At 43.6% G+C, this 72,089-nt stretch overlaps 1 protein-coding gene across 1 annotated transcript; it reads left to right on the top strand.

Moving 5' to 3' along the window:
* Nucleotides 1-22,369: 22,369 nt before the first annotated feature.
* LOC117429887 (lysyl oxidase homolog 1) lies at nt 22,370-52,660 on the top strand. The gene is made up of 7 exons (XM_034049815.3): nt 22,370-23,700; nt 32,636-32,744; nt 32,988-33,125; nt 47,936-48,092; nt 48,604-48,699; nt 49,263-49,378; nt 49,525-52,660. Exons 1-7 carry the CDS (start codon nt 22,680-22,682, stop codon nt 49,529-49,531), a joined length of 1,644 nt encoding a protein of 547 aa, XP_033905706.3. The 5' UTR covers nt 22,370-22,679; the 3' UTR covers nt 49,532-52,660.
* Nucleotides 52,661-72,089: the final 19,429 nt, after the last annotated feature.

Here is a 72,089-nt window from a genome sequence, read left to right as displayed (position 1 = left end):
TTAGATTTTTGAAAATATATATATTTTATCTTTTAATTCTTTTAAGCTTTTATCTTTAGCTTGTAGTTCTAATGTCTGGTTATTTTGAATCATGGGGAGAATCGCCTTGTAACACATTGGAAACAGGAAAATATCAGGATGCAATACATTGATATGATACTAGACCAATACAAAAATGATCAAATAAGAAACCTAGAATAACAACAAAAATATGGTATGATTTCCTGTAGAAATATTGCATAGTTTCCAATTTTGCATTCTTATCAAATGAAAATGGTGGATCGCTAATACTCTTTTGGAATTTCCGGTAATAATAGTTTGTATGGCAATTTGAATAACTTCCCATGTTTAAGTCACAATAAACATAAAAAAAATTAGTTATTATTACATTCAAATCTGCATGAAAATCCAAATCACTTACTCAGCCAATGAGAGGCATGGTTGTCCTTGTCAGAGCTAATCAGCAGTGCTGGGCAAGGGATGTAATCTCCTGCTCTCACACCCTCTAATCTCCTGTTTGTCCACTGGAACAATCCTGCTCTCACACCCTCTAATCTCCTGTTCACTGGAACAATCCTGCTCTCACACCCTCTAATCTCCTGTTCACTGGAACAATCCTGCTCTCACACCCTCTAATCTCCTGTTTGTCCACTGGAACAATCCTGCTCTCACACCCTCTAATCTCCTGTTCACTGGAACAATCCTGCTCTCACACCCTCTAATCTCCTGTTTGTCCACTGGAACAATCCTGCTCTCACACCCTCTAATCTCCTGTCCACTGGAACAATCCTGCTCTCACACCCTATAATCTCCTGTTCACTGGAACAATCCTGCTCTCACACCCTCTAATCTCTTGTCCACTGGAACAAACCTACTCTCACACCCTATAATCTCCTGTCCACTGGAACAAGCCTGCTCTCACACCCTCTGATCTCCTGTCCACTGGAACAAGCCTGCTCTTATTCTTGTTCTCTAAATGCTAGAGTGGCTCAGCTACTGACCCAATCAGCCTGGTGCCTATTCTCCCATTCCAACAAGTTTCTTTTGTGCTGATTTGTCCCTGTCCTATCACCAACAATGTTAGAGAGAGAGAGAGAGAGAGAGAGAGAGAGAGAGAGAGAGAGAGAGAGAGAGAGAGAGAGAGAGAGAGAGAGAGAATACAAAGTAGCAACTTTTTTATTTTCTTTCTTTTTTATTTTCACAATTCATTAAACCGTTTAATTACATTTTTTCAACTTTGCACTCCCCATTTTCTGTTTAATTAAAAAGCAGGAGTCTGATCCGGCCTGGGGTTGCGGGAGTGACAATTATTAAAACTAACCAACAGTGCCAAAATTCTGAAAAAGGAATGAGCATTATGATGAAATAAGACAGAAGGCCGGTGTAATGAACCCGTCACTATTGGCTTCGTCTGGCCCTTTAAGAGCCCACCCACTTTTGACAGCTCATTACCAGAATTAAGCAGGGAATCCAGGGACTCACACACAGGCAGGGTACTTATTGAATCCAGGGACTCACACACAGGCTCGGTACTTATTGAATCCAGGGACTCACACACAAACTCGGTACTTATTGAATCCAGGGACTCACACACAGGCTCGGTACTTATTGAATCCAGGGACTCACACACAGGCAGGGTACTTATTGAATCCAGGGACTCACACACAGGTTCGGTACTTATTGAATCCAGGGACTCACACACAGGCTCGGTACTTATTGAATCCAGGGACTCACACACAGGCAGGGTACTTATTGAATCCAGGGACTCACACACAGGTTCGGTACTTATTGAATCCAGGGACTCACACACAGGCAGGGTACTTATTGAATCCAGGGACTCACACACAGGCTTGGTACTTATTGAATCCAGGGACTCACACACAGGCTCTGTACTTATTGAATCCAGGGACTCACACTCATGAGGGCACTTATTGTAATTTCGATATGAACTGTTCGAGCAATGATGCAGGATTTGAATCCTTTGTGTTATTGATATTTCAATAGCATGCATTATCATCTTGCAAGTAGCCATCAGGTAAAACTTTTAAGTTTACTTAAAAGTTTAAGTAAACTACAGCATTCATTCGTGCTTCCAGAGTAATCAAGGGAGCCAGGGTATACCATGTGTGCACGCCCACACCAGGGTATACCAGGAGAACACGCCCCACACCAGGGTATACCATGTGTGCACGCCCACACCAGGGTATACCAGGAGAACACGCCCTGCACCAGGGTATACCATGAGAACACGCCCCACACCAGGGTATACCATGAGAACACACCCCACACCAGGGTATACCAGGAGAACACGCCTCACACCAGGGTATACCAGGAGAAAACGCCCCACATCAGGGTATACCATGAGTGCACGCCCACACCAGACTATACCAGGAGAACACGCCCACACCAGACTATACCAGGAGAACACACCCCACACCAGGGTATACCAGGAGAACACGCCCCACACCAGGGTATACCAGGAGAACACGCCCCACACCAGACTATACCAGGAGAACACACCCCACACCAGGGTATACCAGGAGAACACGCCCCACACCAGGGTATACCAGGAGAACACACTCCACACCAGGGTAGACCAGGAGAACACGCCCATACCAGGGTATACCAGGAGAACACACCCCACGCCAGGGTATACCAGGAGAACACGCCCACACCAGGGTATTCCAGGAGAACACGTCCTACACCAGGGTATACCAGGAGAACACGCCCACACCAGGGTATACCAGGAGAACACGCCCACACCAGGGTATACCAGGAGAACATGCCCCACACCAGGGTATACCAGGAGAACACGCCCACACCAGGGTATACCAGGAGAACACGCCCTGCACCAGGGTATACCAGGAGAACACACCCCACACCAGGGTATACCATGAGAACACACCCCACACCAGGGTATACCAGGAGAACACGCCTCACACCAGGGTATACCAGGAGAACACGCCTCACACCAGGGTATACTATGAAAGCACGCCCCTCACCAGGGCGATACAGAATAATAACACATTCAAGTACCCTTACCCAGGCTACACCGCGTAAATAATGTGTAATCAACACACCTTGAAACCATGTGATTGCCATTAACCTCCTTCACAACTACATTTTCAAATCACAAGTATCACACATTATTTATCCGTTTGTGAACAGGCTATAAGATCCTCACTTGGTGGCTGTGTTACGTTTGTGATTAATGCTGGCACATGGTTCTAATCAAATCTGTGCTTACATTGAAAACTTATATCTTCAATGTAGCATTTGTACCAAAGACCAAAGGATCTATATGAGGCGGTGTCACAAAGACGGCCAGAGTGGGTGGCGTCAGACCAGAGAGGAATACACAGACGGTGGTGATGATGAGCTGAGTGCAATGGCTGCACTCAGCGTTTATTTAACAAATAAAAGGTTTAAACAGAAAACACGGGACACGGCACTTGCGCCAAAATAAATAGACAAACGAAACGAACTAAACAGTGCACAGACAGACGAACAAAACACGGTGAGCAGATACAACTAATATTATTCTTCTTCTTCTTCTTCTTCTTCTTCTTCTTGTTATTACTTTTACCTCTCCACACCCGTTCTCCACTCACCGAACACCAACCACGAGTGACTAAACGTGCATCTATTTATACTGTTTGTGCTGGGATTCAATTACTAATTAATTACTCACTTGAATCCCAGCACGTGAATTCATTACGTGAAACCCCGTGTTCACATATTACATTTAACCAGCACGTGAAGTGATTTGTGCTCTCCTCGTGCCTAAATACAAATCTACACTTTAAATACACGTGAAACACAGACCCGTTTATATCCCGTGTACCAATCTATACACCAACATTAACACACGCACGCATACATACACAAAACACACAAATGCACACAGGGGCGGGGCACTTTGCCACATATACCCCCCCTTGTGCGCAGCACACATGGCCTCAACGGCCACCTCCCCCCTTAAAAACCCAGCAGTCCAGGACAAAGTCTCGGGCTGGGAAGGGAGGCTTCAGTGGGCCCTTGGCTGGCAATGCTGTCAGCACCCCTGCCGGTAGTGGCACGGCTGACAGCCTGTTGGTCCCGTCCTGCAGCGAAAAAGCTGCGGGGGCAGGTGGTCCCCCGACCTCCCCCTTCTTCGTAGCCGGCAGCTCCCTCCTGTGGGGCTCCGGCCACAAGAACTCCTGCAGCGAAACTGCTGCTGGGGAAAGTGGTCTCCAGACCTCCTCCCCCTTCTTCGTGGCCGGCAGCTCCCCTTTCTGGGGCTCCGGCCACCGTACTCCCTGCGGAGGTACGGGCAGCAGAGGCAGCTCCTGCTCCTCGGCTCCGGGCGGTGGTGGAGGCAGAGGCAGCTCCAGCTCCTCTGCTCCTGGCGGTGGTGGAGGCAGAGGCAGCTCCAGCTCCTCTGCTCCTGGCGGTGGTGGAGGCAGAGGCAGCTCCAGCTCCTCTGCTCCTTGCGGTGGTGGTGGCGGAGGCAGAGGCAGCTCCTGCTCCTCTGCTCCTTGCGGTGGTGGTGGCGGAGGCAGAGGCAGCTCCTGCTCCTCTGCTCCTGGAGGTGGTGGAGGCAGAGGCAGCTCCTGCTCCTCTGCTCCTTGCGGTGGTGGTGGCAGAGGCAGAGGCAGCTCCTGCTCCTCTGCTCCTGGAGGTGGTGGAGGCAGAGGCAGCTCCTGCTCCTCTGCTCCTTGCGGTGGTGGTGGCGGAGGCAGAGGCAGCTCCTGCTCCTCTGCTCCTTGCGGTGGTGGTGGCGGAGGCAGAGGCAGCTCCTGCTCCTCTGCTCCTGGAGGTGGTGGAGGCAGAGGCAGCTCCTGCTCCTCTGCTCCTGGAGGTGGTGGTGGCGGAGGCAGAGGCAGCTCCTGCTCCTCTGCTCCTGGAGGTGGTGGAGGCAGAGGCAGCTCCTGCTCCTCTGCTCCTGGAGGTGGTGGAGGCAGAGGCAGCTCCAGCTCCTCTGCTCCTGGCGGTCCTGGCTCCCTCTGCTGTGGCGGCTGGGCATGTGCGCACCGTGCTGCCTTCAGCAGCATAGCGAGAGGCTGCTGGGGGACACCAGCATCCTGCCCTTCTCCCCCCCAAAAATTTTCAGGGGGTTGAGCCTGTAACCCCTCCCCTTCCGGCTCTTGGGGCTGAACCAGCAGGCATTTTCCCTCTGCTGGTGGCTTGGGTCCCAGGGCTGTGGAAGCCCCGACTTGCCTCCCTTTGGGCTGTGGACGCACCGACTCCTCCCTTTTGGGCTGTGGACGCACCGACTCCTCCCTTTTGGGCTGTGGACGCACCGACTCCTCCCTTTTGGGCTGTGGACGCACCGACTCCCCCCTCTTGGGCTGTGGACGTTCGGGCTCCTCCCACTCAGGCGTAGGACGTTCGGGCTCCTCCCACTCAGGCGTAGGACGTTCGGGCTCCTCCCACTCAGGCGTAGGACGTTCGGGCTCCTCCCATTTGGGCTGTGAAGGCAAAACCAGCAGGCATTCACCCTCTGCTGGTGGAGATGGGGACAGCAGGTACTCACCCTCTGCTGGTGGAGATGGGGACAGCAGGTACTCCTCTGCTGGTGGTCCTGCTACCTGGGCTGCTGTTCCATTTATGGTTGCCTCCAGGTAGCTGAGGACAAACTCCACACCTTCCTCCAAGGTGTTTGGGGTGTGTTCCTCCTGATAGGCCTCCCATCTCTCACTGTCCATCATCCACAGGGCCCGGACGACTATGGGCAGAGACTGGGCCTCCAGCCCAGCATTCTCCAGGACCCAGCCCCGCAGTTTGACGGCGTCTTCTGCCATTGACTTTTTTTTTTTTTAATCCAGACCCCTCCTGGTCTGACGCTTGGAGGCGCGGCTATCCCACGATGACACCACGTGTCACAAAGACGGCCAGAGTGGGTGGCGTCAGACCAGAGAGGAATACACAGACGGTGGTGATGATGAGCTGAGTGCAATGGCTGCACTCAGCGTTTATTTAACAAATAAAAGGTTTAAAACAGAAAACACGGGACACGGCACTTGCGCCAAAATAAATAGACAAACGAAACGAACTAAACAGTGCACAGACAGACGAACAAAACACGGTGAGCAGATACAACTAATATTCTTCTTCTTCTTCTTCTTCTTCTTCTTCTTGTTATTACTTTTACCTCTCCACACCCGTTCTCCACTCACCGAACACCAACCACGAGTGACTAAACGTGCATCTATTTATACTGTTTGTGCTGGGATTCAATTACTAATTAATTACTCACTTGAATCCCAGCACGTGAATTCATTACGTGAAACCCCGTGTTCACATATTACATTTAACCAGCACGTGAAGTGATTTGTGCTCTCCTCGTGCCTAAATACAAATCTACACTTTAAATACACGTGAAACACAGACCCGTTTATATCCCGTGTACCAATCTATACACCAACATTAACACACGCACGCAAACATACACAAAACACACAAATGCACACAGGGGCGGGGCACTTTGCCACAGGCGGACATTAACAATTAATTAGAATGGAATCACTAGTGAATATCTAAGGAACAATCCACAAGCAGGAACCTCTTACTAATTAGAGTTGAACAGCACCTCAATGATTTATCGACTGCTCAGGAACCTCATTACTAAAACATTAAAGGGCTTAAAGATTACATTTTGCTAACTATGGTCATCATTGATGAGCTACTCAGAATTACTTGTAATTCATTCAAGTCTGACAATAGATTTTCCCAGTTAATAAAGAGCAATTCAATTCTAATTATTCTTAGACCATGGAACTATTTATAGAAGATTCTGCACAAACATTTTTAACCATGTTTCCCAAAACTGCATTAAAAAAGCAGGTGCCAATTCAGTCCTTAACAGCAGAGTTTATACAATCTTTTGCCAGCAGAGTGTGCCAGAGTAATTTGACAGGTCTGCTGTATCGCAGCACTATATTATTCAGTGTTTAATACAGTTGGTTAAGATTCTGCTGTAATACCACATTCATTAAAGCATGACAATTCTGCAAAAGGTTTGACTAAACACTGATTATACTGCACATGCCTTGTAGTGAATAGATGAAATAAAGTGAAAGTGTAATTTCAGTAACTCTTTAAATTGGGACTCTCTCTCTATGAGTTTTCCAAGCCACTCTGAATGTCGACTCCCTGCTGCCATTCAGGAGTACTGAAGATCATCTTTCCTAAGCCTGTTTTCCAGACAATCCCCTGGAAGCCCAACAGCCAACGTAGAACTCTCCCTGGAGGTCCCCTGCCAAGACCAGTAACTTGGCGTGAGCGGGATTCAAACCTCACCCTAAACTTCAGAAGGCAGTGCCTTGACTAGGGGAGACATGGGACTCTCTGACAATCACATTTGCAGACTTGTATTGGGAACCAGATTTAGTCTCATATTGATGTTGCACAAAGCCCTTACAGTAAATGACCTTGAAACATCTTGCAATGGTTTTTAAAAGAGAACATATTGCTATGAACCATGCTGAGCTCAAACTTTTCAACAATACGTTTCAAGGATTTTATAAAAAATAGAAACAAATCAGAAACCAAATATCATATTCTACTTTTAAAGCAAAGCATACCGGTACAGTACATGGTAGTGTTTTACACTGAGATAAAAAATAAAATAAAAAACAGCCGGATGTTGTCTGCTGTACCCTGTCAGTACATCCTCAATGTAAAACAAAATAATTCACTGTGGGTGATTGGGGGTTGAAGGAAGTTTATAGCTGAGTCGTGTGCGTGAGGGGGCCGGTGACTAAGGGAGAAGGGGTGTTTCCAAATCAATGCTTTCTTTCATTAGCCACCAGGACTCTTTTCGTGTTTCTAGAAGCACATCCAAACACATGGAAACACACTCACAGTACTCCATGCATCAGAGCATGCCAGTTCCTAACAGACACACAGTGCGGGCTCCGTTTGGTTTGTTGATAAAGTGTATAATAATTGATTCATTGCAATAATGATTGCAAATACCTTAAACGGTAAGGCAACAGTAAAAAAAAAAAAAAAAAAAAACATGAGATGTGCAAAGAACACATTAATCCATGAATCCAGTTCTAAGATTCTTTGGGGCTGATGTAAGGATACGTGCAAAGTGATTTTCTGCTGCAAAACACCCATATTGTGGGCAAAATCTGCATTTTGCACTCACAAACAGTGTTTAGCGTCTGTAAAGTGAGAATTTAATGTCCGTAAAGTGGGACTTTAGCGGTCACTAAAAATGTGGCATATGTAAAGAATGTTTTTCACCTGCCGTTCTGCACCTGCTATCAAATGAACACTTTGTAATTAATCCATATAAATGATATTGAAATGTATTCAAATGAAGAAAAGAGCATGGGATTGGGCGGGGATCTGGAATACTAAGCGGGTTCAAACATTATAATGAGATGTAAGGATTCTGCCTTGCACTTGGGCAATTGCTGACCCTCCAAAAACTTTGCACCTCCTCTTACAAGGTTAAAACCATTGTAAAAGCAAGTAATTAAGAGATATATAAAAGCACACACCTGCCATGGCTTCAGGATGGCTGCTGTGGTACACTTCCTGATGCAGCAAAGATTGACTCTTGTTAAGAACATGTAGGAAAACCTTCAGAGGAGAAAGGCAAGACGGAGAAGACCCTGCATATTCAAGCCCAGGTTCACTTTGTTTGGGATGCGGGAGGATGCGGTGGTATGGTGTTATTGTTTCACTCCGCAGGTCATCCTAGACCTAATAGCTGAATTTCACCTTTCCATCACCTGGTTGACTATCCTCCTGGTAACACAGACAGCACTGACTTTCACTGACTTATTGTGTAACATGTTCCCATTTTGTTTCAATTTATTTATTTTTTTTGGTCAAAATGTAAAGAAAAAAAAATTAAAAATAATTGCCTGGCCCCTAGGCAATTTGGATGTTGCAGCCGCAATTGTTTGCACTGTGCCTATCCTTACACCAGCCCCTTTGTGTCTATACACCAACTAGTGGACATCAGAACAGCAAATATGACTCATGTAATGGAACATGGTTTAAATCTCTTCAAATTTGAAAATAAATGAATACCTCAAAAATCTTGGAGTGCACATACATGGTTCATTGTATGATCTTCCCAAAATATTTCCACCCATCTGGTTGATTTAAAGCAAGGCAGTAAGAGTAAACATCAATTGAGGGACTAAACAGAAAGCATTCATCTCTCCCTCCCACACACTAGCACCACTTTGTGAATTCACTGAGAGAGGCTATAGGAGCCCATGAAATGTTGCTTGTGGCGTGGGTTTGATCAGGCATGGGATAAGCAAGGGAATTGTAAAGTTAACAGCAAGTGCAGTAAGCAGTACCCTTTGATCATTCTGGAGAGCTTGAAGCTGCTTAGGTTTTGATGATCGTGCTCAGGTAGTGAAGGAACGTTCCACGTTCCCCCTGAATACTCCCTGACAAAGCTTTATGTTTTGTATAATGAGGCTGCTAGGTTTGTATAAATGTTTCAAACTCAACGCACCACTGCATACGCTATAGTAAATTAGTGTGGTAACCACTTCGTTGCCAGAGATTGTATCAATTAATGATCACATTTTATAAATTCTATCACAACTTTTCTTCAAGGCATCTCAAGGGGTCTCCAATCTCCTCAAGCTCTGCTTTAAGAAGTTTTCAGCAGAGACTACCTTCTGTCCCAAGGACCAGCATTAAAACTGGATCAAGGTCTTTCTCATTCTCTTACCCCTCTAAGTGCAATGCACTTGCCCTGGACATTTGGACAATATAAAATTGGAAAATTAAGGATTTGCCAATATAATAATAATAATAATAATAATAATAATAATAATAATAATAATAATAATAATAGGGTTCAAGGCACTTCACACAAGTTCAAAATTACAAAGACAGATATTATAAAAACACTAAAAAACAAAAATAATACTCAAATAAAAAGTATATTAGAACAGTAGCTGCCATTCGCAACTGTCTGGCCCTGTTCAACAAGGGTTCACAGTACAATGGTGTTGTGTTAAAAACTATGTCTGATGGCCGTGGCTACATCAGCCACCCAACTGAGGTTACTCCACATGCGCCCGATCCAAGTGTGGCTCAGTGACTTTCGGCTATACCCCAAGCGGAAGAGACACCGTCGGCTGACCATGTCTCGCCTATGCTGAGAAGCCCTATGCTGGTGGAGCTAAGCCTCTTACCTGAGCGAAGGCATAAGGATGGAGTGATACACAACTGTCAAGTGGTGACAACAGACGCATCCAACTCTGGTTGGGGGGCGGTCTGGGCAGGCAGAGGAGTCCGTGGACCCTGGTCAGGCTGTTGGACAGATAAATGCGCTGTAGCTGAGAGAGGTCCACCTCACGCTTCAACATTTCCTTCCTGTGCTCCAGAACAGACACGTTCAACATGTCAGTAGTGGCGTACGTGAACCACCAGGGAGGGCTGTTGATCTGGGCACAGAGGCACTTACTGTCCGTCCATTCTGTCCATCTCCCTGGAGTGGTGAACTGGGCAGCAGACCTACCTCTCTCTCTCTCTCTCTCTCTCTCTCTCTCTCTCTCTCTCTCTCTCTCTCTCTCTCTCTCTCTCTCTCGGGTCCTCACCTGTCAGAATGGTGACTGCACCCTCAGGTGGTGCAGCGCATTTGGGAACGCTTCGGGGAAGCCCAAGTCGATCTCTTTGCCATGGCAGAGACCACCCATTGCCCCTGTGGTTTTCCCTCCGCAGCTGCGGCATTCCACAAGGTGTCGTCACCCTAGCCCATGAGTGACCCAAAGCTCTTTTGTAAGCTTTCCCGTCGATACCACTGCTCCCTGTCAGGAGAGACAAGGTGTCAGTTCTCCTGGTGGCCCCCAGATGGCCCAGGAGATTCTGGTTTTCAAACCTCTGCCAGCTGCTGCAGGGCCATCCCTGGGAGATCCTGCTGCTCATGGATCTCTTCAGTCAGGCGAAAGGTACCTTCTGGCACCCAGACCCGGGCAGACTCCAACTGTGGGTCTGGCCCCTGAACGGGACTGTCTGTCTGCCTTAGGGCTTTCAGACGCAGTCGTCAGTACACTGCAGAACATTTGGGCCTCCTCCACAAGTGCGTTGTACGTCTATAAGTGGAAGTATTTTCAAAATTGGTGCATGACCAGAGGTCATGACCCCATTTATTGCCCTATAGCCACTATTTTGCAGTTTCTACAAGATCTGTTAGAGGCGGGTCGATCAACCTCTACATTGAAAGTGTACCTAGTAGCCATATCTGCATGTCATGTCCCCTCAGTGTCTCAGGCGCGCATATACTAGCGACCTGTTTTCTGAAGGGTGCTCGGCAGTTAAGTCCTCATAAGAAGGATGTCCTCCTCTAGATGTGGTACTGGAGGCTCTTACTAAGGCCACGTTTGAGTCTATACATTCCATAGAGTTGAAATACTGTATCTCTCTATGAAGACAGCCTTTCTATTAGCCATCACTTCCGCTAAGCGGGTTAGTGAACTACAGGCTCTATCAGTGCACAGTTCCTGTATGTGTATTTGGGACAAACCCTGCTTTTCTCCCTATGATGATTCTGACTTTTCACTTGAATCAATCAGTGGAACTAGAGGCTTTCCATACCCCTCCTTTTGCAGAGGAGACAGACCGGAGATCGAATTCCCTCTGCCCTGTTAGGGCATTGAGAGATTATGTGGATAGGACGAGAGCATTGGGTCAGTCTGACCAGCTCGTCATCTGTCATGTTAAAAGGACCCGAGGTTAAGCCCTCTCTTAGCAGCGACTGTCCCATTGGATTGTGGACACAGTCTCGACTGTATATACTAACGCCGGCCTACCCCCACCTGGGAGGGTGGCCGCGCACTCTACCAGATGTGTAGTTACGTCATGGGCCCTCTTTAGAGGAGCTTCATTGACTGACATTGCACTGTGGCTAGCTGGGCTACATCGTATACATTCTCCAGGTTCTACCGCCTTAATGTGGTAGATCCTTCCCTGCCATGTGGTAGATCCTTCCATTAGGCATGAGTGTCCTTGAGGTTGCAATTTTGCACAGTTTACCTTGGGTTATGCGGTTCTGATGCCCCCCTCATCTGCTGCCGTTCCTTCTCCCTCGTGACTGCTCTGGTATACTTTCCCAGAAGTATGTTGGTGGTTGTCTTCGAATTGAAGGGGAACGTTAGTTTACTTACCATAACCCTGGTTCCCTGAAAGAGAAGACGACCACCAACCAGCGAGGTCGCTTCAGTCACCCTCACGGGTTCGATGCAGAAGAGGAAATAGTCTCCGCGGGTTGACTGTTTAATCCCTCAGTAGGCGGGACCGAGGACGTCACCCTGCAGAGGGGCCTATCGGCAGCTCTGACATAAAATGCTCAGTGAGTACCTGTGATAGAGAGAGAAAAGATCGATGCTGTAAATCTCCCTCCCGATTAGAAAGGGCGCTGTGTAAGGGGGAAGGTACGCTGCCTCCTAGATCCACCACCTCGGTGGTAGGTGGAAACCGGAAGGTGACCATATTAGGAGGGGCGCGTAGCTGCAAGTACTCAGGACGATTCCATTGCAGTCAGCTGCGGGGCAGCCCTCTATTGGAGAAACCAGGGCGACGCGTTGACTGCAGGGAGGAGTTTGCTGGGTACAAAGGGGAAGCAGCTACGTCAAAACCTCCCCTTGCGCTGAGAAAGTGAGAACGACCAGCTGGAGCTAGTGTTTTGTTTACCTTTGTGTTACGTGTCTGTTTGTGTTTTAGTAGAGGAGCAGGAGGACGGGAGGCTGTAGCGGGAGAGCCAGCATTTACCCCAGAGCACGCCCCTCACCACACAGCACAACACCGCACAGCGCACGCACCACGATCCCCGGAGGAAAAGAGCACAGTTTTCGTGCACGGAGGATTGTGGCTAACAGCGTGTCTTTTTGTTTACTTTTTGGACTTTTAACCTTTTTGTTATTTTGCCCCAATACCATCGATTGGTAGCGGGGCTTATTATTATTTCGTTTTTGTATTACTTTTTGAACTTTCTGTTGGATTGTAATAAATATTGTTATTATTGGGAAATGGCAGCCTGGACATTATACTCTTTTTGCACTGCACCAGTCATCCTTACCACAGTACCTGACCTGTGGCAGGCATATTCCATAAGTATGTTGGTGGTCATCTTCTCTTTCAGGGAACCAGGGTTACGGTAAGTAATCGAATGATTTCTCACCTTTTTAAATTCGTTAAGTCACCCAAGTCTATTTTTGTTGTCGAGTTGTTGCTGAGAACCTACTATCAAAACTTCTGTCCTATCAGAGTTTAATTGCTGGAAATTTTGGGACATCCAAATGTTGATGTCAATAATACACTCAAGTAAGACTGATGTGATAATGTCACCAGGTTTCACAGATATATAACTGTGTATCAGCAGCAGTGTCCTGGCTCACTTTGTAAAATAAATAAATAAAATGAGCATACGTGGTAAACTATTCTAAGGCCAACACCTAGAGCCAATAAAACCAGAACCCAATGTTTTTCTGCCTCCCCTGGACCTCTGCTAATGAACCACTGCCGGTGAAAAATGGGGATAAAATACACCTCAAATACTGAATAGCTGGATGCCATATTTCTGCAGCTTGCAGGTAGAATTTGAATCAGGTTCTCCCATCCCCTGACACCACAGCATAGGGAGCTGTAGCTGAAGCAGGAGAATGAAGAGATAAATCCACATATCAAATGTAAGTACTAGTTTACAAACACCTCCGCCTTCATTAAAAGATTACACTCTGTAATCCCTGAGGCTACAGCACATCTCTGCATCCTCCACACTAAAGCACGTCTCTGCTTTTAATTAAAGATGTTATCTTCTTAAGAAAGGGCAGATAGCATGCTCACTCTCAGTTCTCACTAGATTTGGTGGATGGCAAGAAGTGAAAACAATGCCTTACGGAATTTAAAAATAGGGTTACCCCAGTTATACCACATGTGTAGCTGAGTAACTCAGTTAATGAGTTTCGTTATTCACATAGTCGGGATAATAACTTTTTTAACTAGAACTTCTTTCTACACAATTCCAAATAGATCTGTCTGGGACGCACAGAAACAGGAGCTGCCTGACCTGTTTCAAACCATAAAGCACAAAACTCCACAAACGAGTCGGTACCGTCTACCTGAAACATGCACACCTGAGAAATGTTCATTTTAAATCGATGCCCATGTTTCATTGAAGAAAGTTTAGCTACACAATTTAATTACAGAGAAAGGTTTGGTGTGTTGCCAAATATTTTTCAGTTGAATAATACAAAAATAAAAGTGTCTTAAATCTACTTGATCTTCAGCCTAAAATAGCTAACGTTGTCCAATAGTGATAGAAAAATGGCAGATGTAAAACAGGGATAGTTAGAACATGGATTTTTAAGACCTGGTTATTATCACTGCTTTAATATAAAAAAGTCATGAAGGAATAAAGTAATCTTTCCTGGTTTCTCTCTCAGCCTGTGGGACTCATTTCTTCCTCTACCTTCTCAGCCACCCCCAGGAATTTCACACACTCAACCCGGTGGGACTGTGTGGCAAAGTGCCCCGCCCCTGTGTGCATTTGTGTGATCTGTGTTTGTATGTATGCGTGCGTATGTTAATGTTGGTGTATAGTCGTTGGTACACGGGATATAAACGGGTCTGTGTTTCACGTGTGATTTAAAAAGGTAGATTTGTATTTAGGCACGAGGAGAGCACAAATCACTTCACGTGCTGATTAAATGTAATATGTGAGCACGGGGTTGCACAGAATTAATTCATGTGCTGGGATTCAAGTGAATAATTAATTAGTAATTGAATCCCAGCACAACAGTATAAATAGGCACATTTTTAGGCAGTCAGGGTTGGGTGTTCGGAAGAGGAGAACGGGTGAGAGAGAGAGGAGTAATTAAGAGAAGTAAAGTAAAGATAAGTTTGTTTGTACTCACCGTGTCTGTTTGTCTGTCCGTGCACCGTTTGTTTAGTGTTAGTCGTTTTGTATGTCTCTTTATTTTGGCTATAGTGCCGTGTCCCGTGTTTTTGTGCTGTTTAAACCTTTTATTTTGTTAATAAACGCTGAGTGCAGCCATTGCACTCAGCTCATCATCACCACCGTCTCTGTCTGTATTCCTTCCTGCTTCTGGTCTGACGCCACCCACTCTGGCCGTCTTTGTGACACGTGGTGTCATCGTGGGATAGCCGCGCCTCCAAGCGTCAGACCAGGAGGGGTCTGGATTTAAAAAAAAAAAAAAAAAAATTATATTATGGCAGAAGACGCCATCAAACTGCGGTGCTGGTTCCTGGAGAATGCTGGGCTGGAGGCCCAGTCTCTGCCCATAATCGTCCGGGTCCTGTGGATGATGGACAGTGAGAGATGGGAGGCATATCAGGAGGAACACACCCCAAACACCTTGGAGGAAGGTGTGGAGTTTCTCCTCAGCTACCTGGAGGCAACGATTAAAGGAACAGCAGCCCAGGTAGCAGGCCCACCAGCAGAGGGTGAATGCCTGCTGTCCCCATCTCCACCAGCAGAGGGTGAGTACCTGCTGTCCCCATCTCCACCAGCAGAGGGTGAATGCCTGCTGGTTTTGCCTCCACAGCCTGAGTGGGAGGAGCCCGAACGTCCTACGCCTGAGTGGGAGGAGCCCGAACGTCCTACGCCTGAGTGGGAGGAGCCCGAACGTCCTACGCCTGAGTGGGAGGAGCCCGAACGTCCTACGCCTGAGTGGGAGGAGCCCGAACGTCCTACGCCTGAGTGGGGGGAGCCCGTGCGTCCACAGCCCAAGAGGGGGGAGTCGGTGCGTCCACAGCCCAAAAGGGAGGAGTCGGTGCGTCCACAGCCCAAAAGGGAGGAGTCGGTGCGTCCACAGCCCAAAAGGGAGGAGTCGGTGCGTCCACAGCCCAAAGGGAGGCAAGTCGGGGTTTCCACAGCCCTGGGACCCAAGCCACCAGCAGAGGGAAAATGCCTGCTGGTTCAGCCCCAAGAGCCGGAAGGGGAGGAGTTACAGGCCCAACCCCCTGAAAATTTTTGGGGGGGAGAGGGGCAGGAGGCTGGTGTCCCCCAGCAGCCTCTATTCATGCTGCTGAAGGCAGCACGGGGCGCACCAGCCCAGCCGCCACAGCGGAGGGAGCCAGCGCCGCCAGGAGAAGAGGAGCTGCCTCTGCCTCCACCACCGCCAGGAGCAGAGGAGCAGGAGCTGCCTCTGCCTCCACCACCGCCAGGAGCAGAGGAGCTGGAGCTGCCTCTGCCTCCACCACCGCCAGGAGCAGAGGAGCTGGAGCTGCCTCTGCCTCCACCACCACCAGGAGCAGAGGAGCTGGAGCTGCCTCTGCCTCCGCCACCACCACCGCAAGGAGCAGAGGAGCAGGAGCTGCCTCTGCCTCCACCACCTCCAGGAGCAGAGGAGCAGGAGCTGCCTCTGCCTCCGCCACCACCACCGCAAGGAGCAGAGGAGCAGGAGCTGCCTCTGCCTCCGCCACCACCACCGCAAGGAGCAGAGGAGCTGGAGCTGCCTCTGCCTCCACCACCGCCAGGAGCAGAGGAGCTGGAGCTGCCTCTGCTGCCCGTACCTCCGCAGGGAGTACGGTGGCCGGAGCACCAGAAAGGGGAGCTGCCGGCCACGAAGAAGGGGGAGGAGGTCTGGAGACCACTTTCCCCAGCAGCAGTTTCGCTGCAGGAGTTCTTGTGGCCGGAGCCCCACAGGAGGGAGCTGCCGGCTACGAAGAAGGGGGAGGTCGGGGGACCACCTGCCCCCGCAGCTTTTTCGCTGCAGGACGGGACCAACAGGCTGTCAGCCGTGCCACTACCGGCAGGGGTGCTGACAGCATTGCCAGCCAAGGGCCCACTGAAGCCTCCCTTCCCAGCCCGAGACTTTGTTCTGGACTGCTGGGTTTTTAAGGGGGGAGGTGGCCGTTGAGGCCATGTGTGCTGCGCACAAGGGGGGGTATATGTGGCAAAGTGCCCCGCCCCTGTGTGCATTTGTGTGATCTGTGTTTGTATGTATGCGTGCGTATGTTAATGTTGGTGTATAGTCGTTGGTACACGGGATATAAACGGGTCTGTGTTTCACGTGTGATTTAAAAAGGTAGATTTGTATTTAGGCACGAGGAGAGCACAAATCACTTCACGTGCTGATTAAATGTAATATGTGAGCACGGGGTTGCACAGAATTAATTCACGTGCTGGGATTCAAGTGAATAATTAATTAGTAATTGAATCCCAGCACAACAGTATAAATAGGCACATTTTTAGGCAGTCAGGGTTGGGTGTTCGGAAGAGGAGAACGGGTGAGAGAGAGAGGAGTAATTAAGAGAAGTAAAGTAAAGATAAGTTTGTTTGTACTCACCGTGTCTGTTTGTCTGTCCGTGCACCGTTTGTTTAGTGTTAGTCGTTTTGTATGTCTCTTTATTTTGGCTATAGTGCCGTGTCCCGTGTTTTTGTGCTGTTTAAACCTTTTATTTTGTTAATAAACGCTGAGTGCAGCCATTGCACTCAGCTCATCATCACCACCGTCTCTGTCTGTATTCCTTCCTGCTTCTGGTCTGACGCCACCCACTCTGGCCGTCTTTGTGACAGACTGTCACTGCCAACGGCTCCAGACAGCACTGGATACAATTACAGCCCGGCGACACACACACACACACACATTCTCCCACAGTGCATTCTTATCCTCTCCTCTTACAGAGGGCCTGTCTGCAAGCCCGACACCACGTTGTTGAGTGTGATTTCTGCTACCAGTAGGGGTCACTGTGGAGTCAAAATTCTCCCACCAGTGTGTGTGCAGCCAATGTTACTGGGATGAAACAAAAACAAAAGGCACATGTTTTCAAAGTGTTTAAATGATACAAAATGAGAAGCAAACAACTGGAGAGGGACTTTGAGTTACATGACGCAGTTGTTTGATTGTCTCTTTGTAAAAAATGTACTTTGGAAACTTCTATGTGGTCCTAACCTAGCGGATATTAGAGTTCACATCACAACACCACCACACAATTTGAACAAGATTTGCAGTTTGTTAATATGCTAATATGAATAAGGGCAGACAGTGGAGGCACAACATGGAGCATGTATGTTATAATGATAGGCATGACTTACTGGATTTCATTTGTAAAGTAAAAATGACGCTATTGTAGCGATCCTGGTTCCTGCAGGCAGGAGCATTACACAAGGCGAGGCAATCCACACACAGGCAGAGGGCGGGCGCGAACCCGGGACCTCTCGCACTAAAGCATAGCGCCGATACCGCTGTACAAAAGAGCCTGCTCCCTTGCAAGGAGCGTATATCGGGCTCATGTCTTTGTGTGTGATTACGTCACCTACCAGCCCTACTGCTGCCTTTCCCCATGCACGCTACACTATGATCCTGCCTGCACTTTTTGTAATTACATATTTTCAGATTTTCCTTTTACAATCAAATCCATGTTCATATTGTATGCAGTATTAATTTTATGTATTGCTATTGGGGGGGGGGGGGGGTTCAAATACGGTGGTGAATTTTAGTAATACTGCTAAACTGGTAAAAGAAGGGCCATTGCCATTGTCCCTAACATTTCTGGTTAAAAGTCACAGAATTAAAAAGAGCCATATAAACATCAGGTTTGTTAGATTACACATTAGATTACACTCCAATACAAAACATGTGTAACACATACAGATGGATGAATGTACAGGCAGACGACACCCCCTACATCTCCAGAATCTAACATTAACAATGACTTACATAATGTTAATACTTAATTTTCATAACAGCTGGATAAGCTGTTCTCCAGATATCTATATTATTATTATTATTATTATTATTATTATTATTATTATTATTATTATTATTATTATTTCTTAGCAGACGCCCTTATCCAGGGCGACTTACAATCGAAAGCAAATACATTTCAAGTATCACAGTACAAGTAATAATACAATTAAGAGCAAGATAAATACAATGACTTTGGTTCAAGCAAGTACAAGTGTGACAAAATACAATTCAATGATACAGCAGATAAGTGTCAGTGATAGTTACATCAGGATATGATTAAATACAAAATACTACAGATTAAACACTTGGCAGATTACAGTACTCTGACGTACAGGATTAAATGCAGTAAAATAGGGGGCAGATAAGAGCAAGTAAAGCGCATTTAAGGAAGGGTGATAAGTGTCCCAGGCGAAGAACAGAGGAGTTCTACAGGTGCTTTCTGAAGAGGTGAGTCTTGAGGAGGTGCTGGAATGTGGTCTCTGACCACAATACATGCGCCAGCAGCACAGACAAAGAACCCACTCCACTACACTTCATGCCCAGCGGGGACAATAAGGGCAAGTGGAAAATCCAATAGCCTCCTAAAGGTAATGTTTTAATCCTCTGTACAGTGTAGCAAGGCACTGTACTGGGGCCACCCACAGGCAGCAGCAGCTGAAGTGACTACTGCAACAGTTAATGACAGTATGCTGGGAATACTGTTTACAGCCTACTGGGTTAATAAAGATACCTTATTTATTCATTACTAATATGTATTTAATCTGAGAATACACAAGATACAAGTCAAAACAGAGATGACACAGTGTTATTGTCTCAGTGAAAACACTCATTTCCAGTAAGTCCCTGTCATGCAGGAATACCAATACTATAAATCACTGTTTTACAGAAGCTATATCATTTTGTGTTTTTAGCAAAAGGTTCTTTCAGTCCATTATCCAAGTCCTTAATAAGATGCGTGAATAAACAGGATTTCACTTACAAAAAGACAACAACAAAGTGATACAAAGAATTCAAAATACACACAAAATGCTACCTTGCAATTATTGTACAACAACTACTCATTATAAAGCTAGTCTATTAAAAAAGGCATACACTATAGTTAGTGTTCAGAGACTAGTGATTAAGGTATTCTATAAACATCCATCCATACACATACCTATGTGCATACATGCATATATACATACATACAGTACAGAGATACTTATCGAACCTCAAACCTCACCACTTGCAAGGAGAGGCATGATAACACATGAGGAGTCCGATGAACAGACCCATACTCACTAGAAAGCACACTCACATATCATTGTTTATTTATTTATTTATTGGAGTTAATATACAGGGTGAGCCCTGAACCACACACAAAGATACACTGAAAATCCAGAAACATTAACGAATTACAGGACAAAATGAGGACAGAATATACAAACACCACGCCGAATAACTGGAATCAAAGACTTGCCATGTACCAAACCCATGGTGGTGCTTGAACATGTTCTGAAATAATATTACTTTTCAAATGGTGCATTGTTCATGAATCACCTTGTAGAAATGTTAATGGTTAAACTAGACGATAAAGAGAAAGAAGAAAGTAAGTAAAAAAAAATACTAAAATAAATAGACATGTCACGTATATTTTCTTTGTAAAGTTCATACATCATCTATAAGTATTAAACTCAATAGTGCTGAATTTAGAAAAAGAAACTTACATTCGAAGAAAAAATGTTTTTTCGTTGAAAAAGACTTCAAGTAAAAACGTTTGTAATTGAATTGCAGTTTTTGGTAATATTTGTAACAATCACGATTGCCGGTCTCTCTCAGTATTCTGCTGGGGGGTGTTTGAAGGACACAGAACGCTTTTTCAGGTTGTGCCTAAAGCTGGTTAGATAAGATCAGAGAATGGGCTTGTGTTGGATCTGAAGCAGGTTGATTTATACAGTGGGTTTAACACACCTGCAGTATTTCTCTGCCAAATATTACCCAGACTTCAAAGAAGGGGAACTGGGCAGGTTACAAGCTGATTCTGAGGGACACAGCCAAGCTGAGCGCTAATCGTAATGGAGGATGGTTAAGAGCAGTTACACAACAAGGGCTAATAGTTAGCATAAACAGCTGCAAGACATTGAACATTAGTGGCGTGCTGTTTATTCTGGATGACCAGGTGGCTTGTTTATGGACACCTCAAGAGTAAAATAAACACAACCATCCATGAACGGACACCTGGTAGTCTTGATATTACAAGTCAATGAAAACTAAATATAGAGATGGGACAACAAATTAGAATCACCTGCGTGTAACAGTATACTGTCCCCCCTGTGGCAGATACACTTGCTGTGCAAATATGTCCCGTTCTCAAAGCTTTAGCTATAGTTTGACAAAATCTTTAGCACAATTTTTTCGAAAACGAGAAATGCATCCTACAAAGTTACCAAACCAGAAATAACTTGTGACTCGTCCTAAATGGTTTCTTATTTGTTTTAGAAATGTTTAAAGGGTGTTTTTCCTTTCAGATAAAAACTGATTCAGAGTAAATAGCTTCTATGTTAGAATAGAATCTATGTTTTAGAAAGGAAACATGCACACAATAAAGTTACAAACCACAACTAAACAAAATCTAATTGCAATTGGTATTTGTTTTTCAATAATAAAAACATGATTTGGAGTAAAAGATTGTAAAGCTCTTGAGCTGCAGCCTTCCTTCTGCTTTGAGTGTTAATGCATCTCATCTCCTTATACATAGCCTGGCAGAATACTTAGCCGACACTAATTAGTTTAATCAGCACAATGGGCAGGAGACGCTAAGCTGTTCACTCCAAATCGTCATTAGCACTTTTATTCTGAATCTTATCTGAAAGGAAACAACAAAACAGTAATTACAATTTAATACTACTTAGAAGCACCTCAGTTACATATCTGAGTTGTTTATTTTTGGTATGGTAATTCACTAGGCCTGTTTTTCCTTTCTTAAAAATTGGAGTAAAAAGCTAAGAGGATTTAACCCATTTTGACCCGTAAAACTAAGTATGCCGTCTAAACTGTTGGAATCATTTTTACTTATTTATTTATTTATTTATTATCATGGCCAAATGTCAGTATTATTAAAGACATGTATCTCTCATTAACCAGCTGTACTCTGATTTTTTTTTACACAATAGGATTTGTAACATACTGTGCATAATGACTGCACTGGGAACTGTCTGGATACTAGACAGTTTCAGTCACAATTGGGATTGGGCAGCAGATCTGAAGGACATTGCTAGATCAACTACTGGTATGTACCATATTTCAAAAATGATTGAGACCTGAGTTTGTAAGCACTGCTGCAGGCTGTTCAACCAAAACGTACAAACAACACATCAACAGCATCTGGGATAAACATAACATATGGTTTTGGCATTTTCTGCAGAATTATCATTAAATAATGACACACAGTTCACATAGTTTCTGTGATGTGGTACTTTTTAAAATTCTCTATAAGGACGCAATGAGATAGACATAAATTTAAACATAAATTTAGACATAAAAAACATAAATTTTCAATGAATAGTTATTGTGCTAAAACCTTAAAAGCATTCCCACTGTGGCCTGTGAGCTAGTAATAATGCTAGCACTAGGGCCATGCGGGATCCCTGCAAACTTGTGAGTGAGCTTTTTTTTCACAGCCTGTTGCAAGCAATCAGAGAAGCAAATAGAAACCAGCAGCCAAGAGTGAGAGCAGGCATTCCTACAAAGAGGGTCTCAGAACGATGTGAGAACAAGAACAAGGGGGCGCAACTTCAGGGAAGCAGGAGTGAAAGAGACTTCATTTCACTGCAACTGGAAGTTCATTTACTGCTTTCTGAAACTTCTGTTCAAACATGTACTGGTGGAAAACTCTGGATCCAGGATCAAGCTGCACACAAGAGTTGGACGATTAAAAGCAGATTGAGGTTGAGATTCAATTGCTGCTTCTTGTTTTTGTTATTTTTGTTTTGATCAGGATTGTTTTGAGCATTGAACATGATCATGGCTGACCTAAAGTGGGCTGTGAGGACTCTGCTTGGACTGAGCTGTATCCTAGCTGCTCAGGGACAGGGGGAACCCCCAGACAGTAACCCCTGGAGGCAGATGATCCAGTGGGAGAACAACGGCCGGGTTTATAGCCTGCTGAACAGTGGATCAGAGTACCTCCCAGCCAGTCAGGACCGCAGCCACAGGAACCCTCAGGTGTTGGTCGGAGATACATCCCGTAGTTCGCGGAGGACCCAGGGAAACACACGCAGGCAGGCCCCATCAACACCTTCCCGAGGGACATCTGAGACCATCAGGGGACAGACTAGACACCCTTTCGGATTCGGGCAAGTGCCAGAAAACTGGAGGCAGGGGGGAGATGCCAGTAGTCAATTCCGACCTTCCTCCACCAGCAGGTTAAGGCAAACTGGGTCTTCGTCTTCTTCTTCCTCTTCTTCATTTTCCCAATCATCTTTCAGTGTGCCTGCTTACCCACAGTACCCCTTCCCCCAGCAGCCTTCCTACCCTGTTCCTTATGACCCCCATCCTGTGGAATTACCATTGCAGGGTCAGGGCCATGAAAGCCAGTATTACAGAGGAACTGGGTATGCTGGGGGTGGTAGTTTTGCTGGGGCAGGACAACAGTTGCAACCTAGACCCCGTTACGAAGATTATGGTGAGGAAACCTACAGATATCAACCTCAAGGACACAATCCATCACTAGGGAGGCCCTATGTGCCCAATGCTGCCCCTCAGCAGCCGCCACAACCTCCATTTTCAGACGGCCTGGACCGCCGCTACACTCACAGTCTCTACCATGAAGGGGCTGCAGCCCCAGACCCATCATCTCAGGGCACCTGGAACTCAGCTGCAAATCCGGACAGGGTCATCCCCCCTGTCCGGAGCCCACAGTACGAGCAGTACCCCCCCTTCCAGAGAATGGATCCCCTGCCAGCCGCAGGGACAGAGGAACAGCCTGCCCCACTGCCTAGAGTCAGTGTGGGGAGTGTCTACAGGCCAGTCCAGAGAGGTAAGTGGATACACACTTGCACTTGCAGGCAAGGATCCTGTGTCTCGCTCAGTTTTACACTGCTTTGAAAATAACGCTATTATGTAACTGTCCCTGTTGTAAACAGCATCAGTAGGCGCAATGGGAGAGCATATCTACTGCAGTTTGTTTTAATGGTAACCAGATCTCTTTCTGGAAGAATTACAGACCCCCAAACCAGCTGAAAAACCACAGCCAGGTCTAACCAGCTTACAATTCCAAACAACCATTGTTGGAATTATGACAGGAAATGGTGCTGCCATTGTTACTTTGTAACTATTTGTTGGATTTTTTGAAGACATGTTACAAATACACCAGGAATATGCATACGTATTTATGATGCATTACTAAAATAATAATGCATAGAATCTATAGATTGTAAATATACTATTCCCATAAGGGTGTAGTAATGACAGTGATTTGGGCGGACTGTCCTTTGGCTGAGTGTGTGGGCACTGTGTATTAACCCCAGTTCAGAGTGTGTTGTATGAGTCCTGAAGGAGGGTGGGGTGCAATTACACGGTATGCAGTAGTGGAAAATCCCTGTAAGAGTATTGCTGTGTAATCCAGAGGTCGACTGAGTTGAGAAAAAGCTCTGTCTTAACTCAATGAGACTGTATATTCTGCACATGAGCCATGAACAGAAAATGCAGTTTCTGTCAGTGTAATGCAACACATTCCATTTTACACTCCTAAGACTAACACATGACTAACTATACAGGCAACAGAGCCTTTTTTTGTCAGAAACACCTATTTTATAGAAACTGGCTGGTTTTGAAAAAGCCCCATTTATTATATTGATCAGTGAGTTCTCCTGGCTGCATGTGGACTGAGACAGGAAGCCCCCAGAAACACTTTTGGTGTAGTTGTGGGTTCTTTGACCCCACAACAGATTTAAGTGGTACCAGCAATATATATATACAAGTATATATATATATATATATATATATATATATATATATATATATATATATATCAACTCCTCTATTCTGATACACTTGCTGAAATGCTGTGCTGCAGACCTCTTTACAATCACCTAAATATGTACAAGAAATAAAACCCACTTCCACTCACTAAATTCCAAATCCAATAAAAGAACTTAAAAGAGTACAATATAAGAAAATCACCCACATAAGATTCACGCTCTGCAGGCAAAGTATGCAAAGTATGGTGTAGCACATAAAAGTAAATGCGTTTGGTTTACTGACACACAGAACCTGATGAACAAGCCCTTATTGTAACTCCTAATATTATACAACTTTCAGATTAGCAGCCAGCTGGTTATGTGCAGGCCTCCTGCTGAGGTCATTGTGGCACTGAATATAACAAGGTCAGTAATTGTAAAACTGGAAGGATTGCTTTAACTCTTGCACATTACTGGCTGTGTGGAGATTCTGGGGACCTTTTCTTTATTATGTGGTTTTACATGGTCAGGACTTCACAGTAGAAGACTTTCGAGAGTAGAGTAAACCTGTAATCCGAATGGACCCTTGGTAACCTGCCATCTTCTCTGCAGCGCTCTTCTGAATTAAACTATACAGTACAGGGCTGGGCTGTACAGACTATCAGCTAAAATTAGCATGATGATCACAATTATCTTAACCCACCTTAACTTCTTTATACAGAGATGTGCCAATGTGCCCTGTCCCTGTGTGCATTTGTGTGTTGCGTGCATGTGTAAATGTTGGTGTATAGTCATTGGTACACGGGATATAAACGGGTCTGTGTTTCACGTGTATTTAAAAAGTGTAGATTTGTATTTAGGCACGAGGAGAGCACAAATCACTTCACGTGCTGGTTAAATGTAATATGTGAGCACGGGGTTGCACAGAATTAATTCACGTGCTGGGATTCAAGTGAATATTTAATTAGTAATTGAATCCCAGCACAACAGTATATATAGATGCATGTAGCATTCAGTCGGGGTTAGGTGTTCGGTGAGTGGAGAACGGGATTGGAGCGGAGGTAAATGTTAGGAAAAAGAAGAATAAGACGTAGTAGTAAAATCTGCACACCGTGTTGTGTTCGTCTGTCTGTGCACTGTTTAGTTCGTTTTGTTTGTCTATTTATTTTGGCCTCAAGTGCCGTGTCCTGTGTTTTTGTTGTTTCAAACCTTTTATTTTCTGTTCTGTTTATTAAATGCTGAGCGAAAGCATTCGCTCAGCTTCACCAAACCCCAAATCTCTGTCTGTTTATTTCCTGCATCTGGTCTGACGCCACCCACTCCGGCCGTCTTTGTGACACGTGGTGTCCTGCGTGGGATTTACAGCGCCTCCAGGACTCAGGCCAGAGCAGGAACCGCATATTTGGATTAAAAAAAAAAAAAAAAAAAGAGGAAATATGGCAGAAGACGCCATCAAACTGCGGGACTGGATCCAGGAAAATGCTGGGCTGGAGGCCCAGTCGATACCAGTAGCCGTCCGGTTCCTGCGGTTGATGGACAGTGAGCGATGGGAGGCGTATGCAAGGGAACACACCGTAAGCACCTGGGAGGAAGGTGTGGAGTTGGTCCTCAGCTACCTGGAGGGAGTTATAACTACAACAGCCCAGGTAGCAGGTCCACCAGCAGAGGAAGAATGCCTGCTGTCCCCGTCTCCACCAGCAGAGGAAGAATGCCTGCTGGTTTTGCCTCCACAGCCCAAGCGGGAGGAGCCAGAGCGTCCACAGCCCAAGCGGGAGGAGCCTGAGCGTCCACAGCCCGAGTGGGAGGAGCCTGAGCATCCACAGCCCAAGCGGGAGGAGCCTGAGCGTCCACAGCCCAAGCGGGAGGAGCCTGAGCGTCCACAGCCCAAGCGGGAGGAGCCCGAGCGTCCACAGCCCAAGCGGGAGGAGCCCGAGCGTCCACAGCCCAAGCGGGAGGAGCCCGAACGTCTTCCGCCTGAGTGGGAGGAGCCCGAACGTTCTACACCTGAGTGGGAGGAGCCCGAACGTCCTACGCCTGAGTGGGGGCCCGAACGTTCACAGCCCAAGAGGGGGGAGTCGGTGCGTCCACAGCCCAAAAGGGAGGAGTCGGTGCGTCCACAGCCCAAAAGGGAGGAGTCGGTGCGTCCACAGCCCAAAAGGGAGGAGTCGGTGCGTCCACAGCCCGAAGAGAGGGAAGTCGGGGCTTCCACAGCCCTAGGACCCAAGCTGCCAGCAGAGGGAGAATACCTGTTGGTTCACCTGCTGCTGCCATCCCGAGAGCTAAAGGGGGAGGAGCCATCGCTGCCGTCCTAAGAGCCAGAAGGTGAGGAGTTACAGGCGCAACCCCCTGAATTTTTCTGGGGGGGAGAAGGGCAGGATGCTGGTGTCCCCCAGCAGCCTCTAGTTATGCTGCTGAAGGGAGCACGGCGCACGCCAGCCCAGCCGCCACAGCAGAGGGAGCCAGCACCGCCACAGCCTCCCTCTGAGTGGCCAGCATCAGCCCCATGGCCTCTGCCTCCACCGCAAGGATCAGAGCAGCAGGAGCTGCCTCTGTCTCCGCCACCTCCACCGCTTCCTCCACTAGGAGCAGAGGAGCAGGAGCTGCCTCTGCCTCCACCACCTCCAGGAGCAGAGGAGCAGGAGCTGCCTCTGCCTCCGCCACCACCACCGCAAGGAGCAGAGCAGCAGGAGCTGTTTCTGCCTCCGCCACCTCCACCGCTTCCTCCACTAGGAGCAGAGGAGCAGGAGCTGCCTCTGCCTCCACCACCGCAAGGAGCAGAGCAGCAGGAGCTGCCTCTGCCACTAGGAGCAGAGGAGCAGCTGCCTCTGCCTCCGCCACTGCCAGAAGCAGAACAGCAGGAGCTGTCTCTGCTTCCCGTACCTCCACCACAGGGAGTACGGTGGCCGGAGCCCCAGAAAGGGGAGCTGTCGGCCACGAAGAAGGGGGAGGAGGTCTGGAGACCACCAACCCCAGCAGCAGTTTCGCTGCCGGAGATCGTGGGGGAGGTCAGGAGACCTGCTCCCACTGCAGCTTCTTTGCTGCTGGAAGTACTGTGGTCGGAGCCCCACCAAAGGGAGCTACCGGCTACAAAGACAGGGGGAGAGGTCAGGAGACCACTTTCCCCAGCAGCAGTTTCGCTGCAGGAATGGACCAGCATGCTGTCAGCCATGCCACTACCGGCAGGGGTGCTGACAGCATGGCCAGCCATGGGCCCACTGAAGCCTCCCTTCCCAGCCCGAGACTTTGTCCTGGACTGCTGGATTTTTAAGGGGGGAGGTGGCCGTTGAGGCCATGTGTGCTGCGCACAAGGGGGGGTATATGTGGCAATGTGCCCCGTCCCTGTGTGCATTTGTGTGTTGCGTGCGTGTGTTAATGTTGGTGTATAGTCATTGGTACACGGGATATAAACGGGTCTGTGTTTCACGTGTATTTAAAAAGTGTAGATTTGTATTTAGGCACGAGGAGAGCACAAATCACTTCACGTGCTGATTAAATGTAATATGTGAGCACGGGGTTGCACAGAATTAATTCACGTGCTGGGATTCAAGTGAATAATTAATTAGTAATTGAATCCCAGCACAACAGTATATATAGATGCACGTTTCATTCAGTCGAGGTTAGGTGTTCGGTGAGTGGAGAACGGGATTGGAGCGGAGGTAAATGTTAGGAAAAAGAATAATAAGAAGTAGTAGTAAAATCTGCTCACCGTGTTGTGTTCGTCTGTCTGTGCACTGTTTAGTTCGTTTTGTTTGTCTATTTATTTTGGCCTCAAGTGCCGTGTCCTGTGTTTTTGTTGTTTCAAACCTTTTATTTTCTGTTCTGTTTATTAAATGCTGAGCGAAAGCATTCGCTCAGCTTCACCAAACCCCAAATCTCTGTCTGTTTATTTCCTGCATCTGGTCTGACGCCACCCACTCCGGCCGTCTTTGTGACAAGAGAATAGTGAGGGCATGGAATGGGATACCTAGCCATGTTGTTGAGGCAGAATCACTGGGATCCTTTAAGACTCAACATAACCAAGTTTTGAGATCAATCAGCTACTAGGAACCAAACAAGCTTAGATGGGCCGCATGACTTTCTTTCATTCATAAATTTTCTTATGTTCTTAAGTTCTTATGTTTGAACTCCTGCAACTTTTTACCTAGTTAGTAGTTCTTCTTCTGCCACATAGTCATTATGTTTTTGTCTGCTTTTTGCTTGTTGGTTTTTTAGTATAATGCCATACCCCTGTACTGTCCCCCAGTAGAGGATGGGGGCAACATTTTCAGTGAACTGTCTGTCTGCAGGGAGCGAGAGGAACAAAACATCTAGATAGCAGTGGCGATGATCTATTTTAGCTTCAATAATAATAATAATAATAATAATAATAATAATAATAATAATAATAATAATAATAATAATATATTATTATACAAACCCTAGAACAAGTGTTGTTTTGCAATCATTTGTGGGGGGTTCTTAATTAGGAATGCCATACTAAACACAAAGTACTAAATACATCAGTTGTATTAAGTTAAGACCCTACTTCGGTAATAGGTTTCACTGTATAAATCACCATTAAAGCTCTCAAGTTGTTCCTCATTGTGTAGTTGTGACTTTTTGCTTGAGACAACCAATCCTTAGTAAGACTAGAAAGCCAGGTCATGGCTAAAGTCACAGAACATCATGGGTTCAATACAAGTAGGAAGCAGACATTCATTTAGTAATGCTACCATATCAGCACCATCACCAGTATGCAACCACTGTCCATGAGTTGCCCTTGCTGGTAATGCTGGGGTCCTCTGATGGTTCTTGTAGTTTTTGTTTTCAAGGTAGCACAGTACAGTCCAGTCCAGTGGTACTATACTGGAATCTTGAATGGATTTTTTGTTTTTTCTGTAAAGGGATCTCTCAAACATCCCAAACCCCTCACACTGCACACACCACTGTTTTTTTCTGTTTGTATTTTCTCAGAATAGTACTTGAGCTGCTGTTATCTTCTGATATGGGCTCACCAGTTCTTATACTTCTAGATCTAAGTGCAGCATTCAGCCCTATTGATCATCCTACTTTGATTGATCATCTTGATATTCTATTAGGATTGTCAGGTTGTGTCCTGTCTTGGTCTCGATCTTATCTTTCAAATAGATTTCAATTTGTTAAAATTGAGGACAAAACCTCTTCTTTATCTGAGGTTACATGTAGTGTCCCACAGGGTTCTGTTCTTGGGCTGATTTTATTTTCTTTGTATATGCTACACTTGGTTGATATTGTTCATAGACATGAGGTATATTTTCATGATGATATATATATGCTGATGATACTCAATTATATTTATCTCTGAAACTGGGTGACACCTCAACTGAAAATATACTACCTGTCTTGCTGACATTAAGCAATGGACGTTTTATTTTAAACTCAGATAAAAGAGAGATGGTTGCTTTTGGGATCAGAATCAACTACATCGTATTTCACATGTGGTAGTTTCTCCTCTGAGCTGAAGGCTGAAATTAGAAAAGCAGGTGTAATTTTTGATCCAGATCATTCATTCAAGCCACAACTTACTAAAGTGTCTTTCTGAGCTCATTACCCCTGTGATAGCAGCCTTACACTTGCTCCCTGTACAGTTCAGTATTGATTTTACGATCCTCTATATCTAAAAGATTTGCTGACCCCACAGGATGGAGATTTACTCAGTATGCCATGGGTACAGAGAAAGAAGACAGAGCATTCAGCTGTAGAGCCCCTAAGTTGTGGAATAATCTGCATGATTTGTAAGGGAGGTAGCATCTCTCGCTGCTTTTAAAGTAAGATTAAAAACACGTTTTTTTAAATCTAGCATATGTAATTTAATGGGAAAATGTATCATCCTATTATATACTATTTCTTTTTATAAATAATGTACATTTTGTCACTGCTTTTTAAAGTAAGATTAAAAAGACATTTTTATTATTTAACCTATATAATTTAAAGGGGTATTTTATCATCTTTTGCTATTTCTCAGAATTGTTTTGTATAAGATTCGTTTTTTGTTATCGGTAAAGCACTTTGAGGTGATTTATAACGTAAGGCCTCTGCGTAAGAAATAAAGATTGATTACTTGATTGATTTTCTAGAAGTGTCTGTGTTACTAGCAGCTGAACTCCACACTTCAGGCGCTGGGGCCCACAAAATAAAACTCACTGTGACCTGCTGTTGGCATGCTCCAGATAATCTGGCTTTCAAGGCAATTACCAAGTAATAACAGAGGAGACTTTCCACTCCCAGCCTCTTCATTAAGTTAATCGTTTCGGTAAATGCCAGAACTGCTCCAGGGGATAGTTCAGCCTTAAAGGGGCAATGATCCCGTTTCAAGCTTGTTATCTGACTTAAGAGAGCCAAGCTGTTTAGTGTTACTCAAAGTTCATCATGGAGAACATAACAGAACTAGGTTTGGGGTGTTCTGTTCTTTTTATTTGAACATCACACACTCAAAACTGAATTACATGACAACGGCAGTCTGATGCGAACTTGAAGCCTGAATGAAAAATAACACAAACCAGCCGTTGCCTGTTACTGTGATAAAGAGTGCAAAGGAAACTAGTGTAACTAATCTTTTAAGGTTCGCCCAAGAGGTTTCCACTACAACTAACGACACGCACAAGGTAAAATACACAGGTAGTGTACTTGCATACAAAAATGTCTGGCTCGCTTGACAACATCTCCTGGCCTTTGTTTCGTGACTCACTCAGGTTGTCATCAGTATCACTGGCCCTCTGGTATTTAGGATGTGAGAAACGGTACAGGTGAATGATTTGAACGAAGGCTTCCAAATTTCAGAAATATCACAAGATATATACAGGGTGATTAGAAAGTAAGTTTACAATGCACCATATCATTGATGTGGTAATCTTACTTTCTAATCACCCTGTATATCTGAAGATGTTTTAAAAATGGTAAACAAGGTTTAGACTTGTTTAATTCTGGAGTACAACTATAAGAAACGAAGTAGGCAAATGGGTTTACTTCAGAATTCTGATTGAGAATGTCTAAAAGTTTAACACTCGATAAATATGCATTATAAAGAAACCCATAATCCAGTATTTAGTTTGAAAATTCATAGGATTTTAAAAAATGTTTTTCCTAATAACACATATAACTTACTACAAAACTATATTTTTTGGATATGATTTCAAAATACATATAGGAAACACATTTTGTAACCCTCACATGTGTTTGGCTTGCTTCACACGGCATATTCCATCTATTATGTTCATTACAATACTGTAGTGCAAAGCTGAATCATATTTCACCCTCTTATTTCCTCTGTCAAGCACATGCATCCTGTCACTTACAGCACTCTCATTGTTTTGCACATTTCAGAATGCATTCCTTAAAGGCAATTCTTATTCTGTTCACATCTGAAGGAAAATATCTGTATCAGTACTTCACAGATATTTTCAGAATTGGCTTGTTATCTTTCACAGGAATAGTGGGAATGTAATAAGCTTTGTTAGGGGAATGGCTTTTTCTTAAAGCAGGGCTGAGAGACCTGATTGAACCTGCTTTAGGCATGACATTCAAACACCCCTGCAAAACCCCCTATGACGTGGCTTGTTATTTTAGCAATCATATCAATGCACAGTATGTTTTATCCTTTCAAAGCTGTTTATTAGCAGTTTTCTGAACCGATACGGCAGCCCCTGTCTTTTCTATAATATGAATGGTAGTTTTTAGATCTGTTAAAGACTATATACACAACAGGAAACACATATAGAAAGAAAATAGCTTTTCATTTTACTTCCTGAGGTCAGGCTCATCCATCGACGAGTAAAACAGAAATGCTATTTTTCAAAACAGGTTCAAATCTTACAATTAGGCAGACAACAGCAATGTAAAATATAAAAACAACCTACACTAAACCATTGGTCTGGTAAATTGCAAATGATTGATTCCCAATGTAGGTGACGGACTGCAGATTCTTTTTATTTATCTCAGAATAAGGTTCGGTTTGGTCCCCTATCTATTCTTTATCATTAATTCTTCTAATTCTAGGATTGCCAGACCTGGTCCCTGACCCCAACTACGTCCAGGCCTCCACCTACATCCAGAGGGCCCACCTCTACTCCCTGCGCTGTGCTGCTGAAGAAAAGTGTCTCGCCAGGTACGACCTTTACTAAGTATGTTAAAGGTAGAAACGATAAGACACAACCAACACCTGTGCGAGCTTCCCTGTAATGAAAAAATAAAGACTTGATCTTGCTATGAACCTTACTGTACTTTTTATAAATACGTTTCAGGGAAAACAGAAACAAAATAAGATTTGGAAAACAAGTACCATGAATGATCATTTTTTAAATGTAGCTTTTGACAGAAAATAATTGATGTTTTTATTTTTATTTTGCAGCTCTGCTTATGGTGCGGACACCACCGACTACGACGTCAGAGTGCTTCTGAGATTCCCTCAAAGGGTTAAGAACCAGGGCACAGCGGACTTCATGCCCAACAGACCACGTCACACCTGGGAGTGGCACAGCTGTCACCAGTAAGTGCCACCCATAGATCAGGAATCGTAGCGTGTTTCTGTGCATGGCTAAGTCATGGCTACTAGCTGTGATTGCACACCAGGTGCGTTTCATACTTGTCTATTCAGCTTTAAACAACTCTAGGTCACGTGTCTTCTTTCAGTAAATATCTTTGGCTCCTGTCAATCACATAACACATTATATTGACTCCACATTTCACGCATCACTCGTGTATATTCTCCACCATTAGATTATCAAAGCTATTTACTCCAAATAGTCATTAGGGCAAATTTTGTCTGACAGAAAATACATTTCTAAGAAGGAACTGTAGAGTATTAACAAGCCCCTCAATTAAATGTTTATTTCTGGTTTTAGTAACTTTTTTGCTCCCTGAAAAAACTGAGCTGATGACTTTTTGGCGTAGCTCCCAGAATCTAGACTTTTGTCTGCGAGGCACAGTAAGAAATGCATGTTTGTTAAGTTAATATTTAATAATTGTGAAATTTGGATAAAGAAACCAAGGTACTTTCTTATTGGTTGGTAATTGCTATGCCTTAAAACCTTCATAATTGATACTTAATACAATTAAGGCACACATAAGCTATATCATACAAAAAAATGCAGGGGGCAGAAGTGGAGCAACAGGTTCACAAAGCTTCTTATGACTTTCACTTCCACATTTAATGTGTTTGTTAATCTCAAAGAAGAGAGAACTGCAAACTTGTACTAAGGCTCAATCATTTCTACTGCTTATACTGTCGTCAAGGACTTACCTGGTAAAAGTTATTGCGGCCCTTCAACAATTGGGAATTTGCTGTTATCCTATGTCAGTACATGTACCTCATAGGTATTTTCATGCCTGTAATAGTATTCCATCCCCGATGGCATTGTTAGCTTTAACACATGAAGCCTGGGAATTCCAGTGCAGCTCATAGGATCTTGGTGTGGCTTTCCTAATCGCTGTGGTATGTTAACTGCCCATTAACAGATTACAAATATTTCTTATATGACGTAAACAGGAATTGCTTCATTCAGACTCGAGAGGATTTGCTCACATGCATGAGCCCTGCGGTTAGTCAAGGGTAAAGTTAAAGAGATTGACTTCCACTCACACTACCACATGCTTTTAATAAGTGTTTCTTCAAATTCAGTTAACTCTTATCTGCTTGGAACTGACTAATCAGACTCCCTACTAAGATAATGCCAGGGATATTTCATCCATAACTATATAACATACTAAAAGAAACTTAATTTAAAAAATTTGAAAATGTGCCACACAACACTCAGCCAATTGAACTCCAATTCCTTCAGCAAAGTCTGGATGATCCAGAATGGTCTATTAATGATAAAGTCATCACTGTTTTACGTGACTGTGGCAAAGTGGTAAGTGGTAGCAGGTGTATAGCAGATGCAGTGCAGATACCGTAATTCCAAGAATCACACAGACAACAAAGTACGGGTGAAAATGTTTTAATGGTTTATAATCCAATGGTCTGATGACCTGCCAGTAAATAATAAAGAGCTGGCAATACACAACAATGTGTATTGCGCAGTGATGAAACAAAGGGTTGCAGTCCCGCAAATGAAAAACACGGTACAAAACACACACAATTAGACACACACGATCACTGTTCCAAAGTGAGTGCTCTCAGTGCTTGTGGTGAAGTACTATACAATAAGTGCTTTTAGTGAAACAGGTGCTGATAACAATGTTTATTCGTGACGGTAGTGCAGTGGTGATCCGGTTTCGTGCTGGACCTTGGCGACAGCTCCGGATTTGTGTTTAGCCGTCTGGTGATAACAAACACAGACAATTACTAAACAGACAAACAAACAAAACACTCACAAATTATTTTCTTTTTAATTATTTTGGGCAATCTCCCGGTCCTTCCAGTTTCCACGTCAAAACCCAAGCGAAGGAAAAGATTTACAATTCTCCAGCCCCTTTTATGCGATTATGCATGACCCCTTGGTAAACGATTACAGCTGACTCTATTGCCTGCAGCTGCTACCTCGTTTACCTTCCAGGTCAATACATTCTCGTACTGGAGTCTCGTCTTTTTCCAGGCTGATTGACTTCCCGACCCAGGGAATGAACTGTCAGGACAACCTGTCCAAAGCCTTTCCCTTTCACTACTTTGTATCCTCACAGGTCGAGAGGGAGATTTACGACCAGAACTCATTATATTTCCGTCACATATCCCACCGCTCAGAGTGGAGCTGAAGGAACACTCGGCTGAATCTATCCTTCCCATTACTCCCCCCTCCCAGGAAAAATAATCCGCATTTTGATGGTCTTTCCCTGCACGGTGTACCATATGGTACATGAAGGGCTGCAATGCCAGATACCACCGAGTTATCCGGGCATTGCTGTCCTTCATTGTACTTAACCACCTGAGTGGGGCGTGGTCTGTGACAAGATCAAATGAGTGTCCCAGCAGGTAAAGAGTGAGTAGCCCATTTGATGGCCAAACACTCCTTTTCGACTACGGAGTAGTTGCGTTCCCGAGGTAGCATTTTTTTATTGATTTACATTATCGGGTGTTCTACTCCATCTACCTTTTGAGACAAGACTGCACCCAAACCCACATCCGAGGCGTCGGTGTGGAGGATGAATCTTTTGGTGAAATCTGGGGTGATAAGAGTGGGGGCCTGGCAAAGTCTACGCTTAATAGTATCAAACGCCCCCTGACACTCAGCTGACCACTTAATTAAATTTGGAGCACTCTTTTTGGTGAGGTCAACTAAAGGGTTAACCACTGTGGCATACTCGGGGATAAAGCGGCGGTAATAACCGGCTAATCCCAGCAGTGACCTCACCTGAGTCTTGGTTTTGGGGATCGCTGCATCAACCAAAGCCTGGATTTTAGTGACTACAGGTCTCACCCTTCCATTCCACATTAAAAATCCCAAATATTGAGTCTCTGTCTTGGCAAACACACATTTTCTCAAGTTAGCTGTCAGCCGGGCTACCCTTAGAGACTGAAGGACGGCTGCAATCCTAGCCTAATGCTCTCGCCAGGTGGAGCTGTAAATGACCACATCATCAATATACGCTGCTGCATATTCATGATGTGGGCGTAAAACCTGATCCGTCAGTCTCTGAAAGGCAGCGGGCGCACCATGTAGCCCAAACGGCATGGTTTTAAAGTGAAACAGCCCCTCTGGTGTTGAAAATGGAGATAAACCTCGCCTTACCCAGTCTGTCTAAAAGTTCGTCGACCCGAGGCATAGGATACGCATCGAACTTGGCAATAGCGTTTACCTTCCTGAAATCCACGCAGAAGCGGTTGGTGCCAACTTTCTTAGCCACTATGACAATAGGACTGCACCACTCGCTCCTGGAAGGTTCAATCACCCCAAGTTCAAGCATGTCCCATACCTCTTTGCGAACGCCACTTCGTCGACTTTCTGGGATCCGGTAAGGTCTCTCCCGCACGATGACACCTGGTGGAGAGATAATGTCATATTCAACCAAATTAGTTCTGCCGGGCAAGTCAGAAAAAACATCGCTGAATTCCTCAATAAGCTTACGCAGCTCCCGTTGCTGGTCTGGAACCAATTGTTCCCCCATCGGAATGATTTTTGTGCTAGGAGTCTCTGGACAGGGGCCTAAATCATCCTCTATGTTGCCTGGGGCTATAAACAAGACCTCCCTTGCCTGCCAGGGCTTTAATAAATTGACATGATAAATTTCACGTTCATTATGGCGATCGGGCTGTCTAATTTCATAATTCACCTTTCCTATAGCCCGAATCACTTCATATGGCCCCTGCCATTTAACACATAACTTGGATTCTGAGGAGGGAAGCAGCAGCATTACCTTGTCTCCTGGTCGAAAGGTTCGAATTAGTGCATTTTTGTTGTAATGCTGCTGTTGTCGGTGCTGAGCCGATCTGAGGTTGTCCTGGGCCAAACGACCGACCAAATCTAGGCGATCTCTTAGTAGGAGCACATGCTTCACTACATTTTTGGAGGAGCCTTTGTGCTCTTCCCACCCCTCTCTCAACAGATCGAGGATGCCGCGAGGCTGTCGGCCATACAAGAGCTCGAAGGGGGAGAACCCTGTCGAACTCTGCGGCACCTCTCTCACTGCAAAAAGGAGGTAGGGAAGGAGCGATGCCCAATGTTTTTGCTCTTGCGTTACAAACCGTCTCAGCATCGACTTCAAGGTCTGATTAAAACGTTCCACCAAACCGTCCGTCTGTGGATGATAAACAGACGTCCTGATGGGACGTATTTTTAATATTTTATATACCTGCTGTAACGTGTTAGACAGAAAATTGGTTCCATGATCAGTCAAGATCTCTTTGGGGATCCCTACTCTCGCCATAATCTGTACTAACTCGGTGGCTATTGCAGCAGCAGTAGTGGATCTCAATGGAACTGCCTCTGGGTATCGCGTTGCATAATCTACCACTACTAATATATGCGTATACCCAGAGTCAGAAGGTAGCAGAGGGCCCACTATGTCCATTGCAATGCGTTCAAAAGGAGTGGAAATAATCGGCAGTGGAACCAAAGGGGCGGGGCGCACTCGACCCGGCGCTACTCGCTGGCAGTCTGGGCATGTGGCTACATATTTCGACACATCAGTATGAAGACCTACCCAATAGAATCGAGCCAATATCCGCTCCCTTGTCTTGTCAGCTCCGAGGTGCCCCGCAAAAGGGATATCATGCACCAGCCTCATGACCTCGGTCCGACAAGACGGGGGAACCAATAATTGTGTTACAGGCTGTCCTGTGCCCGCGGCTAGATTTACCCTATATAGTAATCGCCCCTTGATACTGAAGTGTGGATATACTAGAGCCCCAGCGCCATCAACATCCTCACCTTCAATAGACCGGACCTGCCCCCAAGCGTGCACTAGTGACGGGTCATTATATTGGCCCCACACTATGTCCGCGCTTGAGTGCCACATGTCCGGTATATTGAGAGGGGCCGGAGTAACATCTGCCCTGGATGACCCCAGCCTTGTCTCAGGGATGCTCCCTCACATTTTGCGGTCCGTCTCTCCTTATTTGTTTTTCTAGGACGGAAAATAGGAGAAAACATTTCAGCTTGAAAAGGAAACACATCACCAATCCGTTCCCTTTTCTTTTCTTCTGCCACGTTTATGTGTGCGGCCGAGACTGCCATTATTTGCATTAGTTCTTTAAATTTTGGCCAGTCTCGGCCCAGAATAACTGGGTGTGGCAACCTTTCCACCACCCCTACTTCCAGGTGATGTTTTATCGGTCCTACCGATAGATATACTTTTAGTGTGGGGTATGCCGCCGTGTCTCCATGGATACAGGAGTTGGCCACCTGACCTCGTGGCCGCCACGACACACCGCCCAAGAGAGCTGTTCTAATCAAGGTTTGCTCACATCCCGTGTCCACTAATGCGTGGGTTTTCACATTGCCTAAAACCACATCGATCATACAAGGCCCCTCCTGAACGTTTTCCCCACGCTTACCTATCTCAGGTGCCCAATTACATGCGGCCACGTCACATTCCATGGCAGCGGGGCATGACCTGGCCAGATGTCCCTGTTGGTTGCACCTAAAACAAATCGGGGGGACAGAGGAAACAGTGGTTAAGTGTCTATCCCGCTGCTGGTATGGCAACGGGGCAGGGGCAGCACCTCTACCCCAGCTGGGGGCCAACCTTGGTCTCCATGGAGGGGAGGCAAGGTGGCCCATTGGGGTCGGCGGTCTCGGAGGTCTGGGTCCCGGGACTGATGGTGGTGGTGTTGGAGAAGAGAGAGGTGAGGGTCGGCTGTTCCGAAGGGCAGGAGCCGACAGTATCCCGGTCCGGGTAGAAACTAGGGAGTCCTCGTAGTTCTCGGCCAGTTTCACAGCGCCCTCCAGGGTGTCGGGGTTGTGGTGCCGTATCCAAGCCTGGGTATTGGCGCCGACTACATGGCAGAACTGCTCCACCACTATTGCTTCCCCCATTTGCACGTTGGTTTTTTCCTCGGGGGTCAGCCAGTGCACCATGTGGTCACATAACCGCTCTGCAACCACCCTGGGGCGTGTCTCCGGGGATCTTCGGTACTCCCTAAACCGAACCCGGTGGGTCTCTGCTGTTATGTTGAGGCGGCGGAGAATGGCCTGTTTGACCAGGTCGTAGCTGGCGGCGTTGAGGTCGCTCATGGCCTGGTAGGCTGCCTGAGCCTCCCCGATCAGGCAGGGTCCCAGCTGGCTTGCCCAGAACTCCCGCAGCCATGACGCGGTGGTAGCCATCCTTTCAAACGCCACCAAGTACGCCTCTGGGTCGTCCTCCACCGACATCTTCATCGCCCGAGCCTTCGGTGCCGACATCGCTGGTGCTGCGGTAGGGGCTGGCACTGTGAACAATGCCAGCCCTACCCGTTCAATGAGCGCGGTGTAGCACTCCTCTCTCCTTCTCTCCTCTGCGTCCCGTTTGCTCTCCTGTGCCTCCAGCAGCTCCGCTAGCGCGTTGCGATCCATCCCACTCTGACACCACGTGTGGCAAAGTGGTAAGTGGTAGCAGGTGTATAGCAGGTGCAGTGCAGATACCGTAATTCCAAGAATCACACAGACAACAAAGTACGGGTGAAAATGTTTTAATGGTTTATAATCCAATGGTCTGAGTGACACATCGATAATTTGTGCAGGCTTACTTGCCATCATACACACTGAGACAGAAATTGAGCTGAAAACACGGAGATGTCCAGAATGCATGTCAGGGAAGCAGAATGAATGAAGCTGGTTAGGGAAATCACATGAAGTACTGATTAGAGGAGACACCTCAAAATGGAAAAAATGGTGTACCACAGGGATCAGTATTAAGTCCTCTGCTATTACTAATCTACATTAATGATTTAGATTCTGGTATAGTAAGCAAACTTGTTAAATTTGCAGACGACACAAAAGTAGGAAGAATGGCAAACACTGTTGCAGCAGCAAAGGTCATTCAAAATGATCTAGACAGCATTCAGAACTGGGCAGACACATGGCAAATGGCATTTAATAGAGAAAAGTGTAAAGTTTTGCATGCAGGCAATAAAAATGTGCATTATAAATATAATATGGGAGATACTGAAATTGAAGAAGGGAACTATGAAAAAAACCTAGGGGTTTATGTTGACTCAGAAATGTCTTCATCTAGACAATGTGGGGAATCTATAAAAAAGGCCAACAAGATGCTTGGATATATTGTGAAAAGTGTTAAATTTAAATCAAGGGAAGTAATGTTAAAACTTTACAATGCATTAGTAAGACCTCATCTAGAATATTGTGTGCAGTTCTGGTCACCTCGTTACAAAAAGGATATTGCTGCTCTAGAAAGAGTGCAAAGAAGAGCAACCAGAATTATCCGGGTTTAAAAGGCATGTCGTATGCAGACAGGCTAAAAGAATTGAATCTATTCAGTCTTGAGCAAAGAAGACAATGCAGTGATCTGATTCAAGCATTCAAAATTCTAAAAGGTATTGACAGTGTCGACCCAAGAGACTTTTTCGACTTGAAAAAAGAAACAAGGACCAGGGGTAACAACTAGATATTAGATAAAGGGGCATTCAGAACAGAAAATAGGAGGCACTTTTTTACACAGAGAATTGTGAGGGTCTGGAACCAACTCCCCAGTAATGTTGTTGAAGCTGACACCCTGGGATCCTTGAAGAAGCTACTTGATGAGATTCTGCGATTAATAAGCTACTAACAACCAAACAAGCAAGATGGGCCGAATGGCCTTCTATCGTTTGTATACATTTTATTATGTTCTTATATTCTTATGTTCTTATAATGTAGTCCAGCCCCTATACAGTATAGAAACCAAATGATAAAAAGCAGAGCATTTTAAAATCTAAGACTGTGAAAGGGGTGTGGGGAATTCACTGACACAGGAGACAGAAGTTTCTTTTGAAACACCACTTGGGTGCACTGATTTATTTTTGTCCACAGAGGATGCTCTTGTCTGTGGCCTGAATACCGACAATGGTAATCAGGACCACAGGGTTACCAACACAGGTAAACAGTTCAAGTGCACGTGTAAGTGCTGAAAATAATATTCAATAACAAGAGGAGAAAGCAAAAGAGAAAATAAAATGTAATAAACCTACAAAAAAAAGGTGCTGCTCCTGGCAGCGTTCCATAGCCGCTGCTATTCACTGTGGCTCCGGTCTTATTAGTGCATTGCAATTCCCTTGCTATAACTTCCCCAACTAATACTAAACGTCCCCCTCGGGTACATAAAAATTAATACAATTATTTGGCAGCGGCTGTCTTCCTCAGTCACGCTTGCTTGTTCCTTTTTCTTGCTCCAGACACTGGTGCTCTATTACAGTTTGTAATCCAGTTTTCTAACAGTCCCGCTGTTCTCAGGGCTGAGGAAACAGCAAAGCATTATTTCTATAGGTCGAGCGACCCCCCCAAGGCCTGCCTCCCGACCACTCAGAGAGAGGGAGAGACAACACACCCTCACCCAACCTCTCTGTGTCAATGCAATGATCGACAGGCGAATCTTACGTGGGCTCCTGACCTCCCCCTACAGGATCATGCTATCGTCAGATAGCCAGCACATACCTTGCCCTGTTACATATCCTCCCCCTCAGAATGGCACCACTGGTCCATTCAAAAATCCTACACCCCTATGCCTTCCTGAGAGAAAACCCAGGAGGTAGTACCGGAGTGACTCAACTGCCCATTTTACTGCGAGGCACTCCTTCTCGATGGTACTATAGTTTTTCTCTTGGGGGAAGGAGCTTCCTGCTGATGTACAGGACCGGGTGCTCGCTGCCCCGCACCTCCTGAGACAACACTGCCTCGAGACCTATCTCTGACACATCCGTCTGCAGGGTGAACCGCCTACTGAAATCAGGACTGCACAGCACTGGCTTGCTACACAGCCTTCGCTTCAAGGCAAGAAAGTCCCCCTGATACGGCTCTGTCCCCTGGACTGTATTTGGGGCAGCATTCCATCAAAGAGAGTAGCGAGCGTGGCGAAGTTTGGGATGAACTTCCTATAGTAGCCCGCTAGTCCCAAAAAGGAGCGCACCTTTGCAATCAGCGGTCTGATCTGGCCACTCCATACTTGATACTCCAAATACTCCGACTCACTCTTCCCAATGGCACATTTCTTTGGGTAGCAGTGAGCCCAGTCTCTCGCAAGGATTGCAGTACTGCCGCTACCTTACACAGATGACTTGGCCAGTCCTCACTGTAGATAACCACATCATCTATGTAAGCAGCGGCGTACTGCTGATGGGGCAGCAAAATGTGATCCATTATGCGCTGGAAAGTGCCTGGCGCCCCGTGCAACCCAAAGGGCATGATCCTAAATTGAGGGAAAGGAGTCAAAAACGTGGTTCTTTCTCTGGATTCCATGGTTAGGGGTATCTGCCAGTACCACTTCGTTAAATCCAGTGTCATCATAAAATGAACTGTGCCTAGACGCTCCAGCAACTCATCTACTCACGGTATGGGATAAGCACTGAACTTTGATTTTTCATTCACTCGCCTGAAGTCAATGCAAAACCGAGTCGACCCATCTGGCTTATCCACCAACACAATTGGACTGTTCCAGTCACTTTGGTACTCTTCTATTACCCCCAGTCTGAGCATTTAATCATTTTCCGTTTTTATTACCTGCCTTTTGCGTTCAGGTATGCGGTATGGCCTCTGGCGAACTGGTGCCCCAGGCTCAACTTCAATGTGGAAATTAGGAAATTCCGCCACCAGCGCCCGAGCCTGACATTTCTGTGTTAGTGTCAGATTGTCTGCAGTCTGTACCGACCCTGTTTTCACCAACACAGAAAGATCAGGTCCCAGGTCTGTGATTTCATTTACTTGCGCCACTAACAATGCCTCACGTTGCAACCAGGGCTTCAAGAGGTTTACATGATAAATGTGCTTTTCTTTCCATCGCTTCAGCTGGCAGATCTCATAGTCCACCGTCCCAATCTGGCATGTAACCTCAAAAGGTCCTTGCCACTTCGCCAGAAGTTTAGACTCAGAGCTGGGCAACAATAGAAGCACTTTATCAACCAGCTGAAATGTGTGTAACCAGGCTCCTCTGTTGTATTGGATCTCCTGTCTATGTTGAGCCTGCTGCAAATTGTCATGCGCTCATCGACCACAGACTCAAGACATTTGCACAGGTCCAACACATACCAGACAGTATTGGTTGAATTATCCTGCTGCTCCTCCCACATCTCTTTGACCAGAACAAGTAAACCCCGGGGTCTCCGCCCATACAGCAAACCCAGTGGAAAGCCTGAGGGGGGAGGAATCAGCTGGTCCCAGTAGCGCACATCACTATTCACAAATCTGTGCAACATGTTTTTGAGGGTCTTATTAAAACGCTCCACAAGACCATCGGTCTTAGGGTGGTAAACCGAGGTCCTAATGGTCTTAATCCCCAAAAGTTTACATGTTCCGCGGACTAGCCGGGACATAAAATTGGTGCCTTGGTCGGTCAGTATTTGCCTGGGGATCCCAACCTGGGAGAAAACCTTCACTAGGTCGTTGGCAACAGATTTAGCAGACGCAGATCAGAGGAGCATGGCCTCTGGATAATGCGTAGCATAATCCAAAATGACCAATAGGTTTGTGTATCCCGCTGCACTCCTCTCTAGTGTTCCAACTATATCCACTCCAATATGCTCAAACGGAGCTTCCACTAGTGGCAACGGCACCAGTGGGGCCCATGGGACGGCTCTAGGGCTGGCCTTCAGGCATTCCCCGTAGCGTTCGCAAAAACGCCGGACATCACCATCCAGCCACAGCCAACAGAACCATGTCACGAGCCTCGTTTTGGTCCTATCCCTTCCCAAATGACCAGACAGAGTAATAGCGTGAGCCAATTGCAACACATCCTTTTTAAAGGGCTGCGCAATGAGCAACTGGTGACGCATTTCCCCCTCTGGGGTAATTTTTCAACCCGGTACAAGAGATCTCAAGCAATTTCAAAGTGAGGGTGTGTGACGGTGCATCTATGCTCGACCACGAGGCCATTAATCACAGCTGCTTGGTCAAAGAGCATGCCCAGCATGTCGTCACGCCCTTGCTCGAGCCAGAAGTCACGGGAGCGAGCTAAAAAATCAGCTCCCATGGCTTCCAGCTCGGGATCGGGTCACTTCTGAGCGAAGGCAGCTGAGCCAGACCCCTGCGCTTGCTCACCGGCCTCCCTCCCAGACTCTTCACCACTCTTCACACTCTTCTTTAGTTTTTCGGGGTTTAAATCTATGGCAATACCATGCCGGGTCGCGAAAGGGGAAGATCTCTCCACTTCCTCTTTCTTAGCCAATAGGGAAGACGGGGTAGTCACAGCAGCCAACCAACCTTTGAACTGCTCGCAGTCCCGCCCCAGAACTACAGGCACTGGTAATCAAGAACACAAATCCACTTGTACTCGCACCACCTGCTGGCCAGTTTTTAAATTTACATTAACTTTGGGATAAGTGCGCAAATCCCCATGAGCACATTTAATATGCACCCGTCCCAATATATGCTTATGCCATGGTGAGATTAAGCTGTCTTGTATTAGGGACTGACTACACCTTGAATCCAAGAGAGCCTGGGTTTGTGTACCATCCACTGTTACAGGAATAACAAAACCCATCTGCTGAAGTGACTGAGGTAATTGAACACTCTTACCTGGTCCGATGATGTCACATTCCATAGCGGGGCACTCCCGAGCAATGTGACCCACCTCCAGGCATGTCCAACACCTTGGTGGACTGGTTTCTCACCTCAGAGCTTCAGCAAGTGGTGAAAAGACTGGAGCCATCAAAGGCGCTTGGCGGTATAATGGCCGTGCGAGTCCCTGGTCCGACCCCGCAGCAGCCCGTGGGTAACCCCACCCTGCCCCGTGTCCTGGGCCAGGAGCTCCCACCGCCATCCCCCGTCCAGAAACCTGTCTACCCCTTCCCCCCAGTCCCTTCACCCTCCCTGGGCTCGGTAATGAGTGTGATGCTGGTGTAGTGATCTTCCCAGGCAGCCTAGTGAGCGGTTCTGCTGCACGGAATTGCTCCGCCAGTAGCACTGCCTGATCCAAAGTGGTTGGTGCATGCCGTTGCACCCATAAGTGCAGTTCCGGGGCCAAGCACTCTATGAACTGTTCGACCACGATCACCTCCACCAGCCTGGCTTTGGTGGTCGCGTCCGGGTTCAGCCAGCCCATGGCATAATCCTTCAGGTGATATGCGATGGTCCGGGGATGTTCTACTGCCGCAAAGACCTCCTCCCAAAACTTGTGGAGGTAGCCCTCCGGAGTCACCCCCACACGGTTGAGGATGGCCACCTCCAGCACGGGGTAATCGACCATCGACGTGGGATCCAGGGTCCTGGCAGCCACTTGCGCCTCACCCGTCAGCTGTGGCAGGAGATAGTCAGCCCACTGAGCCTTGGGCCACCCAGCAGAGGTCGCCATGGCCTCGAACACCTCCAAATAGGCTTCTGACCGATCCTCTACTGTCATTTTCATTGGCCTCTGTAGCCTCGGGTCCGGCACCGCAGGTTTGGCACCTCCCTGCACGGCCTACAAAAAAAAGGTGCTGCTCCTGGCAGCATTCCGTAGCCGCCGTTATTCAATGCAGCTCCGGTTTTATTTGTGCGTTACTATCCCCTCGCTATAACTCTCAGGGTTGCCCAGACTTCCCCAACTAATACTAAACGTCCCCCTCGGGTACATAAAAATTAATACAATTATTTGGCACCGGCTGTCTTCCTCAGCCACACTTGCTTGAATGTTGTTCCACATGCGCACAGTACCGGTACTCTTAGAAGTGTATAAACATCAGTAAAACTCCTGTATTGCAGAAAGTAAGCAACACAAAATCGATCTTGCAATAACCAATTTGTATGTGTTTCCGTTTTTCATCTTAGTTTTCAAATTCCAATGCTCCTTGTTCTGTCTCCTCAGACAATAATATATTATTGGAATATATAGAGTTCAGAGGTGGCTTCCTGTATTTGTGCAGGTGCAGTGTGGGACGGAGGCTGTCTCGTGGCAGTTTATGGTGTGCAAATGTAGGCTTCTGCTAAATATCTTTTTTGTGAACATCCCAGGCTGCCACATTGCATCCCCAGCGGTGTACTATTCGCAAACCTAAAAAGAATGTCTTGTCATTTCACTTCAGTCTTCCATAATCTTGTGTAAGACTACTTGTTCAGATAGCAGACCTTGTTGACCAATTTATTTCACTGCAGGGTCAAACAACCCCCCCTTGAAATACTCATTTTAACATACTGCTCCCTTTTAGGTATGTAAAATATAGACGAAGTGAGCATAATTGCAATCTGTCAACATGTTGTATTGTTGCAAACTTATCCACTAGGTGGCGCTAGGTTGTTTTTACATTAAAATAAGTTCATTTTAGGCGTGATATGTGATATCAGTTGTACTGATTTTTTATTTTGTGACAGATAAATCAGACAGTATTGGCTGTAAAGGGGTTACATAGAGAATTCAAGGTTTTGGCTCTTAAAATAGCAGTTGATAATTGTTGCATCTAATTGTTTATAAGAATCAGGCATAAATATTTAGCTGTATTTTCATGAGCTACCAGAAACCAAGGGAAGAGAAATGCTTTACATCATGTTTAGTTGGTTAGTACAGCAATCTGTTGTATTACTGCACAACAGTGGAATATTCCAAATGAATAGTTTTCCTTTATATCAAGTACATACAATTGTGATCAAGCCTATGCATTGATTGTTACATTAATTAAACCACATGCCTCACTGAAATGCTAGTGGCTCATTTCATTATCAAGTCAGTGCTGCTATTAAGCAAATTCTACTGTCTACTACAGTTGTGTTCAGTCACCAACCACAAATGAGAATATTTTAGTCATGGTTTTTAAATGTTTTTTTTACAGCATAGTGCAGTTTTTAAACATCATTTTGAGACTTGCTAACCAAAAGGGTCACTTTTTTTAACTGAAAAGAAAAATCCTGAGAAAACAAGAAATAGAGTTTAACTCAACATTTATTTAAAAAAATACTGTTGTTGGTGGACAGGAAGTTACTTAGGAAAAGGAAATCAACAAACACAATGCTGGAATAGCCAGCAACTGCGTGCCTTGACCGGACCAGAATACTAATGTATAGTAAACATGTTTTTTGATCTTAAAGCACGATATCTGGTACAACACTACGTTAAAAACATCTCTGTTTGAAAGCCTTGGAGATAGTGTTGCACTTCCTTGGTCCTTTGACCTGGAAGGTGAAATTATCCACACAGCTTCAACTGCTTCATTCCTGTGATTAGCCAATCCTACTGTACAGTATGTAGCCAATTGAAGACCAAAATAGGTAGATTGATGGAATTATTTTATTAGCTACAAGTACTTTCAGGTCAACTATCTAATTGGTATGGTCTCCACTGTTGTTGTCATTAATAAGAAGTTAATATGTTTTGTGTGTATCTCAATAACAAAAGTTATAACACAAATAATATCATACATTATGAGTAGCTTCAAACTGCACAAGATGACATCTCTTATAACAATAAGAGACGCCCAACACATAGAACATAAACAAATGTATGCATGAGAGACCATTCGGCCCATCTGTGCTCGTCAGGTTTCAAAAACTTTGTCCAGTTTGGTCTTAAAGGATCCAAGCGATTCAGCATCAACAACATAACTACGTAACCCATTCCTTACCCTCACCATTTTCTGTGTGACAAAGTGTCTCCTTCTTTAAGGATACTTACAAGCCCCTAATCTTGTAAGTACCTGGTACTTTATTTCTGAAGAAATGTACGAGTGACAATTTGGAGTTGAGTGTTGAGAATGCATGCACAGTGTGAAGGCCTGAAGGCCATTCCCTGATGGTCCTCTCTCTTCATGTAACTCTGTGTTGAATCTCTCAGGCACTACCACAGCATGGATGAGTTCAGTCACTATGACCTGCTGGACGCAGCGACGGGGAGGAAGGTTGCTGAAGGACACAAAGCCAGCTTCTGCCTGGAGGACACAACGTGTGACTTCGGTCACCTGAAGCGCTACGCGTGCACATCGCACACCCAGGTATGGGAGACTGGGGCTCTGACACAGCGCAGTGCAGAACAGGGAGAGCAATCTCCATCCCAGCAAGCTTAACTGCGGGAGAACACATTCAATAGAATATCACAGTTATCTTAACCAATGCATTCTTCTTTAGATTCACTAAATCTAAAAAAAAAAAAAAAAAAGATTTCCATTTTTATTATGACATACGGATAACTTTATAAAAGTTTAAACATGTTGTATCTCTAGGTACAGCTGGTACACCAGAGTGTAACCATTAACCTGTCCCCCTGCAACACACTGCCCCTAGTGGATGTAAGAAATAACTCACCACATACAGTATTTACAACATAACTGTTTTATGTAAACTCATAAGTTAAAGCACCATGAAAAGGACCCTTACTTGTTTTAGCTCCTAATTTGAATACAAATAGAGTTTTTGGCAGATGAATTGCAAATGAAAACAAAGATGTATTTCCCTTAAATATATAAAAATACAGGTGATTAGAACGCAGCTCTTTTTTCTTTACAGGGTCTAAGTCCTGGTTGCTATGATACTTATAATGCAGACATCGATTGCCAGTGGATTGACATCACAGATGTCCATCCAGGAAACTACATCCTCAAGGTAACATTAATAAACACTCTGCATCTGTTCTAAGTGTTTAGTGCAGAGCCTCGTGATGCTGTCCGCAGCTGATTATTATTATTATTTTCCTGATTTGGGTAGATAGTAAAATGCAATTCGCCTATTTTAAAAGGAAATTCAGTCATTCAAAAAAAATCTTCAGGTGCTTCCTTTGTTAGTCTATTGTCCACATTGCCTTCCCCTGGAGATTTTTATTGAGACTTTTCAGTTTCTGTACAGTTCAGCAGTGTTTATTGCTTCTGCACTTAATGTACTCTGAAACTGCCTACCTTCAGCAGCAGCTTTGTATATCTCAGGGTCATGCGACCTCCAGACCCCACCCCCAATTAAATGTAGTCCGCTAAAGGGGAAGTCCTCTTAAAGTAACAAACCACAGCTTTATAAGTGCACCTAAATCCTGACCTGAACAGCCCCTCCCTGCTATTCACTCTCTCAAGCAGAGACAATTGGTTTGAATTCTGCTGTGGTTTTGTGAGCATGACACTGTGATGTACTGTATAAGCAATCTTGAATTTTATTGAGAATTTTTCCTTCTCCCTCAGTTACAAGTAAACCCGAAATACACGGTGCTGGAGTCCGATTTCACAAACAATGTGGTGAGGTGCAATATCCATTACACTGGACGCGTAGTTACAACTACAAACTGCAAAATTGCCCAGTAAGTAATTTTACTTTGCTGTGCATTTTACTGAAAATGGTGACAGTTGGAGATGCAATCATATCACAAATATGTTAAGTGCAGTAATAAGATAAAAAGGATTATCAATGTATGTTCCATCATTCCCCCCTTTCTTATTTCACCAGGTCCTGATATATTTCCTAAGCTCTGGAAAGGCTGGTTTCCATGAAAATGCAGTTCTGAAAACCATGAATGGAACCCATGAGTCTGTTTACGAAACCAGAACAACCTGGGGCCCAGGATAGCACTGAGAATGGTACTGACGTCAACCAGCACTCAAGCACTGGGTCTACAAAGAACACTACGACAGCTTTCTATTGTCTACATCTCTTGTATTACTATTATTTTGTTAGAAGAGGAGTTCATTGGGGTTACTCAATACATTTATTTACGAAAAAGACCTTGCTAAGATCTCTTAAAAGCCTCCAGAACAACCATCATGTCTCACGGATTGCATCCAGATGACCTATCATTCTTGAACGAAGAGGCAAAGGCACTGATCTGTCCTTTAAAAGTGCTTTTCTTAACATAAACAGTGGTCTTCCACATAAGGTATACTCTTAAATATTGGTATTAATGTGTGTCATGAAATGTGCTTCTTATCTGCATGTGTCCAGTCTGAATCCCCCACCTAATAAGCAGTTTGATCCACCAAGGAGCAGTTTAGCGCTGGATTGAATGTTCCAAAACTACCTATCACGCGTGTGGATGGTCTTACAGCATTCCATTCAATTCTTGTTCAAGTTTTCCTTGTTTTGTTGTTTAGCAGCGGTAAGTTAATACCATACCTTTGGGGCTACTGTGATATAAACCTAAAAAAAATCACCGTTAATCAAGTTAATTAATTATCAAAACATTATTATAGTTTAAATAAAATATAAAAAGTTAATAATAAAGTAAGGACCCGATCATAATGAAACTGGAAGGGTGTTTGCCTAATAATTGCCAAATGATTTTGATCGAAGATCTTTTAATAGCTGTTGGGTGCTTTAGAGAACGCTCTCTTATAGCAATATGCGATTGTTCTGTTCACACACTAGCAAATCAATCCAGCAAGTCGCTACAGTATAATAGTAACAACACATAAACAAACAAACACACACACAATAAGAGCTAGAAAACATTTTAAAACGATTCTGTTTTTTGCACTGGCACCGTGCTTGTGTAACATCCGTAAACATTTCCCTTTCCTTTTCTTTCTCTCCACTGTGAGAGGCAGCTGTTTAGTTTGGCACGATGTTAGTGCTCCTTCACATTTCTCATTGTGTAAATACGCTTGTCCTTAAGCCCCCATTCCATCCAATCACTTTTGACAGACTCCAATGGCAGAACATTTCTAATGCAATATCCTGAGATGGTATTGGCAGCTCTACAGCTGATTGGATTGTAATCACTGAGCACTATAGACAGATATAAGCAGGAACAGCTGTTTTTTATATTTGTATTATATCCTCTGTATCTGTATACAATCATTACATTTTTTAATCAAATGAGATGCATATTAGGGAATCATTTATGGCTGTAAACTAAATACAGATGGTTTTATTATGCAATTGCCTGTTTCCACTTCTCTCAGGCTGTTTATAATGAAATCCCTGTTTGCAGGCCTGAAGGATAAAGTTATAAAGGTATGTGCAAATATACATACACTCCCATCCCAAGCACTGACTTGGAGCTAGCTCAGTCCGGGAGCGACGCCAAACATTTTATTCATGTTTCCAATTACACCCTAATTACAGGATAAAGAGTCATTAAAAGCATCTATATGAATGAGCGTCATATTTATTTTGCAGTTACAGCCTTTGTGATACCCAGGACTTAATAATCAAGGATTCTCAATAATTCTGTGCGTGTCTGTCTAATCCCCTGTTAGTGGAGTTCCTCCGAATTTCTCTTTGGAGGAGCACACGATCCTTGCAGCTGGATACAGTGTGCAACCACATATGCTGACCAGATACTAATTTGTTTGGTCTATGGGGAAGCTAATGTTTGATAAAGTAAAGCTATCCCCCCCGCAGCAAAGATAGTAATGTATTTCCTCCAGTATAGTGCAACAAAGAAGTCCTGTCTGATTTCCTGTTTTACAACTAGAATGTATAACACAATCAAGACAGTGGCCCTTAGGGAAGCTGTATAAAGAACTAATGAAGCCACATCCCTGTGTTGCCCTTCTGGCTCTAGCTTCTCTATAGCTGGCTACACAATGCTGACTTTCTGTTAGAGCCGCAATGGCGTTGGGTTCACTTTATAAATCTTGATCTGCTACAGACAGACCGGGTGGAGGGTAATTATTTACAACTAAACATGTACATGCTGAGGTTAACATGCTTTTACAATGCATTGAACAAGGAACACAGCTTATTTTTCATTATAAAACACAATATTTGGTACAACATGCTTTCAGAAAGCGGTTACACCTTCCAGATAATTTCACCTCAGCCGTGCTTTTCGGTCAAAGCATGTTACTAGCATGTCAGTCACCAGGGAAAGCAGCAGCTAATGGCAGGAAAGAAGCCGTTGAAGATTGGAGACAATTTCACTGCATGGTTTGCAAACAGAGATTCCTTAATTGAGATCTATATAACTAATGAAAGTCCATAAAAGGTATGATTTATGGAATTATGTTGTGAGCTACAATCACTTTCAGTTTGGTGGGTCAGTGGTTTGGGGCCTTATCCATAATTATCAACAACTTTAAATTAGCGCAGGATATGCTGTATCATTACCTTGCTGTACAGTTACTTTTTTTTAAAAAGGGGCCTTGTCAGGGATGGTTTGTCCCTTTTGCTTAGCAATGAAATCCTGGGCTTCTTTTTGGGTGCTATTGAGTCCAGTGGTGTTACTTGCATCTTTACAGTACTGTTTTGCCTTTTCTTACATGGAAAAGTGCTTGAAAAAGAACTACTGACGTTGGAAGCAACTCCTCACAGACTTACTGAGAAAAGGAGAAGTGTGGAGGGGGTCTATGGCATTAATAAAGCAATACCGTGAGCCCTGAACTCAGGGAGTTATTGTGTTGTACTGTAGCTGGAACCCTACTGTGAGGTTTCTGTGCTGAGTAATGTGGGATGTTACTGCAGGGGATAGCTATGGTGGCTGGGAAGTGCAAAGAGGTAGCAAATCTACACAGAGAAGTAGCTGCAAGTCCCCTGGTTGCACTTCTCAGACCCCGTAAATAGCCACCGTAGATAGCAGACATTGAAAAATACTTTTTTGAACTTTGTATAAGCTCCATATGAATAAAATAAGTGTATAAATACATTTACGGGGAATAATGGTTTTATTATTTCATAAATACTTTTACCGTGTATACTAGTTTTATTATTTAATTTCACCACTTTTTCCCTTTTTTATATATTATGTTTTCAAAATATATTTTCACAGTTTTTTTTTTATATATTTGCTTTTTTTCAATGAAGGTTAAAAAACATTTGAAATGTTTTGTGTAAGCAGTTCTTTACCATTTAAACTATCACATGCCTTGTCTGTATTTACAATTTACAATATATTTATTTGAAATTGTACTTTTTCACTTGCAGTATTAAAGTTATGGTTCACATACCATATCTAAAAGTACTGCACATGAAAAAGATAAATGTGGGATTTCAAACAGTTCAAACAAAAAGATTCTCACATTGAAAGTGAAACATGCAGAAGAGCAGTATCTTGATTGAATGTACTTTAGAACATTCAAATTCAGTACAATAATAAGGAAAACCATAAATACAAGCAAGTATATGATACATTCCAGCACATTTTTAGGTAACCAGATAATAATATTACTTTGCAGGATTTAAACTTTAACATCCTTCATTCCAATACCTCATCCCTCTGAAGAACACATAAATAACTCCACCAAATATGTCCATGGTTTAATGATTCATTTGATAGTTAACATGAAGTAGATTAACTTCCTAGTGAAAATGTTAAGTTGGTAATAGCTACCAACTCTGTTCCTAACAATTCTTTTGAAACCGTCTATGAAAGCAAATACCCAAATAAAGCAGCTTTTTTATGTGTGGTACATGGCATGGCTACAAGTTAAATATATCAATTACTACAATGTCCACAGTTGTTTGGGTTTTTTTGGGTTTGTTTATAAAACAATAAAATTCTGAAATGAAAGTATTCTTGTGTGTAGAGAATCAAATGTTCATTAGCAGTATTGCATGAGAGAAACAAGCTTTACACAAGCCTGGTGTTTTTTTGTTGTTTTTTTTGTGGGGGGGTGGGGGGGGGGGGGGGTGGAGTGGAGGGGGGTACATTCTGTGATGTTCTGGGTTCAGCAGCTCCAATATCGAGGGATACATTCTCAAATGACATGTCTGAGCTGTTTATTTCTGGGTTGATAACTTTATTGGATGTGTTTCTACTATCTGAGAAAATTGTGCTAATGACAATTTGGGATATCTTTGAGAATCTAGGCCTGAGTTATTATCATTTTTCTATGAATCTAGTCACAAGCTTGTCTGGAGAATTCTAAGCGCTGACACTGAATGGGTTTCCTTCTTGCATTTAAATCATGTGACAGAGACACTAGTTGGGGCTGGCAGAGTTGAAAGACCACATTCTAGAAAAGAGAAAAGGCAGATAAAATGACATGTGATGGGTGTCCTGGAAAAACTGGATGTCCCATGATTTCTGATTCACTTTTTTAATTAGTATTATTATCAAAACTGTTTTCTGGAAAATTTAAAAAAAAAAAGATTTCATGGAAAAACCTTTTCAAAAATGTGTATGACATTGTGGATTGAATCTACTCTTTAAGTGAACTCGTTTTCAAACATCATATTTTGAAAGAAACACCTCATAGCAGACATCTATTTGTGTTTTAATGCATGGTATCTGGTACTACAATTGTTTAAAGAAATCTCTATTTGCAAGTCATGCTTTCAGACAGTGTATTTGATTGGTCATTTCACCTGCAGGGTAAAATTGTCCCCACCCCTTCGCCGGCTTCTTTCCTGTCAGTTACCAACCAGCTGCTTCCCTTATTGACTGACATGCTTTGACCCAGAAGACACTTCTGAGGTGAAATGACCCAGGAAGTGCAAGTGTAACAGATATACTGAGAATAAGGCATTGAAACTGAGAGCTTTCTTTAACCTAAAGTAGTACCATATGGCTGAGAGCAGGCCACTCAGTAGAGGAAGCAACTGGGAACAATGTCACCCTCCAGGTTTGAAACAGAGATTCATTTAACCTGGTGTAGTGCCAGATATCATGTTTTAAAACAAAATACATGTTTACTATAACAGCCATTTCTTTCAAAACTGCACTTTTGACACCCATGTAGATAATGGCAAAAGAGATTTATAAAATAATTTTAAAGTACAAACACTTTAAATAGCCATCCCTAGCACGGAGAAAGGGCTAACAGGCATACAGATTTTCAAATAAATCTATCAGTTCCTGCCCCAGACTGCTCACATTCCTGCTGCAGTGCATGTGGAATCGTTGCCACATTGTAGACATTCCTTCCTGTTTCAGCTCAGGTTCACTCGTTGCTTTCACTGTGCTAGCATGGGGAGAATTTCACGTACACACACACACCACACACACACACGCAGGGGGCCGGAGCAAAATAAACCCGCACTCACTGTTCAACTTGGCTGGGGAGATTGTGGTCTGCAATGTGTCCCAGTGAAGTTTCTTAGCTGGGAACATGAGTGGCTTTGATAAGCTTGAGCACTGTCTTTAAGCAGCACTTCTTCTGACTGCTGTGGATCAAGGGGGACAGTTTTCCCTAAACAAATATTGAATATTTCCCATTTCACTACCAGATCATTCCTAATACAACTGGCCTATACCTAAGGTGACCATATGGCTCCGTGTTCAGTGGGACAGTTTGGGACACTTCAATCTTTTCGACTCACAACCCAATGCATTCTGGTATGTTTTACATGTCAGGTACCATTCTTTCCTTTAAGAGAAGCAGGACTACACTTACCAGAATGCATTGGGTTGTGAGTTGAAAAGCCTGAACTGTCCCAAACTGTCCCGTTCAACAAGGAGCCATATGGTCACCATAGTTTTACCCCAGAAGAAAACAACCCTTTTTTTAATACCTAAACATATTTGACCATGTTCCCAATCTATGGATATAGCTTTGTCCCGTACTCATAAAGAATATGTATCTTTACATTTATCTATTACCCATTTCACACACAAATGCTGCTCCTGAGCCGTCTCAGAGACATACTGTTTTTTTATTTAAAATACCCATTCACATAGCACAAAATTGCACAATCGAATACTGTCATAACCCCTTCACACAGCCAAAGGGATCATGTGAGTACAACTTTCAAATCTGTCAGTCAACAGATGGTTTTCATGACAACGGAAACCAAACAAAATCACAAAACAAAACGGCACCGTTGTTTGTTGAAGAAGTAAACATTGGCTGCATTTTGTTTGCTTTTAATTTCCAGTTATATTATACAATGTGTAACGGGGGGTGTGTGAAGCCAAACCATGGTTACAGCGAGAGCAACTACGCTCAGGCTAAGCCATCACCATGCCATGCAGTAATCCCACTACGCAAATCCAACAAAATGCAGCATCAATGCCGGTTCTGAGCTATAACTCATCTGTGTGAAAGGGGTAGAAGAGACAGATTAAATACATTCTATATGCAGAGAAACCTCTATTAAGTCGAGTCAAGGGCCAACAAAATACGGCTTTAATAGTGGGGTGGCCTTTATATTGAAGGTTTATTAACATTGAAGTAAATGGACTGTTACAAATTGCTCTAATTTGGGGGTGGCCTTTAAACAAGGCTTCACTGCATAGCCAGTATGAAATGTACACTATCCAGGTGTAGTTTGCATAAAGACATAGCCGTGTATTGTGGAAAAAAAGAAAAGTCTTTTTATCCCAGTTCATATCACACTCTCCTCCAGTAAGTGTGTATTCGTTCCTCCTTCTTATTAATGTGGCTTCACGTGCAGTACTGCAATTGTAATAGAAATACTTGAGATAATGTTTCTGTCTTTGTTTTTAATAACCTAATACAAAATGTGGTTGCCCACACTGTAGCCAAAAAAGCTAGCATATTTGTTTAGCTTTAGAAGAAACTAAGTATGAGATCTGCTCCATTCTAGAATAATATGTGTGTTTCAGGGATCTTTAATGGTTCAGCTGACTAAATAGGTCAGAATCTCATATATAATATAAATGTGCATGTGTAATGTACACTAGAAACACACCATCAAGGAAGCCAGAGTACTCTTAAAGAATTTCTTCTGGCAGTCTGCTGGTGCTTTGATTATCACAACATGTACAATCTAGCACATCACATACCCCAGAAACAGCATCAAATCACAACGACTGAACCACAAATGTGCTCACAATGAAGTGCATGCATTGTTTTAATTGCAGTCAAATGATGGCAAATATATGGAATGTTCAAACATAACAGGAGACTGAAAGCACAAGCCCTTGGCTGCAGCTGTAAAGCAGGTTTGTTTGTTTTGGAATAAACATGTTTCCTTTTTGTGGCACGCTGTGGGCTTCATTCAGGACCCCTCTGTTAAGCACTGCTGCTACCATGGAGACAGGCTGGCTTTAACTCTTCAGAGTGCTGCAGGACTAAAACTCTGTCTATCATCTGATAAAAAAAAAAAATAATAATAATTGGGCTGGATCAATCTCATTTGCTAACAAGTGTTCTACCCTGTGCAGATATCTCTTCATACCAGCACAGCTCGGAACTATTTGAACCACTCTGCCTGATTTACTTGACCACCAATTCACTTTGGGATGGGTGGGGTTGGCTGGGGGCTGCCGTTTTATAAGCACAATAACACTCCATGGTGTTCAAATATGGTCCAAAATCTGCAGGTCTAGGCTGTTAACAACACCCCCAGGCGTGCAGACAGAAGACCACATTTAAACACTGGAGTGTGCATTGCTTTCTTAGTGTGGGTATGTCATTGGAAATGTGGTAAAATACGGTAACATGGGTGACCATACCATGTGTCACACAATTGAAATCATGTAACAGAACATACCTCCTATGGACACGTGTCAAATATACTTAAAACTACAGCATAAGAAGACATTGAAACCCTGTTAAAGCACTGCTGTTGGAGTTCAGCAAGATCTGAGAGGCTCAATAATAACTATCCACTCTGCCACCCAATAACTAGCTCGCAGCTGTTGTTGTACAGTTTTAAATACAGCTCTGTTGGACCAGATTATATGTATATTTAAACCAAGTGAAATGACTCCTTAGGAGAAAACAACAAAGCCTTCAAGCTCACAACAGCAATGTGAAAGGAATTCAGGGTTTGAGCTGCTGAACTCTGTGTTTAAACTCTCTTCTCCCCCCACACTGTCCTTTTCTATTATTTGAACCGCTCTTCTTGTGCTGCTGTTGTGCTTCGATGTATTCATTGCAATGTTATTGTGTCTTCAGGATTAGAAGCCGTATATTGTGTACAGTGATGATAACAATGCTGGTGTTCCCTCTCCCTACCCTCTCCGTTCATCTCCTACTGCCTGCTCCGTACAGCCCCCCTTTTAAAATCATTCATAACCTAGCATAAGCAAATAGGAAGTACTCCAACATTGCTGCAAACAGAAAAAAGTCAACTGAACTGCTGATTGCATACAGTCCAAAGCAACAGTCCAAAGCACCCTTGACCATTGTTCCATAGTCCAATTTCTGTGTTCTTGTGCATATTAGTCTTGTTCCCCTTTTTTAACAGAGGTATTCTTACTGATTTCAAGAGTGACATTCGTACTGTTGATTTCATGGACAATGACTGTGCCTTCTGCCAGTTCTGTTGTCAATTCAACGCTTGTCTTCTTTCAATTCCTTAAGGATATTATCAAGTATTGCTCATCCTTGTTAGACAGCTTTTTGGGTCCAGTCCTGGGTTTGTCAACTACAGATGATGTTTCTCTGTACTTGTTGATTATGCTTCGGATACCACACCTTGAAAATCGAGTGATGCAAGCTATGTCATTCAAGATTGTTATAATAGTATAAAACACTAGTGGATGCCTTGCGTAAATTATTGATGCTCATATTGCATCAGAGTAGAAAAATGCATCATGTCTATATATAGGGGGAGCAAGACTTTTGCACAGCATATATATATGTATAACACTAAGGGAATAGTAAAAAGTAAGCCATGCAGCCTTCACTTTATTTAGTTGTACTGTGTAAATACATTCTCCTGTTCAAAGTTACTGTATCCTAGTCCATGTCCTGCATTGTTCCATAGTTCAGCATTCTGTGTTCTGTGTTTCAGGTTTCTTAGTGTGGTACATTCCACAATGCTTAATGCATGTTTGCTCCTCATGTCTTTTTCTTATTTTAATAATGCTTCTACTTGCATGTCATGGTGGTTTGTCAAGCCTTATACTGCTATCAATAAATCATCTGTCATCTACTAACTACTGTAAGTGTCCTCTTAGGATTCCCAATATAAAACATGATAACAGTGCTACATATATACTGACCCTGCTTTGTATTTTACAACCAAATGACTAAAACACTGTAAGGTTTCTAATGTAAAAATAAAGTGTTTTATAACTAAACACTTAATGATAAGACTCGTGTTGTAACCCCCATCAATTCTGAAATCATTTTGTACAGTAAATATTAATCACGTAAGTAATGACCTTTGGAATGTCTTGTGATTGTATTTAATTTAGACGAATGCAATATGAATTATATTAGAAAAATCTAATCTGAACCTTCTTAGAAAACACTCCTTAGAAAGTGATATCAGGCCCTGGAGCCAGGCTTCTGGCTTTGGACACCCATTTTAACAAGACGATTTATGAATGTTTTTTAGGTTCAGTAGTTTTGTAAATAAATACCTCTAGTGTGGCCCCATATGGAAGTCTTAGGAGGACTGAATACAAAGATATACACAGATAGGAACTACGCAAACAGGGAGGGAACAGCTCAATGGCACTGAAACTAGTGAGATGGTAGAAAATGGGTATTACAACCAGAACAAGATGGCACTGAAAGAGTGATATAATATAGCATGTACACAACAAATGTTGTATTATAGACAATAGAAGACAAAGGCAACAGTAAGTATGATTAGTTTGCACATATTGCAGTTCTATGTTACCTTCGTTATTTTAACCACTTGTGAATTTCATACCAGATGTGGTCTGTTTTAAATTGTACATAATGTGCCATGTTTCTTTTTACAAAACAAGGTTCTCTTTACAAGACAAAATCCATTTTGTTTAGACCTAATCGGTTCCAACAATCCAGCTCCACGAATCAGGCACTTGAAATTCTGTCTCGCTCCCTGATTCGACCTTTCCTCACAGCGCTGACTTGTTACTACTGCAACTCACTTATGGTTTTGGAATCTTATAACAGTTCACTGTGGTATACTTTGATTAAACCACAGCAAAGTCCAGCATGGTTGGAGCACAGCAAATTCCAGCTCATTTAATCAGGACAACAGCAATTTAAAAAAATGTATTAGGATAAAAACAGCTGACAGGGTATCACAGCATTTTTGGTGCTCAGCCTTGTCTTTTGTGGCACTTGGTGCTGCCCCAAAATTGTGAGAATTGTGAGATCAACCCCACTGGCAAGACCAGAAATGAGTTGGAGGAGAAGGTTGACATGAATGGGGGGAGTTACCTCCTTAGTCCAATGTCTGCTTTACTTTGGTGAATCAAATTCTCATATTTGCAGGTGTAATGTACTAGATAACCATGGTAAAGCACAGTAACTAGACCCAATAAATCAAGAAGTATCCTAAAGGAGTTCCCTTGAAGAAGTCTTTCTGGTACAGTGCTAGACCACAAGGCATTCACATTCCAGCCTGGCACACACTCGAACTGCCCTGCCAGTGTTTATCCTCACACCACCACGCTAAATGATTCAATATCCTCTGGGGGAAACATTTGTGTAGCTCCGTCTGGGGCAGCTGAATGAAATGCCTGGAGTATGAGCGTTGTCTCAATCTGGATCAGTACACAGCTACACTAATGGCAACTAAAGAAACACTGACTGACAAGAATGTCCCAGTGTACTGACAGCTTTTAGAAAGTGATTTTTATAATTAAAAAATCAGTCTTATTACAATTATTCAAAAACTCTGTGTTAAGTCTGTAAGTTTAGAAGCTACTTTTCAGTTTGAATTACCTGCCATAGACATATGTAACATAGGGCCCTTTACTTAAACCAAGTTCATGAAACGTTTCCACTGTTTTAGAGAGGTTTGGAAGTCTGTCCTAATTTTCTAAAGCACTGTTTATCCTAAGAGAATATGTATAAATGATTGTGATGGGGTGCTAGCTCGCTCCTATAATTTGTGTTTTGTTATTGTTGTTGTTTTTTACTGTTTTCATTATGTTTTTGTGATTCTTGGTTTGTTTTGGATTGGCAGGGAGGGGGTTAAATTCCTCCCTGTAAAATGCATGTGAGAATGTGGCTGGAGCCTTAAGTGTTTAATTGTTAATTATTAGTTACCACGTGTGGCAGGATGACAGAGGTTTGAGGCTCAGAGACAGTGGAAGGGGCAAAATAATGATCTTTATTAAACAAAAATAATCAAATAAATAGGCACAAGGGCCCAAACAAAAGGTTTAAACAAAATACAGAAATGTAGGCTGGGCATTAGCCTTCACTACAGATTCTTTACCAAAAAAACTAAACAGCACACCAACAAACAAAACTCACCCAAAAACTCTTCTCCCTAACAAAGGGTTTCAGCTGTCTTTTATAGTCTGTGGCTGGAGCCCAATTAACTAATAATTAACAATTAAACACTTAAGGCTCCAGCCACATTCTCACATGCATTTTACAGGGAGGAATTTAACCCCCTCCCTGCCAATCCAAAACAAACCAAGAATCACAAAAACATAATGAAAACAGTAAAAACAACAACAATAACAAAACACAAATTATAGGAGCGAGCTGGCACCCCATCACAATGATATTATAAATAATCACTAAACAGTCCTTTAACAGTAAGGTTTTGCGAATAGTGTGATCAAATAAAGTGTCTTTATAAAAGTAAGCACCATCTAGCGATCTGCCACTCTGGATTAGGATTGTTTTTCTGGCACTACATTGTTGTGCATTAGATGGACACTTTTGCTAAGCTAGCTTACATTACAATTGTCTGTGGCCAACTAATATCAAAGAACAGCTTCTGAATCCTAGCACCTTAACACGCAATACAAAAATGCATTATTTGAGCAATAAGATTTATCCAGAATGAAACATATTAAAAATTTATGGGGACGAATGTGAGCCCCTGGGTTTTGTGCTTGACACACCTAGCCAGCCACAACAGCGGGACTGCTGACACTACGTGCTTGTCTCCTTTAGTCAGCGTGAGCCACAGGAGATGAACAGTGCCATTTCCTAAACAAGAACTGCCTGAAAAGACCTGCAGGAAGGAAAGGCTGTTACACCAAATACTCCACTCTAAGCCAGAGCTATGTTGGGTATTTATTCTAGGATTATTTGATTTAGTGCCGTTTTCCTTAAGGTGGGCATGTTGAAACACTTCCCAGATATTTCCTAGAGGTGTGGAGGCATCATTATTTACAGTTTATTTTTAGAAATAACATACTCTGAATAGCCAGACTCAAAGGCAATGTCTGGCATCCAGTGGGGGACGAGACGCAGGGGGGTCACGTTACTGAGGCAAGGTCAGAATGCGAGTCAGAGACTGAGATGAGGATCTGTTGGCTCCTATGAGAAGGGGGGCTCTGCAGACCAGAGGTTCCAGCCCTGTAGTCGTGCCTGTCACATCATCATTCTATGCTACAGCCTGATCACATAAGGGTGATCTCTTGCTTTATGTTGTGAACATGCGCAATGTTATGTTTAACATAGAAGGTTGTACCCATATTGAGTTGGTGGAGTGAAGTAAGTTGTTGAAGAGCCATCAGTAAGTGTGGGAGGGTAGTGGGTGGAGCTTTAGGGAAGGACCAGAAATAACAGCACACAGGAAGTGTCGTTTAGTCCTTGGAGCCCTGTACCATCAATGGTACAGGCAGGATTTTATTTTAACAAACAAAAATAGAACAGTCCAGCATTGCAGAAAATAAACAAGAAAACCACCTGGAATACCAGCAATGGTAAACTCAGGTTTCAAATAAAAAGAATAAACAAAAACGTCTCGTTACAAAACAACAATAAAGGAAGCACTCGGTTTCTCCGTGCTACTGCAGTGGGTTTCCTCTCAACGCCTCTTGGCTCCCTTCCACGGATTACTGGCTTGTCCTGGGTTTCCTCCACTGCGGCAATCCACCAAAGTTTCTTAAAGTTTCAAGCTTCTGCGAATTACAGCAGTTTGATAAAAACAAAACAACAACAAAGCACAGCACGTGTTTTCAGTTCAGGACAGGGAACTGAATGGCAAAACCATACTGCTTAAATACTGCCAAGTCCAACCCCTGCAATCAGCATGCTGCCTCACGTCAGCCAATCGATGAGAACAGCACAGCTGATTGCAATGATGGGACCTGACGGCCGCATGGTTCCACCTTGGTCCAAGATGGCCGCCTGACCCGGAACTTCCTGTATGGTCAGAGTTCAGCCTCCTGACCCAATCACGGTCAACCCTACACAGCACTGCCGGTGGTTGGGAGGGCGAATTACAACAGGGACTCCTTTCAATCCTGTCACAGTAAGTAATACATTTTTAAATAACAAAGAAATAATGAAATCTATATTTCACCATAGCTATTGTTTTGGTTACAATTATACTTGTATTTAGCTACCAAAATGAAGTATTATTTTTTTTTACAACAGACATATAAACATACATAAATGTACTGTTAATCACGTTGCTATGTGTAAATTGTACTCGGTATGACTTGGATTAAAATACAAATCACAAGTTTTAAAAAATCTATTTAAATCCACTGATAGTAATATTTTGTTTAATTAAGCTTTATGCACATAAGTAGTTAAAACATTCTCGTTATGTGGTTAAAATGCTTATGATTTCCATTACATGAGAGTAGATGTTAAAACTTCATGCTGATTTGAACTCGGCTCTCGCCAAGGTAAGCACCAACTAAGATGTAGCTTTACAGTAAACTAATGTGATCCATCTGTGTCTCCATCCATTTGTGTTTCCTTCCATATGATGATGTAGATATCCTTCTGCCTGTTGTTGATAGCTGAAGTGTAATGCTGGCTCCAGGGATCAGCTTATTTTGCCTCCCTAGCGCATCAGCACACACAACGGCTAAGATGCTGGCTCCAGGGATCAACCACAGTGCGGTCTCCCCAGCGCATCAGCATGACAACCGTCTGGATTGATCTAAGTAGGGTACATCTCTGGGGTCTTCAAGTGGGCACCTTCCATCCTCAGTGTTTCATCGACTAGCCCACGACACCTCAAGAGGGCTCGACGGTGATTCTGGCGTCCCAGCATCACCCCCCTCCGTCCCCCACTCAACTCAGCCCAGCTTACTTACCCGTACATCAGCGTTTCTTTCTTCTATTGTGATTGAGATCCTCAACCAGAACAGCCAGTTGCTGCTCCTCTCTGCTGCTTCTTCACTATGCGACGCAACTCTTGGCCACTGAATCCAACATCTCTGAGAAACCGGGTTGTAGAGTGTGCCACAAATCCTCGACAACCCACCTCCACTGGGTAAACCCGTACTCTCCATCCTCGCTGTTTCGCTTCAGTGGCTAGTTGAGCATACCGCAGTTTCTTCCTCTCATATGCCTCATCTACAGCATCCTCCCAAGGCACTGTTAACTCTACCAGGTGAATAAGGCGTGCTGATCCAGACCACAAGACAATATCTGGTCAAAGGTTAGTGGTGGCAATCTCAGGTGGAAAAAAAAGCCATTGACCAACATCTGCCAGCATTGTCTCTAGCAGCTTCCAGTTGTCCTGGGCGAGGATTGGTTTTTGTACAGATGCAATGTTTACATTTTTAATTGGAAAAATAAACGTTTTCCTCATGACATTATAAGTATGAGTGTAGTGATTTACTATTTCTATGTTGGACATAGAATTTTGAACCAGTTGAAGTGAAGCCCACATGTATGAACCTGATTAGGTATAGTATTTTTTAATTGTAACAGCTATTGTGTAACTAGAGTTAAGGTTCTTACTTAAGCGTAACAATAGGCTGGTGACGTGATGTCACTATACAGTCTGACCAATCAGGGTGAACTTAGGACACTACTTCACAGGGACACTATTTTTCATGACACCGGAACACAGTCCATTTTAAAAATCTCTGCCTTTTTATTTTCAATGAGAGTGTTTTTTTATTATGATTTTGAAATGTATATTAAATGTTCAATAAACAAAAATTTCTTTTTTTGTTAATAGAATGTTTTAAACTGCTACAGATTTGTGCTCAACAACATGACCTTCCAGTCCTTCTCAAGAAATACTGTTAAATATTGAAGTAGCATGCCATGACTCAAAGGAATAAACTGCAAGATAAGCTTCTGGGGAGCCCCTGGTCTGCTGCATTGATGGAAGAGTCCTCAGGATCCTGTTCTTCAAAGGATCAATAAGGTTGTATAATATTTTCTGCACCCACATATACCTGGAGTCTACTACTTTAATCCTCATTGGCTGAGTTGTCTCATTTAATCTTTTTTTTTTTTTTTTCAAATGATTGAATTGAGAAAATGTCATTATGGAAATAATGTATTATACTAAGCCTTCAGGAGTTATATCTGCAAGGATTGCATGACTCTGGCACTTGGGGATCTATGTCTGTATACCACCTACATATAAATGTTCCTCATTTTATACATTTTTGCTGATATTAAAACGTGCTGATATTAAAATGTATATAAATACATACGATGCTCTGCATGCTACCACATAATCAAACCTTCCCAGAGCAAGAGCTAATGTCATTTGTATTAAAACAAACAAACAAAAAACAACTATATACAGATGTGCTCAAATTTGTTGGTACCCTTACAGCTCATTGAAATAATGCTTCATTCCTCCTGAAAGGTGATGAAATTAAAAGCTATTTTATCATGTATACTTGCATGCCTTTGGTATGTCATAGAATAAAGCAAAGAAGCTGTGAAAAGAGATGAATTATTGCTTATTCTACAAAGATATTCTAAAATGGCCTGGACACATTTGTTGGTACCCCTTAGAAAAGATAATAAATAATTGAATTATAGTGATATTTCAAACTAATTAGTTCCTTTAATTAGTATCACACATGTCTCCAATCTTGTAATCAGTCATTCAGCCTATTTAAATGGAGAAAAGTAGTCACTGTTCTGTTTGGTACCATTGTGTGCACCACACTGAACATGGACCAGAGAAAGCAAAGGAGAGAGTTGTCTGAGGAGATCAGAAAGAAAATAATAGACAAGCATGGTAAAGGTAAAGGCTACAAGACCATCTCCAAGCAGCTTGATGTTCCTGTGACAAGAGTTGCAAATATTATTAAGAAGTTTAAGGTCCATGGAACTGTAGCCAACCTCCCTGGGTGCGGCCGCAAGAGGAAAATCGACCCCAGAGTGAACAGAAGGATAGTGCGAATGGTAGAAAAAGAACCAAGGATAACTGCCAAAGAGATACAAGCTGAACTCCAAGGTGAAGGTACGTCAGTTTCTGATCGCACCATCCATCGCTTTTTGAGCGAAAGTGGGCTCCATGGAAGAAGACCCAGGAGGACTCCACTTTTGAAAGAAAAACATAAAAAAGCCAGACTGGAATTTGCTAAAATGCATATTGACAAGCCACAATCCTTCTGGGAGAATGTCCTTTGAACAGATGAGTCAAAACTGGAGCTTTTTGGCAAGTCACATCAGCTCTATGTTCACAGACGAAAAAATGAAGCGTTCAAAGAAAAGAACACCATACCTACAGTGAAACATGGAGGAGGCTCGGTTATGTTTTGGGGCTGCTTTGCTGCGCCTGGCACAGGGTGCCTTGAATCTGTACAGGGCACAATGAAATCTCAAGACTATCAAGGCATTCTGGAGCGAAACGTACTGCCCAGTGTCAGAAAGCTCTGTCTCAGTCGCAGGTCATGGGTCCTCCAACAGGATAATGACCCAAAACACACAGCTAAAAGCACCCAAGAATGGATAAGAACAAAACATTGGACTATTCTGAAGTGGCCTTCTATGAGTCCTGATCTGAATCCTATCGAACATCTATGGAAAGAGCTGAAACTTGCAGTCTGGAGAAGGCACCCATCAAACCTAAGACAGCTGGAGCAGTTTGCTCAGGAAGAGTGGGCCAAACTACCTGTTAACAGGTGCAGAAGTCTCATTGAGAGCTACAGAAAACGTTTGATTGCTGTGATTGCCTCTAAAGGTTGTGCAACAAAATATTAGGTTAGCGGTCCCATCATTTTTGTCCATGCCATTTTCATTTGTTTTCTTATTTACAATATTATGTTGAATAAAAAATCAAAAGCAAAGTCTGATTTCTATTAAATATGGAATAAACAATGGCAGATGCCAATTACTTTTGTCAGTTTCAAGTTATTTCAGAGAAAATTGTGCATTCTTCGTTTTTTGTGGAGGGGTACCAACAAATTTGAACACGTCTGTATATATAAAAATATGGTATATAAATGGTGGACATTGACAAAATGTTTTTGTTTTCTTTTTAATCACTCGATCATTCATCCTCGACCATGAAACGCTTGAGCGACTATGACTAAAGCATATGCACTTAATCACCTAATTAGTGAGACAGTTGATTGGACACTGGATATGTAGTGATTTCAGCTGTTGAATTGCAAGCTTGAATAAAAGCAATAAAGAAAATCACAGAAAAAAAATAATATGCCACCTCTGTCAAGAGAGCTGCGCCTTTGTGCAAATAGCATGTTGGAGGCTGGACTAGGGCAGCGTGCTGTGGCTCGCCGTCTTGGGTGCTCACAGTCAGCAATTTCAAACCTGGCGAGATGGTGTAACCAGACACACTCTGTCAATGACAGGCCACGAACTGGGAGACCAAGAGTCACAACACCTGCCCAAGATCGACAGATGATTTTGCAACATCTTTGTGATGTCAATTGTTAATCAGCACAATAAAAAGTCACTGCACCTGCTCTAAAACAGAGTGTCATTTTTCGATGACATCTAGTGAATTTGATCCAAATATAAGTGATAAGTTTCTTTTAATGCTAGGTATATATATATATATATATATATATATATATATATATATATATATATATATATATATATATATATATATAGAGAGAGAGAGAGAGAGAGAGAGAGAGAGAGAGAGAGAGAGAGAGAGAGAGAGAGAGAGAGAGAGAGAGAGAGAGAGAGGAGAGAGAGAGAGAGAGAGAGAGAGAGAGAGAGAGAGAGAGAGAGAGAGAGAGAGAGCACTGTATCAACATGCACTGTAACAACTAGCCCTGGTCTCCCCTAATAAAATTATCGGGTCAACTAAATGTACAAAGACATTAAGTTCCAGTTATTGTTCTGTCCCTGTACTGTAGGTTTAGAGATTTCACGTCAAAGCCCATAAAAGGACAATCGCTGTTATACTTATTTGTACTAACTTACAGTAACTTAAAATAGTATTTAGCGTTAATGTTGGAGTTGTGATGAAAATGACACTCCGTAGAACATAATTAAGGGGGATAAAAGTTTATTTAACATTACAATGTTGCTTTGAAATTAGCCTATAAAAATATATTTCCATTGGGGTGAATGAGAATAATATAGTATAAAATAATGTTTGTGTTTGAATTATTTATTGGTTTTATTGTTTACTTCCTTGTTTATGAAATATCATGGATGATGTCGTTAGGAGCTGCACACGCATGACTACAGAGCTGGATCTACACGGCTGGAGCCTCAGGTCTGTTGAGACACTCTGTTGGCTTCTATTGCTGTGCTCTAATCACTAAGACAAACTGTTTAAAGGCAATCAAATGCTGGTAAGGTGCCCATTGATGCTGTAACAAGAATAACGGTACCAAGCTCTTCATAGACAGTGCCAGTTAATACACAGCAATTGTTTTTCTAATATGTAAATGCACTTTGTTATAACATGTTTGTACACTTAATCCAACACAAATAACTTGCACATTTTAAAATCCATGTTCCTAATCACTGCAGTGTTTTAATGTTTCCATGTGTTTGGGAAGCTTTCCGTTTCCAGCTGTAACATGCTAAAACACAGGAATGTATGTACAATCTCTCTAGGGACCAGCAAAGTGTGGTCTTAATAGGGGGGTGGCTTGGCCTTACTGCTGAAGGAATTGTACATAGAACATGTAACAATATGATTTTGATTATTTTAAAAGTGGTTAAGCCAGTTTATGTAAAGCGTCACTGAACAGTTTAACAATTCTAGATGTTATTTAATTTAGTTTTATTACAATTTACTGTTTTAGTTTCTAATAGTTTTTGTATCTAAATCAAAGGGGCATCTGTGGCAGGGTGGAAGCCCTGCCAGTGAAATATATCTGTGTGTGTGTGTGTGTGTGTGTGTGTGTGTGTGTGTGTGTGTGTGTGTGTGTGTGGAATACTGGGTTGGCAGGGAGAGGGTTAAATTCCTCCCTGCCAGAACATATGTGGGAATGTGGCTGGAGCCAGAATAGAATAATTAATGATTAATTAGACTTCAGCCACAGGTGTATAAAAAGAATGTAGAGTTGGTGTTGGTGTGTTGGTGTTGGTGTGTTGGTGTTGATGTTGGTGTGCTGGTGTTGGTGTTGGTGTTGGTGTGTTGGTGTTGGTGTGTTAGTGTTGGTGTGTTGGTGTTGGTGTGTTGGTGTTGGTGTTGGTGTGTTGGTGTTGGTGGTGGTGTTGGTGTGTTGGTGTTGGTGTGTTGATGTTGGTGTTGCCATGCTGTACTGTAAAGGTGAATGTCCTGTTTTTAGTTTGAACCTTTTATTTTCACCCTTAGGTGTGTTGGTGTTGGTGTTGGGGTGTTGGTGTTTTGGTGTTGGTGTTGGTGTGTTAGTGTTGGTGTGTTAGTGTTGGTGTGTTGGTGTGTTGGTATGTTGGTGTTGGTGTTGGTGTGTTGGTGTTGGTGTTGGTGTGTTGGTGTTGATGTTGGTGTGTTGGTGTTGGTGTGCTGGTGTTGGTGTTGGTGTTGGGGTGTTTGTGTGTTGGTGTTGGTGTTGGTGTTTTGGTGTTGGTGTTGGTGTTGGTGTGTTAGTGTTGGTGTGTTGGTGTTGGTGTGTTGGTGTCGGTGTTGGTGTGTTGGTGTTGGTGTGTTGGTGTTGATGTTGGTGTGCTGGTGTTGGTGTTGGTGTTGGTGTGTTGGTGTTGGTGTGTTAGTGTTGGTGTGTTGGTGTTGGTGTTGGTGTGTTGGTGTTGGTGGTGGTGTTGGTGTGTTGGTGTTGGTGTGTTGATGTTGGTGTTGCCATGCTGTACTGTAAAGGTGAATGTCCTGTTTTTAGTTTGAACCTTTTATTTTCACCCTTAGGTGTGTTGGTGTTGGTGTTGGGGTGTTGGTGTTTTGGTGTTGGTGTTGGTGTGTTAGTGTTGGTGTGTTAGTGTTGGTGTGTTGGTATGTTGGTGTTGGTGTGTTGGTGTTGGTGTGTTGGTGTTGATGTTGGTGTGTTGGTGTTGGTGTTGATGTTGGTGTGTTGGTGTTGGTGTGCTGGTGTTGGTGTTGGTGTTGGGGTGTTTGTGTGTTGGTGTTGGTGTTGGTGTTTTGGTGTTGGTGTTGGTGTTGGTGTGTTAGTGTTGGTGTGTTGGTGTCGGTGTTGGTGTTGGTGTGTTGGTGTCGGTGTTGGTGTTGGTGTGTTGGTGTTGGTGTTGGTGTGTTGGTGTTGGTGGTGGTGTTGGTGTTGGTGTGTTGATGTTGGTGTTGCCATGCTGTACTGTAAAGGTGAATGTCCTGTTTTTAGTTTGAACCTTTTATTTTCACCCTTAATGTGCCTGTTTGTTAGTGTGTTTTTGTTATTTTTGTAATAAATGTAATAAATGTGCGCATTACCTGCAGCTTCTTGTGTCTGAGTCCCTCTGTGACGGAAACAAGCCTGCCAGTGACACTACCCTGTCACAGCATCCAAAGGGTTAAAGCTGTGTGGTAGTTTACAGCATGTTGGTCTTATTAGAGAAGTCATTTAACAGAGACTTGATATGCTTGAGACTGCAGATGGTGGCCTGTATAGTGAATACAGCAATGATCTTAATATTGAAGGTAACTTTACATTGGTGTCAATAGGATCCGATCAGGACTGAATAAATGCAAGGTTTTGCTGTCTATTCAGGAATTCGGCATGATTTTTAAGTCTTCTACAGTACCTAAAGTCAATATAAATCTGACTGTGCAATCCAGCACAGGGTCATGTGAGTTTTATTTTCTAAATTTAAAACTAGTATAAAAAATAAAACAAAAGCAAGATGTTGCATATATACTCCTATGTCAGTGCCATTTTGAACTGTGCAGGTGTTGAACAACAAAGAAATGTCTGAACGTCCACACGACAAGCTATCTCTTGAAAGAATTTGCACTTAAGAAAAAAGTTCAATATTTACCAAAACCAACACAAAAGTAGCTAAGTGAAAAATTCAAAATCACAAAAAACCATTTCAGACATATTCTCAAAGCATTTACTCCAGTCTTTAATTAACTCCTAATTTTTGAAAGGAGAAAAACACCTATTGACTTTACAAAACTAGTGTCAAACATGAAAGTAATGTAATCAAAGGTCTCTAAGCACTCTAGCTGTTTGTTTCTCAGGTTCGGACATTGCTGTTGAATTTTTATCTTTCAAAAAACAGGACTTAATTAAAGACTGAAGAAAACGCTTTGAAAATATGGCCCATCGTGTTTTACTGTGCAAGTACTTTAATAGGATATTCAATGTTCAGCCTGCATGCTTTTTCTGCCATCCTCTTATGTATTCCCATTGTGTTTTCTTTTACATTATATCCATTATTGAATGTTATGTTATGCTTACACACAGATTATAACAGTACCATGTAAGGCAGAACCACGTCATTTGTTCACTGTGGTTCCCTGTCCCACTCTTTCTCACTGCTGAAACGAGTCTGCATTCTGCCCTTTACCAGAAACGAAGGGCATCTCATTCCTAGAACTTCTCTAAAGTCTTTACTAGCTATTGCTATTCATCCTCACCCCTTAAGGTGAAACTCCTGACCTTTCTAAGCGAGGGAAGATAAGAGGAGTGACCTTTATTTACTGGGAGAGGCAGACTGGAAATGTTGTGTGCAGTCTCCCCATGCACCAAAAATATCATAGCAGCCTGCCCATAAATCACACCTATTTACTTAATGCAACAGGTCAACAGAACTAGGCTGTCATTTTTCTTTCTCCCATTGCAAAGTGACTTTTTAAAGTATGAGAACACTGATATTCACACACAGAGGGAACTGTCTGTCCTAGGTTTAAATAACAGACTAGAAGCAGCTTAATATGCTGTATTAACCCCTTCAGTGCCACTGAATGTACCATGTGAGACCAGTTCAAACAGAGATGTTTTAAGACTTACAGATTGACCTTCATTTACTCTGAATAACACACCGGGTAGATCTTTTTAAGATAAACAGCCCTGTTGTTTCGACTATGTAAGGTTAGGGGTAAAATGAATTTAGTAAGTGACGCCATCATTCTAATATAATGAGCTATTTCCAGGTTACAGCTATGAGCCAACTGCAGCAATAAAAAAGATGACCTATTTTCACATGAGTAACTAATAAGGAAGCTCCTGTTAGATGTATTGATTTGTTTTGAATTTGGTATATAACCTGCCTCTAATACATATGCTTATT

This window comes from Acipenser ruthenus, chromosome 24 (assembly GCF_902713425.1).
Source record: "Acipenser ruthenus chromosome 24, fAciRut3.2 maternal haplotype, whole genome shotgun sequence".
Classification (NCBI taxonomy): Eukaryota; Metazoa; Chordata; class Actinopteri; order Acipenseriformes; family Acipenseridae; genus Acipenser; species Acipenser ruthenus.
The sequence above is the reverse complement of the archived record's forward strand: the minus strand, read 5'-3'. Positions and strand labels throughout refer to the sequence as shown.

Excerpts from the sequence above, each read along its gene's own strand:
- LOC117429887 (XM_034049815.3), top strand. The coding sequence starts at position 22,680 with ATGATCATGGCTGACCTAAAGTGGGCTGTGAGGACTCTGCTTGGACTG. Across the intron at positions 32,745-32,987 it reads GAAGAAAAGTGTCTCGCCAG|CTCTGCTTATGGTGCGGACA; the intron begins GTACGACCTTTA and ends TTTATTTTGCAG. Across the intron at positions 48,093-48,603 it reads CGTGCACATCGCACACCCAG|GGTCTAAGTCCTGGTTGCTA; the intron begins GTATGGGAGACT and ends TTTTCTTTACAG.